Below are 72,089 nucleotides of genomic sequence, written 5' to 3'. Positions count from 1 at the left end.
TCCTTTACATGCATTATCACCCATATTCTTATTTTACATGAATTTCACTATGTGACACAGTCTCATTACTTTTCTAGCTTTACTTGTTTTAATATACATGCTATCACCATTTCTATTCATCTCCAAAGATTTACAAAGAGCCTTTTAATCAATTCTGCACAGACTAACCCTCAGCTTCCATTATCTATGCTCATTCTATTTTCTGGTGACCTATATTCTAATTATTAATTCCATAAATTCACGAAATATGTTTAGTTCATAACAGCACAATCATACAGGATTTGTTCTTTTGTGTCTGGCTTGCTTCACTAACATAATGTCCTCCAGGTTCATCCGTGTTTACATATGCTTCATGACTTCATTTCTTCTAACCACTGCATGATATTACATCATGTGTATATTCCACAATTTGTCCATTCATCAGTTGATAGACACCTGGGTTGTTTGCAACATTTGATTATCATGAATAATGCTGCTATGAACATTGGTGTGCAGATGTCTATTCATGTCACTGCTCTCAGTTCTTCTGGGTATATAGCTGGCAATGGTATTTTTGGATCCCATGGCAAGTCTATATTCAACTTCCTTAGGAACTGCCAAATAGTCCTTCACAGTGAATATGCCATTCTACATTCCCACGATAGTGAATAAGCTTTCCTATCCCTCCACATCCTCTTCAATATTTGCAGTTTTCTGACACTTTAATAATGGTCAGTGTAATAGGTGTGAAATGATATCTCATTGTAGTTTTTTTTCATCACCCCCCTTTGTGACTTGCTTGCTGTCTGCTCTCTGTGCCCTTTCACTGTGTGTTCTTCTGTGTATCTGTACTTATTTTTATTTATTTATTTCCCCTGCTTGCGGCTTGCTTGTAGTTTTTTGCTCTCTATGTCCATTTGCTGCACGCTCTTCTGTGTTTTTACTTGTCTCCCTTTTTTTTGTTGCATCCCCTTGCTGTGTCAGCTCTCCATGGTGCTTGCAGTGGCACTTACAGGCTGGTGGTCCTCCACAGCATGCAGGTGAGCTTACCTTCACATGGAGGACCTGGGACATGAACCCAGGGCCTCTCATATAGTAGACGGGAGCCCAACTAATGGAGTCATTGTAGTTTTGATTTGCATTTCCCTGGTCACTGGTGATGTTGAACATTTTTTCATGTGTTTCTTCAGCATTTTTATTTCTTCTTTGGACAGTTGTCTTTTCAAGTCTTGCCCATTTTTCAATGGAATACTTTGTCTTTTTATTTTTGAGTTGTATGATTTCCTTATATATCATGGATATTAAACCCTTATCAGATATGTGACTGCCAAATATTTTCTCCCAAAGAGTCGGGTGACTGTCTTTTCTCCCTTTTAGCAAAGTCCTTCAAGGTGCAAGTGTTGAATTTTGAGGAGGTCCCACTTAACTATGTTTTCTTTTCTTGCTCATGCTTGGGAGTAAGATTTAAGAAACTACCACCTACCACAAGATCTTGAAGATAGTTTCCGGCATTTTCTTCTAGGAGTTTTATGGTTGTTGTTTTATATTTCAATCCTTGATCCACTTTGAGTTAGCTTTTCTTTCTTTCTTTTGGATATGGCTATCCAGCTCTCCCAGCACCATTTGCTGAATAAACTGTTCTGGCCCAGCTGGGTGGGCTTAACAACTTTGTCAAAAATCACTTAACTGTAGATTTCAGGGTCAATTTCTGAGTTCTCAATTCTGCTCCATTGCCAGTACCATGTCCTTATGCCAGTACCATGCCCATGCTGTTTTCACTGCTATAACTAAGTAATATGCAGTAAATTAAAAAAGTGAAAGACCTCCAACATAATTCTTTTTTAAAAAATTTTTTGCTTTTCGGGGGCCTCTTACCCTTCCAAATAAATTTAGTTATTGGCTTTTTGATTTCTGGGGAAAAAAAAAGGCTGTTGGGATTTTTATTGGGATTGAACTGAATATGTAAATCAGTTTAGGGAGAATTTGACATCTTAACATATTTAGTCTTCCAATCCATGAACACAAAATGCCCTTCCTTTTATTTAAGCCTTCTTTGGTTTCTTTTAGCAATGATTTGTCGTTTTCTGAATACAGGTGTTTTATGTCCTTGGTTAAGTGTATTCCTAAATATTTTATTGTTTTCATCAAGATTATAAATGGAATTATTTTTCTGATTTCCTCCTCAGATTGCACATCAGTAGAGTATAGAAATGCTATTGATTTTTATATATTAACCTTGTATCCCACCATTTTTCTAATTTTTTCTATTAATTCTAGAAGCTTTTATGTGTTTTTTTCAGAATTTTCTAGATATAGGGTCATATTGTCAACAATTAGTGAAAGCATTACTTCTTCCTTTTCTTTTTGGGTGCCTTTTATTTCATTGTCTAGCCTAATTGCTCTAGCTAGAACTTCTTGCACTATATTGAATAATAATGGTGACAGTGGGCATTCTTGTCTTGTTATTAATTCGGTGGGAAAGCTTTCCATTTTTCACCATTGAATTCAATGCTAGCTGTAAGTTTTCCTATATGCACTTTGCCATATTGAGAAAGATTCCTTCTATTCCTATCTTTTGGAATGTTTTTATCAAGAAAGCATACTGTATTTTGTCACATGCATTTTCTGCATCAATCGAGAGGATCATGTGATTTCTCTTCTTCAATTTATCAATGTGGTTTATCATACTAATTTATTGTCTTGTGTTGAACCACCCTTGCATGCCTGGGATAAAACCCACTTGGTCATGGTGTATAATTCTTTTAATGTACTTTCAGTTTGCAAGTATTTTGTTCAGGATTTTTTGCATCTATATTCATTAGAGATATTGATCTGTAAATTTCTTGTTTTGTAGTATCCTTATCTGGTTTTGCTATTAGAGTGATGTTGGCTTCATAGAATGAGTTTGGTAGCATTCTTTCCTGTTCAATTTTTCTAAAGAGCTTGAGCAAGATCAGTATCAGTTCATCTTTGAATGATTGGTAGAATTCACTTGTGAAGCAATCTGGTCCCAGGCTTCTCATCTTTGGGAGGTTTTTTGATGATTGTTTCAATCAAAATATAATCATTTATGATTGTTTTGTTGAGGTCTTCAATTCCTCCTAAAATCAGTGCAAGTAATTAATGTGATTCCAGGAATCTGTCCACCTTGTCTACATTTTCTAGATTTTAGTGATACAGCTGTTCATAAGACAATCTTATGATCTCTCTTATTCCTATGGGGTCACTGCTAATGTCTCCCCTCTCATTTCTCATTTTATTTATCTACGTCTTCTCTCTTTTTTTTCTTTATCAGTCTAGCTAAGTGTAATCTTCTCAACTCTGATGATCTTCTCAAAGAACAAACTTTAGGTTTTGTTGATTCTATAGTTTTTTGTTCTTGATTTCATTTAATTCTGCTCCTATATTTATTATTTCTTTCCATCAGCTTGTTTTGGGATGTTTGCTGTTCTTTTTCGAGTTCTTCCAGGTGTGCAGTTAGATCACCAATTTTATTTTTTCCTCTATTTTAAAAAAATGTTACATTAAAAAAATATAAGAGATCCCCATTTACCCCCACTCCCTTCATCCCACTCCTTCCACATCAACCTCTTTCACCATCATGGGACATTCATTGTATTTGATGAATACATTTTGGAGCACTGCTGCACCACGTCGATAATGGTTTACATTGTAGTTTACACTCTCCCCCAGTCCACTCAGTGGACCATGGCAGGACATAAAATGCCCAGCATCTGTCCCTGCAGTATCACCCAGAACAACTCCAAGTCCTGAAAATGCCCCCACATCATATCTCTTCTTCCCTCTCCCTACCCTCAGCAGCTGCCGTGGCCACTTTCTCCACATAAATGCTACAATTTCTTCCATTACTAACCATAATAGTTCCATAGTAGAATATCAATAAGTCCACTCTAATCCATACTCTATTCGTCCATCCTGTGGACCCTGGGATGGTTATGTCCACTCCACCTCTATATCTAGAGGGGGCTTAGATTCCACATGGATAATGAATGCAATTCTCACTTTTCTTCTTTTTTTAGTGTAAGCATTGAGGGCTATAAGTTTCCCCCCCAGCACTGCCTTTGCAGCCATAAGTTTTGAAATGTTGTGTTCTCATTTTTATTCATCCCAAGATATTTGCTCAATTATCTTGCAACTTTTTTTTGACCCACTGGTTGTTTAGAGTATATTTTTTAATCTCCATATATTTAGGAATTTTTCCTTTTTCTGTCCATTATTGTTTTCCAGCTTCATTCCATTTTGATCGGAGAAAGTGTTTTGTATAATTTCATTCTTTTTAAATTTATTGGGACTTGTCTTGTGACCCAAAATACAGTCTAACTTGGAGAAGAATTCATGAGCACTTGAAAAGAACGTATATCCTGTATTTTGGGGTGCAACACTTTATAGATATCCATCAGGTCTAATTCCTTTATCATTTTATTCAAGTTCTGTGTTTTTAAATTTATCTTCTGTCCAGATGTTCTATCCAATACTGAGAGTGGTGTATTGAAGTCTCCAACTATTAATATAGAAACATCTATTTCTCTCTTCAGCTTTGCCAGTGTATGCCTCATGTATTTTGGGTCACTGTGGTTAGGTGCATAAATATTTAGAATAATTATTTCTTGTTTTTGAACTGCCTCTTTTATTAATATGTAATGACTTTCTTCATATCCTATAAAAGGTTTGCATTTAAAATCTATTTTTCCCGATATTAGTATCACTACTCCAGCTCTTTTTTTGTTACTATTTGCATGGAACATCTTTTTCCAACCCTTCACTTTTAAATTCATTGTGACCTTATGTATGAGGTGAGTCTCTTGTAGACAACATATAGATAGCTCATAGTTCTTAATCCATTCTATCATTCTGTGTCTTTTGATTGGGGAGTTCAAGCATTTACAATTATAACGTTCAATGTTATAATTGTAAAGGCATTATTTATTCATCCATTTTGGCCTTTGGCTTTCTGTTGTCATGTTATCCTATAGTCTATCTTTTTAGCCTTTCTAATATTCTTCATTTCTACATTTTTCTTCAAGTTTCTCACCCTTGGTTTTTTTTTTCCCCCTTTTAGGTTCCCTTTAGTACCTCTTGTAATTTTGGTCTTTTGGTAACATATTCTATCAATTTTTGTTTGTCTGTTAAGATTTTGAACTCGCCTTTATTTTTGAAGGACAGCTTTGCCTGATACAGAATTCTTGGCTGTCATTTTTTCTCTTTCAGTACCTTAAATACATCATACCACTCTCATCTTTCCTCCATGATTTTTTATGAGAGGATGACACTTAATCTTATTGAGGTTTCCTTGTATGTGATGTATTGCTTTTCTCTTGCTGTTTTCAGAATCCTCTATTTCTGACATTTGTCATTCTGAATAGTGGGTGCCTCAAGGTAGGCCTGTTTGGATTTATTCTGTTTGGGGCATGTTGTCTTTCTTGGATATTGATATTTACTTCTTTCATAAGGTTTGAGACATTTTTGGTCATTGTTTCCTCAAATATCCTTTCTTCTCCTTTTCCATTCTCTTCTCATTCTGGGACACTGATAATGTTTTGTGTTGTCATTTAATTCCCTGAGATCTCCTTCAAATACCCAGGAGAGGAAGGTCTGTCTCCTGGGAAATAGAGAGAACAACCAAACTCCTGTAAAATGGGGAACTCAAAAAAAAAAAAAAAAAAAACCTAATGGGTAAAAGCCAAGGACGTGACAGAGCCCAGAGAGACAGAGAAAGCCCTGAGTACTGCATTCAGCTTGGCCAGGCCTTTCTGATAGGCAGGATGAAGCTCCAGAAAATCTGTCTTATCACCAGCTGGTTAGAAAAGCAAGAATAGACATCCTAGAGGGTAAAACCCAGAGTTCACATTTCAAAATATTAAAATGTACAGAATGCCAAAAAAAGGTAAAAAACAAACAAGCAAACAGGAAATTATGTCCTGCTAAGAGGAAAATGATACAAATAAAGAAAACACCAATGAAGAAGATGAAAATGTAGATACACCAAAAGCTTTTAAAAACATAATCTTAAAAATGCTCAAGGCAATGAGGGAAAAGTACAGAGAAAGAGCTAAAGCATATTAGGAAAACAAAGAATGAACATATGAGAGCCTAAGTAAAGAGAAAGTGTTAAAAGAAACCAAACAGAACTACTGTAGTTGATCAAAACACAATAACTGAAAGGGAAATTTCCCAGGAAAGTTATAAGAGCAGACTAGAGCTAGCAGAAGAAAGGAGTGAATTTGAAGATAAGATACTTGAAATGAATCCGGCTGAGAAGTGGAAAGAAAAAAGACTTATTAAAAATGAAAGTAGCCTAAGACAACTATGGAGCATCATCAGGTATACCAATAAATGCATTATAGGAGTTCTAGAAGGAGAAGAAAGAGAGAAAGGGGCAGAAAAATAGTCAGAGGAATAATGAAAACTTCCAAAACTTAGCAAAATACGTGGATATGCTCATCCAATCATCACAGAGAACACAAAAGATGAAAAACTGGAAGAACAATGCATTCCATCATATACTAATTACACTATCGAATGCAAAGGACAAGGAGAGAGTCCTGAAAGCTACAAGAGAAAAGCAGCATGCTACATACAACAGAGTCCCATTTAGATTATGTGCCAATTTCTTGTTTGTTTTTTTTCCCATTTCTGTGGGAGTGAACCTATTTTACTTTAATTTATTTTATTTGTCTTTATTTTTTAGTACTACATTTAAAAAAATGAGGTCCCCATATACCCCCCATCCCCCTCACCCCACTCCTCCCCTCATAACAACAATCTCCTCCATCATAATGAGACATTCATTGCATTTGGTGAATACATCTCTGAGCACTGCTCCACCTCATGGTCAGTGGTCCACATCATAGCCCACACTCTCCCACAGTCCACCCTGCGGGCCATGGGAGGACATACAATGTCCAGTAACTGTCCCTGCAGCACCACCCAGGACAACTCCAAGTCCCCATAATGTCCCCACATCACAGCTCTTCCTCCCACTCCCTACGCCCAGCAGCCACCATGGCCACTTTCTCCACACCAATGCCACATTTTCTTCGATTACTAATCACAATAGTTCATGAATAGAATATCAGTAAGTCCACTCTAATCCATACTCTATTCCTCCATCCTGTGGACCTTAGAATGGTTGTGTCCACTCCACATCTATATCAAGAGGGGGATTAGATTCCACATGGATGCTGGATGCAATTCTCCTGCTTTCAGTTGCAGGCAGTCTTGGCTCCCTGGTGTGGTGGTTGACCTTCTTCACCTCCATGTTAGCTGAGTGGAGGTGGACTTACCCAGTCCAATAAACCAGAGAGTAGGAGTTGCAAGTCAGTTGAGGCTCAGGGCATGGCTATCACATGGTCAGTCCAGAGATTCAAGTCCCCTGCATATACATTAAACCCCAGCACCAATTGTAGTTCTGGTAAAAGTAAATGGAGAGACTTGTGGACAAAGATCACATCTAAGTTCAGCTCCATCACACAGAAACACAAACTCCAAAGTAGGGTCAACTGAGATGGCACTGAACTCCATCTGCCATAACCATAGAACCTGTGGGTCTCTGTAGCCCTCAGAAACCAATACCTGGGGTTGTATCTATTTTATCTGTCTCTGGGACCCTGCTCAAGTGTGCATAAGGGCAACCCTTCTGATAACCTCCTGGCTCTTTTTGGAGACTCATAGCCATATGAAATCATTTGTCCTTTCCATTTCCCCCTTTTCTTCAGGTCAAAAAGCATTTTTAACTCCTGGTATTATATGTAGACTGAGATATTCTGCTGGTCCAAGTTGACCCTTTTATTCAAGGTCATTTTCTAGTTACATCATCAGCTGGTACTTGGTAGTAATACCTCGGCACCAGGGAGGCTCATCCCCGGGAGTCATGTCCCACGCTGGGGGGATGGCAACATATTTACAAGCTGAGTTTGGCTTCGAGACTATACTTTCAGGGATCATTTCTGTAGTTGTTGATTATTTGTGCCAATTTCTTATCAAAAACCATAGAGGCAAGAAGGCAGGAGGTTTAAAAACTTAACGTACTGAGTCTTTCTGCCAGCAAGAATTTTATATCTTGTGAGGCGCTCTTTCCAAAATAAGGGCTAGATTAAGACATTCTCAGGTAAACCAAAGCTGAGGGAATTCATAATCACTAATCCTGCCTTACAAGCAATGCTTAAAGGGAGTTTTTCAAAACTGAAAGAAAGGACACTAGATATCAGTCCAAAGCAGCATAAAGAAATAAAGAGCTGTGGAAAAGATAACCATTTAGCTAATTATAATTGCCAGTATTACTGTGCTTTGTATTGTATTGTTTTATATGTAACTTTACTTCTTACTTCTTATAAGTGATAAAATGTCTAAAAAGTCATGATAAATCTAAGTTTTTGGAGGTACAATGTATAAAGATATAAGTGGTAACAAGTGCAAAAAATGGTGGGGGAGCAGAAAAACATAGGATAAGTATATAGAACATATGCATACTATTGCAGTTAAGTTGGTATCAAGCCAAATACAATTGACATATTTAATATTTTAAATTTCAACTCCATGGTAACCACAAAGAAAATATATACAGATAGAAATGATAAGGCATTTGATATAGCTCAACACAAAAACGTAAATAAATATGAAAGGGATGATCAGTGATGAGCAACATAAGACTTAAAAAGTCTAAATAACAAAATAGCCAAAAAAAAAAAAAGAGCCCTGTATTATCAGGAGTGACTTTAAATGTAAAAGGATTAAATTCTCAAGACAAAAGGCAGAGATTGGCAGAATGGGCTAAAAAACACGACTAAACTATAAGCTGTTTTCAAGAGACCCAACTTAAAGTCAAAGACACAAGTAGGTTGCAGGTGAAAGGATGGAAAAATTATGCCATGCAAAAGTAGTATTCAAAAGAGATCTGGAGTTGCTTTAATAATATCAGATAAAACAGACTTTAAGTAAAAAAGCAGTTATGAGGGACAAAGGTAGGAATTTTATGCTGATAAAGAGAAAAATTCAACAGGAAAATGTAACCATTATAAATATATATATGCACCTAACGGCACAGTCCCAAAATACATGAAGCAAATGCAGGCAGCTTTGAAGGGAGAAAGTGGTGATTTTACCTTAATAGTAGGGAATTTTAACAAATCACTTTCAAAAATGGATAGAACATCTAGTCAGATTGATAAGGACGTACAGGACTTAAATGATACACTAAACAAACTAGACCTAACAGACATATATTAAAGACTCCACCCAACAAAAACAGAATACACATTCTCCCCAGTGCACTTGGATCATTCTCCAGGACACACCATGTGTTGGGTCACAAGACAAGTTTGAGTATATTAAAAATATTGAAATCATAAAATGTATATTATCCAACCACAATGGAATGAAGCTAGAAATCAATAACAGAGGGAGAAATGGAAAATTCACAAATACATAGAAATTAAATAATACCTTCTTAACACATTTGTTTAAGAGAAAATCAGGATTGAAATGATGAAATATCTTAGTGAATGAAAATGAAAATACAACAGAACAAAATTTATGGGATACAATGAAGGCAGTGCTGAGAGTAAAACTTAAAGCTCTAAAAGTTTTTATCTAAAAAGAAGAAAGTCTTCAAACCAGAGGCCTAACCTCAAGCAGGAAGACATAGAAAATGAAGAGTAAACTAAATACAAAGTGAACAGAAGGAAGGAAATAACAAAGATTACAGTGACTATAAATTAAATAGAAAACAAAAACAGAAAAATAGGGAGAATCAACAAAACCAGAAGTTAGTTCTTTGAAAAGATCACCAAAATTGGCAAGCTTTAAACTAGATTGACAAAGAAAAAGAGAGGATATAAATAACAAAATAAGAAATAAAAACAGGGACATTACTACCAATCTTGCTGAAATTTAAAAAAAAAAAGGTCTATACAAAGATACCATGAACAAAAGTATGCAAATAAATTAGATAACCTAGATGAAATGGACAAATTCTTAGAAACACAAATTTTCTACATTGACTCAAGAAGACATAAAAGATCTCAACAAACGAGTTACTAGTAAAGAGATCGAAGACAAAGATACTCACTTTTACCTCTGTTATTCAACATTGTACTGGAAGTTCTTGTCAGAGCAGTTAGGGAAGACCAAGAAATAAAAGGCATCCCAAATGGAAAAGAAAGAAGTAAAATATTCCCTATTTGTAGATGATATGAGCCTATACACTAAAATCCTGAGCAATCCACAATAAAATTCATAGAGCTAATAAATAAATTAAGCACACTGGTGGGGTATAAACCAACAGTCCCAAATGGAATGATCAATAATAATAAATCAAGAAAAAAATTTCATTCATAATAGCAACTAAAAGAATCAAAGATTTAGGAATAAATCTAATCAAGAATGTAAGGGAGTTGTACACAGAAAACCACAAAACACTGCTGAAAGAAATCATTAAAGATCTAAATAAATGGAAGTGTATTCTGTGTTCATGTATGGAAAGATAAAATATTACTAAGATGTCAAAACTACCCAAAGCAATTTATTGATTCAATGCAATCACAGTCAAATTGAAAAGCCAGTTATCAAACTTATATGGATGGGTAAAGGGCCCAAAATAGTAGTCATTTTGAAAAAGAAGAATTAAGTTGGAGGACTAACATTTCTTCATGTTAAACTTATTAAAAGTCACAGTTATCAAATGCAGCATGATACTAGCATAAGGAGAGACCAATGGAATAGAATTAAGAGTTCAATTAAAGCATATTTAGCTACAGTGGAAAAAATAAAAAGCATCGTATTTGCAACAAATGGACACAGAGAACAGACAGCAAACAAGCGTCAGGGGGAGGATAAATACAATAAATCTTAAAAAAAAAAGCATCATACTGACATAAGGACAGACACATTAACCACTGGAACTCAACTGAGAACTCAGAAATTGACCCTCACATCTACAATCGAGTGATTTTTGACAAGGCTGTTGAGCCCACCCAGCTGGGCCAGAACAGCCTGTTAAACAAATAGTGCTGGGAAAGTTGGATAGCCATATCCAAAAGAAAGAAGTTCCCTATCTCATACCTTATACAAAAGTTAACTCAAAATGAATCAAGGACCTAAATATAAAAATAACAACCTTAAAACTCCTAAAAGAAAATGTATGAAAACATCTTCAAGACCTTGTAGTAGTACATGGTAGTTTCTTAAACCTTACACCCAAAGCACAAGCCAAAAAAGAAAACATAGACAAGTGGACCTCCTCAAAATTCAACACTTTTGCAACTCAAAGGACTTTGTCAAAAGGGTGTAAAGACAGCCAACTCAATGGGAGAAAATGTTTGACAATCACATATCAATAAGGGTGTAATGTCGATGATATATAAGGAGATAATACAATTTAACAATAAAAAGACAAATTATAAAATGAAAAAGTGGACAAAAGATTTGTAAAGACAACCACTCAAAGAAGAAATACAAATGGCAAAGCAACACATGAAAAAATGTTGACCATCACAAGCAATTAGGGAAATGCAAATAAAAACTATAATGAGATATCACTTCACACCTGTTCGCTTGGCTGCTATTAAAAAGATGTAAAACTGTAAATATTGGAGGGAATGTGGAGCAATAGGAATGCTTACTCACTGTTGGTAAGAATGTAGAATGGTACAGCCACTGTGGAAGACTGTTTGGTAGTTCCAAAGGAAGTTGAATATAAACTTACCATGGGACCTGGCAATACCATTGCTAGGGATGTACCTAGAAGTAATGAGAGCAGTGGCATGAGTAGACATCTGTACACTGATATTCATAGCGACCTTATCCACTATAACCAAAAGTTGGAAACAACCCAGGTTTCCATCAACTGATGAATGGATAAACAAATTATGGAGTATACACATGATGGTATGTTATGCAGCAGTAAGAAGAAATGAAGTCATGAAACATAAGACAACGTGGATGAACATGGAGGACATTATTGTGAGTGAAGCAAGCCAAACGCAAAAGGGCAAATACTGTATAATTGCCCTAGTATGAACTAAATATATTATGTGAAATATGATATGGGTAAAATTGCATATATAAGACTGTTTTTCTTTGAAGTTGAACGAATGTAGGTTAATACTACAAAATCTTAATATCAGACAAAAGAGCTCAGAAACCAACCCTCATGTTTATTTCCAACTGATTTTTGAAAAGTTGACAAAGACCACTCAGTTGGAAAAGAATAGTCTCTTCAACAAATAGTGCTTGGAAAACTGGATATCCATTTGGAAAATAATGAATATGGACAGGCTACCTCAAACCATATACAAATATCAACTCAAAATAGATCAAAGATTTTATATATAAGAGCTGAAATTATTTAACTCCAAGAAAACATTGGGAAGTGTCTTCAGCACCTTTTGGTAGGCAATTGTTTCTTAACCTTTACACCCAAAGCACAAGCAACAATAGAAAAAACAGATACATGGGTCCTTATAAAAATTCAACAGTTTTGGTTCCCACAGGGCTTTATCATGAAAGTAAATTACAGCATGCACGATGGGAGAAAATATTTGGAAATCACATTTCCAATATAGTTAATATCCAGAATATATAGGAAAGAATTGCAGAAAGACATTCACCTACTTTAAAAATGGGCAAAAGATTTGAGTAGACATTTCTCAAAATACGGTAAAGAAATAGACAAGTAGCTAATGGAACATGTTCAGCATCATTAGCTAGCAGGAAAATGCTAATCAAAACCACAATGAAATATCATTTCACACCCACTGGAATGGCTATGATAAAACACACAGAAACTTACGTTGAAGAGGATGTGGAGAAACAGGAACACTCATTCATTGCTAATGAGAATGTAAAATGGTACAACACTGTGGAAAACAGTTTGGCATTTCCTCAAAATGCTAAATATAGAATTACCATATGAACTGGCAATCCCACTTCTAGGTACATACTCAAAAAAGAATTGAAAGTTGGAACTGGGTAGATATTTTCCCGCTGATGTTAATAGTGGCATTATTCAAAATTGCCAAAAGATGGAAGTTCACCTAAGTATCAATCCATTGATAAGTACAATAAAAATGTGGAATAGTATTCAGCCATGAAAAGGAATGGAGTACTGATATATGCAACAACATGGGTGAAACTTGAAGACATCCTGTTGAGTGAAATAAGCCAGATGCAAAAGGATAAATAGTGTATGATCTCATTTATATGAAATACTTAGAATAAGCAAACTCTTTGTCAGAATATAGGTTACCAGGGGGTGGAGTAGAGGTAGGAAATAGGGAGTTAAGGTTTCAAATTTATATAGTTTCTATTTGGGAACATATAAAAGTTTTGGTAATATTAATAGATAGTGGTGATAGTACCTATCATTGATAATATAACTAACAGCAGTGAATTATATATTTGCATGTAGCTAAAAGGGGAAATTTTAGATTGTATATATGGTACCAGAAAAAAATGTTTTACATCAATGGAAAAGCACAATACTAACAGTTTTTGCAGACCTAAGTTAAACCATGGGCTACAGTTATTAACACAAGCATAAAATATGGTTTCATCAATTGTAACAAATGTGCCACACCGAAGGAAGGTGTTTCTAATAGGGTGTTATATGGTGTATTAGTCAGAGTTCTCTAGGGAAACAGAATCAACAAGAGATACTGGGATTGTAAGAGATTCTATCAGAGTCTCTCACGTGACTGTGGGGATGCACAAGTCCGTGTTCCACAGGCAGGCTGCAACCAGCGGCTGCAATGAAAACGTCCAATGAAGGTTCTTGATGAGTTCTGGGAAATGTTAACTGTCCAAAGATGAGCTGGGAAATTCTCACTCAATGCTGGAATCACTTCTCCTTTTAAAGCATTCAACTGATTGTCTAAAGCGTCGCTCATTGCTGATGGCAATCTCCCTGACTGATGTAATTATAATCAGCTATCTATGATTTACCACTGCAGTAAAGTCAGTGGTAACTAAAGTACATAAATGCCCTTGTATTACAGTTAGCCCAGTGCTTGATTGACCAAACAACTAGGGACAATCACCTGGCTGAGTTGGCACATTAGTCTAACCATCACATATGGGAATCTTGTATTTTAGGCATTATTATTCTGTAACCCACAACTTCTCTAATTTTAAAAAAGTAATTATTGATAATTCAGAACTCTCTTTTGCTATCTTACTTCTTGGTTTTTCTAAGTCTTATATTTTTATACCCCTCATTCTTCTATTACTACCTTAATTTGTACTTAGTTGCTGTTTTAGTGAATCCCTTAGAATCCCTTTTTACTTCATTCTGTGCATAATTTCTCATTTTTTTCTTTGTGTTTATCACAGGGCTTACATTTAACATCCTAAATAAATTATAATCTCATTTGGTACCAATTTAACTTCAATTGCATACAAAACTATGGTCCTATACCTCTCTCCTTCAACTTTTAGGTTGTTCTTGTCACAAATATGTTTCTGAAAGTATTGCTTTACCATTACATTTAATGTATTTGCTTTCTAGATTCTGTAGGAATTAAAAACTGAAAATATATGCCAAAATACAATAGTACTGGCTTTGTATTTACCCATGTTGCTACCTTTACCAGATATTTCTTTTCCTTTGTGGAGCTTTGATTTGGTATGTGTCGACATAAAATTTGGGACATACAGATAAAAAAAGTTACTTTTCTTTATCTGTAATTCAAATTTAACTGATTATTATGTATTTTACCTGGCAAATATATGCATGAGGAGAGTTAAGAGGAGAGGGGAAGTGGCATTCCTCCAGGGTATCATGGACTCCCTTTTCCACCCCTCTAGTAAAAGATGTCACTTCAGCAAAATCTACTCTAAAGGCCAAACTTTTTGGAAGTTAAGTTCAGCCAGGGTCCCAAAAGATGTTATAAGGCCTGGGTTTGGGTTTTTTTGTTGCTATTTGTTTCTCTGTTTTCTCAAAGAATGACTTTTACTCTTTTGAGTAAAATATATTTTATAGCATTTCTTATAAAAATAATATATATTTGTCCTGTAAAAATTATAAATTAAAATAAACATTAGTTTAATAATATTTTTAAAAATATAGGTGAATAAGTTCATATTTTAAGAAGTGGGGAAGTCTTTTTAAGTGTGATATTAAAATAAAACAGAGGAAAACCTAATGGCTTTTGAATACAAACTTGGCCCCTGTACCCTGTACCCTGTAGTGAGACTGGGGTGACAGTGGGCTTCTCTCTCTTGGAGACATGACCACCCCATGAATAACTGCTCCTCTCCTGGGGAGCGGTTCCTGCTGCCCACCCCTTCAGCTCTTTCTGGATCCACTGGGGAACCCACCAGCAGGCCCAGGTCAGATGTCGCTGGGCCTGTGCCCTGGGCCCTGCTGATGCCTACCCTTGAACTGGCAGCACCTCTCCACACCTCTGCACCAAGGGCAGCATCTCTGAAGTGCCTGAGGAACTGAGGGGTTGGACAAGGAAAACTGGACAAAGCCTACCCCTCAGAGGGGTCAGGTGCCAATTGGCCCTCTCTGCTCCAGGATGGCGCCAGGGCTGGTGAGGCTCCCAGCCACTTCCCCAAGCATTCTGGAGAGGCCAAAGGGGAGAAGTGGGGAGACAGGAAGACGGACAGAGTCTCACTCCCCTGGCCAGCCTGGGGTCCTGTGTCCTGGGGGCTGGGTGCACGCTGAACACAGGATGGGCTAAGAACACACTTCTCCAGGGAAGAGTTGAGGGAAGAGCAGGTGGTTCACTGGTGCATCAGGATCTGGAGAGAATGCTTTGTTCTCTGTCCTCTGGGAGGGCTGGGAGGATTCAGCACAGCCTCTGAGGAGCTAACAGTGTTGGCCGAGGCCTTAGAACTGCAGAGTTCACTGGGGCCAAACTGATGCCTGGGTTTAGGGTACCTGCACCTCCGACTGCGCTTGCCACAGCCCCTACAGTAGCTGGGCCAGCTTCCTGGGGGCTTGTGCACAGCTTGCCATGTGGAAGTTCCTCTCCCCAAGTAGTTGTTATCCTGAACACGACTGGGTGAGGCCACTGAGTTCCCTCTGCAGGAGCTGCAGGTGTGATCGTATCAAACCTCATCTCACCTGATTACTCCCTCACCGCCATCCTTGGCAAGCATGTATCAATGGATGGCCTTGATGATTATTCCAGGAAGCAGTAAGTAACATGTGGGGAGTAAAAAAAAACCCTCATTCCCATCATTTAGGGTCCATGGGAGGGAAGAATTTGTTTTTCAGAATTACAGAGAGTTTCTTCACAGGTGAACTGAGCTAAATTAGCTGCTGCCAAGAGAGCTTAAATGGCATTTTATGAGACACCATCTCACCATTCTTCTCACCAAACACCAGCATCTCCCCTTACATGTAGAGAATTTTACAGTTTACAAAGGTTTTTATGTGTGTCCTTTCATTTCCTCCCACCAAGAGTACAGCTTTACATTTTTGATGAAGAGGGGTCTTGGGAGGGACAGGTTGCCTGCCCAAGGTCACAAGCCAGCAGGTATCAGGGCTGGCATTCAAGTCTTTGAGGTTTCCCACACCCAGTACTTACCACTATCACGGATTGGGCCTCTCTGCCCCTGCATCCAGGCCTCTGAGAGGCCCCCTCCGCGGAAAGCCTAGGCAACCCTGGCTACCCCTGTGCAGAGTCCTGGGTAGTGACAAGGTGGGGTCACGGGTAAGTGTGTTAGAGGTGTCAGGTCCTAGGGGGGGAAATGGGACCCACCCAGATGAGCTCTGCTTGGTGAGCTTGGCTCCTGAAGCCGCATCGCCCAGAGAATACATTTTTGCCCATTCATTAAAGGTACTTCAGTGTAGACAGTAGGGTTCCTGGTCCTGAACCCTGTCCTCTGGTAAGTGACAGCTTTGTGGGCCAAAGCCAAATGCTCCTTGCAGTCCACCAGTTCTCTCTGTATGTCTGGGCTCTACAAGGTGGCCTCAAATGCAGCCCAGGCCACGTCTCAGGGAGGAAGGAGGGAGGTGAGCTTGGAATGGCTCCTGCAAAATTGGGGTGGGAGGGGACTGCCTAGCTTGGCAACCACCTCTGCCCATTCTTTCCTGGCCCCTCTGGGGGTGCACACACCTGTGGAGGACACACCAAGGACATGCCAAGGCCTGCGACCTAGCCAGCACCACTCCCAAATCAGTTCAACACATTTCCTGAGGAGCTGCCTTATGCCAGACCCCATAACATCCTAAATGTTACAGAGAAATGCGGCTTTCGTGTGGTCCCGTTACCCAGGGTCCAGATCATCTCTGGGGTCAAGAGTGTGTGGGGAGAAAGTGCTGCAGTCAGACCTGTTTGGGTAGACTCTGGCCTCACTGCCCAGTCACTCCCGCCCAGCCTGGGACCTGCTGCCCCCTCCCTGCCCTGGAGTGATGCCCTCCCCTCGGCCTTCAGCTTCTCTTAGTGCACTTCACAGTTTCTGCTGAACTGGAGGATGGGAATTATTAGGCCCAAGCCACCCATCCCTCAGCCAGGAACCAGGGCTTGGGCCAGTTACTCTGGGGCAGCCAAGTTCTGATAACAGTGCTTAAGACTGGAAGACTCAGGAACCAAAGGCTCAACTCACTATGTCTGAGGGGTTTGGGAAGGGGGATTAAGGCAGTTGCAGGCATGAATAAGGGAGAGGGTCCTGTGAGTTAGGATTTGGGGACTGGGCCTCAGGCTTACCACTCAATGAAGGTAGTACAGTCTGCAAGAGCCCCTTTCTTCACTGTGGTTTTGTCCTTCCCTTCCCCTACCCCCGCCCCCCAACAAACACACAGCCTTTTGCTGGATAAATGGGGTCTCTTCTTCCTGCAGCTGAAATCTGCTTCTAGGAAAAGCTCTGGTATTAGGTACAATCTCAAGTGAACATGTATTTGTCAAAACATTAGTGCTCTTTGTCTGACTTTGAACCCAGGTCATGCTCGCCTGGGGAGGGGTTTTTGGACCTGGCCCCCAGCAGTGGCCAAGGAACTGCCTTGGACAGAGAAAGACAAGGAAGCCGAGGCTGCGGAGCTGCATGAGACCCAGAAAAGCCTCCAGATCCTGCTGGCAAAGAAAGGGCGTGAGCTCGCAACCTCCCCTCAAATGCTCACCCTGAGAACTCAGCTGGAGTTGGAGAGTCAGTGACTGAGACGGGAGGGCTCCTTGTGTGTAGTATAACATTTCCGTTGATCTGGTTGATGGCTACATCAATGTGTTCTGTGCAAATTCTATGAATTGCTTATGCAATTTGTGTACTTTTCTCCATGCATGTGACCCTTTAGTAAAATTCGTAAATTAAAATATTTAATGCACATAGATGATATTTTATTCCCATCCCCATCTTACGTAACTGGGGAGTACACACCCCTTTGAGCATTTGGATATGGATGCATGGATATTGTCAGAGTGGACTTTTAAAAGATGCCAAGGCCATTACAGTTCTCTCTTCCCATGAGCAATGAGAGTTTGAGAGGTATTCTGGGCATCCTAGGGTGGGCCCAAGGAAGGCATCCTTCTTCTTGCTGGAGAAGGGAAACCACCTTTCTGGAGAGGAACCGGGTCTACTCTGACCTGACCTCAACTGACCCTGGGACCCTCGGTGGTGACTGGCATGAGCTGGGGGAACGCCTTGCTGCTAAGCCTCAGGTCAAACCTCCCCCGAGCAGGGATGCAACTGGCAAAAGTGCTGAGAGGGCTGTGTATGTCATCTTTTTTTAAAAATAATGATCATGATATTTAATGTAAGATAGAGTTATGCACAAACATTCACGTTCTCACAGGAGCACAAGGGCATGACTTTCATCCCTGATTGTAATCTGCTTGATCCTGAACTGGCCTTGAGATTTCTTCTCCATAGTTCATCTTGCCCTGAGCTCACTACCCACCCTGGGCCACCTGTGCATGTCATCTTGGTCATACCCTTCATTCAGAGCTGCTCAGGCTCCTCAGAGGGATGGCTTTCCTAGGTTCTAGGCCTGAGCCACATTGTAGGCAAAGCAGTGGGAAGAAGCATGGATGGACCAGAGATGGAAGCCCCTCTCCATTCCTGGACCCCTGCAGAGCTCAGCATACCTCCTTTTCTTTAAGAATGACCTCCATGTTAGAAGGTACTAGCTATGTTTTGACTTTCACAACTAGTTACGCAAGAAGTCTTAGACCATTTCACAGATTAGCAAGACATGGCTCAGCAAATTCACACAGGCCAGATCCACAGTCTGCGGCCTCCATATTCTGGGTCTCTCTGCCCTTGCCCACCTGCTTTTCCTGGACTGCCCTTGCTTAGAGGGCGCCTGGTGCCTAGGAAGCTGGGATGGGGCTGTGGAAGGCACTGGGTACCCTCTCCTCACCTTTCTTTGTCTCCTACTGTTAGCCCCACTAGATCCCTCATGGGTCATGGACACTCTAAGGAGCCCATTCCCCTGCCCAAGGCGACTCTGCCTCCCAGTCCTTCAGTCATTGTTGTCCTGCCATGGTGATTGGATCAGAATCCATCCTAATGCCTGCTGCCCTCATAGTGATGGGACAATAATTATCCACTCCATTTGTCAGTGAGAAAAGTGTCAGCATGTTAGGAGGCTGATGGAAATTTCCAATAGCTTGAGCTCTGTCCTACTTCCAGGCACCCTATACCTTCAGCCCTGTGAGCACCAGTTTTCCCTTTTCCTTCCCAAGAACAATGAGGAAAGGGAGAATAAGCAGTAATCCAAAACAAACAACAAAATCCCTCCCCAACTTCACTTGCTTTGGTTTCTATAAAAATCACAATAAATAAATAAAAGAAGTCTTCTGGTCAATTTGAGTTTAGCTACCATGCACCAAACAAATCCACAATTCCTCATTGCATATTTACATATCATTAACAAAAGTCAAAAGCATTAAATGAAGAAATTAGGCACAATTATCCTGTCAGCAGCAGTGGGGAGAAGTTGTCAAGGGTTGGTTTATTCATTAGTTTGCACAGAAGTTCAGTGGCTTCCTGATTGTGCAATGCTATTTTTTATTCCCTTCTTTCTCTTGCTTTTAAAAAAATTCCTTTCAAGTTTTTCTGCAATGCAGCAGCCTGTGAGCGAGTGTTGATGAGGCCAGTCCCAGGGAAGGTGGAGAAGGGTCACCTCCTCAATAGACCCTGAGCCATTAGGAGCCCAGACAAGGTCCTGGTGAGCCAGGGAAGGCCAGCCATCAGGAGACCTAGGGCCATGGACAGGAGCCTCCCTGGAGAAGCTGCCTCAAATGTCCCTGGCAGGCTCAGAGTGGGCCCCTAAGGAGCATATATGGGGTGAGTGAGTGAAGATCTGCTTGGCTCTGGGGGCAAGAGTCCATTAGGCCCCTGTACATGTCCTGTGCTGAGTCATGAGCTCCAAGGGGGCACAGGGTCCTGAACAGCTTCAGAGAAGGCCAAATACACTGCAGAGCAATTTATATCTTTCATTTAATATAACTTACTTACTAATAATTAAATGCATAGAGTTAGAAGGATGCTAGCACTACTTCTATGGCAGCCCAAATTTTCAATAGACCCCCAAAGAGGAGATCAGGGAACAGTAGCCAACCTACAGCTCTGAAAGAAAGGCACTCTTTATAATCCCTTCATATCTTGAGTGGAAAGGCTGCTTATTGTCCACCTCAAGACTGATTGTTTTAAATGAATAGACTCTATTTTAGAGCATTTTTAGTTTTACAGGAAAATTGATTAGAAGGTATAGCAACAATGTAAACTATAATCCATGCTGTGTAGCATGCGAGTTTCCATATACTCCCTCTCCAGCCAGCATATGGTTTATTAATGTCTTGCATTAGTGTGTTACATTTAGTTACAACTGGTGAAGCCATTTTGACAAACTATTAGCAACTGAAATCCAAAGTTCATGTTAGGGTTCACTTTTTGTGCTATACAATTCCATGGGTTTTGACAAAGGCATATTATGTGTCCACTATAGTTTCAAACAGAATAATCTCACTGCCCTGAAAATGCCCTGTGCTCCACATATTCTTCCCTCTACCCCTCTCCTCAACTCCTGGCAACCATGGCTTTTTAAAAAATATATCTCTGTAGTTTTGCATTTTCTAGAATGTCATATAATTGGAATCATATAGTATATAGCCATTTCAGACTGCCTTTTTAACTTAGTAATATGTTTTTAAGTTTTCTCCATGTCTTTTCCTAACTTCATAGCTCTTTTTTTTTTAATCACTGAAAACTGCTCTGTATGGATGTATCAGTTTGTTCTTCCATTCATCTATTGAAAGACATCTTACTTCTTTTTTTAATTTTTAAAATTTTTTTAATTTTTATTTTACTTTATTTTTTAATTCATTTTTAAAAAAATATTACATTAAAAAAATATGAAGTCCCATTCAATGCCACCGCCCCCATCCTCCACTCCCCCCACAGCAACGCTCTCTCCCATCATCATGACACATCCATTGCATTCAGTAAGTACATCTCTGGGCATCGCTGCACCTCATGATCAATGGTCCACATTACAGCCCATACTCTCCCATGTTCCATCCAGTGGGCCCTGGGGGGATCTACAATGTCCCATAATTGTCCGTGAAGCACCACCCAGGACAACTCCAAGTCCCGAAAACGCCTCCCCATCTCATCTCTTCCTCCCATTCCCTGCACCCAGCAGCCACTATGGCCACCCTTCCCACACCAATGCCACATTTTCTCTGTGGACATTGGATTGGTTGTGTCCATTGCACTTCTATGTCAAGAGGGGGCTTAGATTCCACATGGATACTGGATGCAATCCTCCTGCTTTCAGTTGTAGGCACTCTAGGCTCCATGGTGTGGTGGTTGACATTCTTCAACTCCATGTTAGCTGAGTGGGGTAATCCAATAAATCAGAGTGTAGGAGCTGAAGTCTGTGGAGGTTCAGGGCGTGGCTATCATATTGTCAGTCCAGAGATACAAATCCCCTAGATATATCTTAAACCCCAGGGCCAACTACAATTCCAGTAAAGTAGAATGAAAGGCTTGTGAAAAGAGATCCCATCTGAGTCCAGTTCCATCATGCAGAAACACCAGCTCCAAAGAAGGGCCAAATGACATGGCAGTGAACCCCATCTGCCATGACCATAAAACCCATGGGTCTCTTTAGCCCTCAAAAGAACCAGTACCTGGGGTTGTATCTACTTTATCTGTCTCTGAGACTCTGCTCAGGTGTGCATAAGGGCAATCCTTCTGACAAACTCCAGACTCTTTTTTAGAGACTCATAGCCATATAAACTCATTTGTCCTTTCCATTTCCCCCTTACATTAGGTCAAACAGCATTTTAAACTCCTGTTATTATATGTAGGCAGGGATATTCTGCTGGTCCACGTTGAACCTTTAATTCAAGGTCATTTTCTAGTTGCATCATCAGCTGGTATTTGGTAATGATCCCTCGGTGCCAGGGAGGCTCATCCCCGGGTGTCATGTCCCACGCTGGGGGAATGCACTGCAACTACATGCTGAGTTTGGCTTCGAGACTGGCCACATTTGAGTAACATGAAGGCTGTCAGGAGGAAACTCCCAGGCACAGTGCTGCTCTAGGCCTTGTTCTTATTTCAGGCGTATAGGCTCACAAGCAGAGTCATTAGTATCAGGGGCTCACTGTTGGACCCTCATTCCTTCCTGGTTCTTACCGTTGCACCTGGGGGACTGCCGCTGCTCCCCTAGGGACCACGACAGAGCACCTCCGGCCAGAAACCCAGTATCACCCCAGCTGTTGTTTTTAATTGTTTCCACTATGAGTATATCCAAACATTACCTTGCACTCTGGACATATGCCCTGTATAACTCCCTGTCAACCATATATCGCCTGTCAATAACATCCCATACCAGTATTCCTCCACCGCCATTGTTGAACCACTCTGTGATCCAAAACTTCCTGAAAAGTGAAGCCCAATATAATGTCAGGTTCCCTTACTAGTAAAATGGAATATAGTGATGAGTTTAAAGGTTAGATCTAGAATACGTATTGATTTGGAAAAATTCTACATCCTCTCTTTTTCTTTTCTTTTTTCCTAATTATTGAGCTTCTCTTCACAAGAGCCTTAGATCACATTAATTCATATATACAATATACAGTACTCCCACACATCCACCATAAAACCTTTTCCCTTCCACAGCGATAATCTTATAACTTATTCATATCATATTTACTTAAACTGATGTACAGACTCTGAGACAATAGCTTTCAAACAAGGTGACATCTGTGCTTACATTGTTGTCCATACTTTAGGATACACAGTTTTCTAAATTTTTAGTTATCCTATGTTTTACATTATGGTTTACATTATTTTTCTGTCATACCCTATATGTTTTTGGTGTAATATTACATGTTATGTATCCATCCTTGTGTACTCTCTTGAAACTCCTCTCTTACCCCCACATTTACCTTGGTTCCATCCATTCAACATCCATTTTCCCCTCCCCTTGGGGCCCACAGCGACAGCCAATCTCCATTTCCAGAGGAGCCACATCCAGAGATACTTGCAACAGTGTTCAGGGCCTGACTTGCTCAACGGCCCTAATGCCCTGGGAGCCACTCTTTTTCTCTAGAGATACAGTTCCCTCTATTTGATGGCATTAGTCCTCCCCAGGATGTGGGTCCACCCCAACTTTCACTACTTGGAGCTCTACCCAATGGTACAACCCACCCTGGCAAAATGAGCATTCAGACATTCCCCAGGAGTCCGTCCTGCATCAGACCGTCCCCTCCAAGCATCCTAAACAGGTAACCCTCCTAATTATATTTTGATACGATTTTCTCAGCATTTTATTCTTGACCAACACCTGACACTCTCCTATGTTTGTATGTTGCCTCTCCCTCCCCCCAATTTTTTGGGCAATATTACCCATCCGCCCATCTCCAGCCCCCCTCAAACCCACAAAGCCCCACCCAAAGGCAACCCCTTGCCCCCATTTTATCTCTTCTTTGTGCTCATACTTACCGCCAGCTCATCATAGATTCCACCCCTGCAGACGTCGGCTCACATCCTTCCTCCACCCCCCGATTTCTTGTAAACCTATCTTCCAGTCTCTAGCTCTCTGAGGCAGCTTGCTTATTTCATATCATTGAGGTCAGGTAGTATTTGTCCTTTAATGCCTGGGTTGCTTCACTCAACATAAGGTTCTCAAGATTCATCCATGTTATCACATGTGTTTGTAGTGTATTTGTTCTTACAGCTGAGTAGTATTCCATTGTATATATATACCACATTTTATTGATCCACTCATCTGTTGATGGGCATTTGGGTTGATTCCAACTTTTGGCGATAGTGAACAATGCTGCTATGAACATTGGTGTGCATATATCGGTTTGTGTCCTTGTTTTCAGTTCTGCTGGGTATAAGCAGTGGTATTGCTGGGTCTTATGGCAAATCTATGGTTAGTTTTTTGAGAAAGTGCCAAACTGTCCTCCAGAATGGTTGGATCCTTCTGCATTCCCCCCAGCAGTGGATGAGTGTTCCCCTTTCTTCACATCCTCTCCAGCATTTGTATTCTTCTGTTTTTTTCATAGCTGCTAATCTAATGGGAGTAAGATGGTATCTCATTGTAGTTTTGATTTGCATTTCCCTGATAGCTAGAGATTTGGAGCATTTTTTCATGTGCTTTTTGCCATTTGTATTTCTTCTTTGGAGACGTGTCTGTTTAAATCTTTTTCCCAATTTTTAAATGGGTTGTTTATCTTTTTATTTTCAAGATATAGGAGTTCTTTATATATGCAAGTTATAAGTCTCTTATCAGATATATGGTTGCCAAATATTTTCTCCCATTGTGTAGGTTCCCTTTTTACTTTCTTGACAAACTCCTTTGAGGTGCAGAAGGCTTTAATTTTGAGGAAGTCCCATTTATCTATTTGTTCTTTTGCTGCTCGTGCTTTTGGTGTGATATTCATGAAGCCATTTCCTATTACGAGGTCCTGTAGATGTTTCCCTACACTGCTTTCCAAAGTCTTTATGGTCTTGGCTCTTCTATTTAGGTCTTTGATCCACCTTGAGTTGATCTTTGTATAAGGTGTGAGATGGTAATCCTCTTACATTCTTCTACATATGGATATCCAGTTCTTCGGGCACCATTTGTTGAATAGGCCATTCTCTCCCAGTTGAGAGGGTTTCATGGCTTTATCAAATATTATATGGCTATATATATGAGGTTCTATATCAGAACTTTCTCTTCGATTCCATTGGTCTGTGTGTCTCTCCTTATGCCAATACCATGCTGTTTTCACTACTGTAGCTTTGTAGTATGTTTTGAAGTCAGGAAGTGTGATTCCTCCAATTTCGTTTTTCTTTTTCAATATGTCTTTGGCTATTCGGGGCCTCTTTCCTTTCCAAATAAATTTCATAGTAGTTTTTCTATTTCCTTAAAGAAGGCTGTGTTGATTTTTATTGGGATTGTATTGAATGTGTAGATCTGTTTTGGTAGGATAGACATCCTAATAATATTTAGTCTTCCTATCCATGAACAAGGAATATTCTTCCATTTATTTAAGTCTTCTTTGATTTCCTTGAACAGTCTTGTATAGTTCTCAGTGTATAAGTTATTTACATCTCTAGTTAAATTTATTCCTAAATATTTGATTTTTTTATTTACTATTGTGAATGGTATTTGTTTCTTGACTTCCTCCTGATCTTGGTCATTATTGGTGTACAGAAATGCTATTGATTTTTGTGCATTGATCTTATAACTTGCGCCTTTACTAAACTCATTTATGAGTTCTAGAAGCTTTGTTGTAGACCTCTCAGGGTTTTCTATGTATAGAATCATGTCATCTGCAAATAATGAAATTTTTACTTCTTCCTTTCCAATTTGAATGCCTTTTATATCTGGTTCTTGCCTCAGTGCTTGAGCAAGTACTTCTAAGACAATGTTAAATAGAACAGGAAACAATGGGCATCCTTGTCTTGTTCCTGAGTTTAGAGGGAAAGATTTTAGGATTTCTCCATTGTAAACAATGTTGGTTGTAGGTTTTTCATATATACTCTTTATCATGTTCAAAAAATTTCCTTGTATTCCGATCTTTTTGAGTGTTTTTATGAAGAAAGTGTGCTGTAATTTGTCAAATGCTTTTTCTGCATCTATAGATATAATCATGTGATTTTTTTTCCTTCAATCTGTTTATATGGTGTATTACATTGATTGATTTTCTTATGTTGAACCATCCTTGCATACCTGGAATAAATCCCACTTGGTCATGGTGTTTAATTCGTTTAATGTGTTGTTGAATACAATTAGCACGTATTTTGTTAAGTATTTTTGCATCTAGGTTCATTAGAGAAATTGGTCTGTAATTTTCCTTTCTTGTGGTGTCTTTGTTTGGCTTTGGCACTAGGGTAATGTTGGCATCATAGAAGGAGTTAGGCAACGTTCCTTCTGTTTCGATTTTTTGGAATAGTTTCAGCAGGATTGGTGTTAGTTCTTTCTGGAATGTTTTGTGGAATTCACCTGTGAAGACGCCTGGCCCTGGGCTCTTCTTAGTTGGGAGGTTTTTAATGACTGATTCTATCTCTTTACTTGTGATTGGTTTGTGAAGATCATCAATTTCTTCTTTCGTCAATATGGGCTGCTTATGTGTTTCTAGGAATTTGTCCACTTCCTGTGAATTGTCATTTTTGTAGGAATATAGTTTTTCAAAGTATCCTCTTATGATAGTCTTTATTTCTCTGGGGTCAGTGGTGATATTGCCTTTCTCCTTTCTTATTTTGTGTATTTGCATCTTCTCTCTTTTTTTCTTTGTTAGTCTCACCAGAGGTTTGTCAATTTTGTTGATCTTCTCAAAAACCAGCTCTTGGTCTTGTTTATCTTTTCAAGTGCTTTCTTATTTTCTATTTCATTTAGTTCTGCTCTTATCTTTGTTATTTCCTTCCTTCTTCTTCCTGTTGGGTTACTTTGTTGTTTTTTTCTAATTCCTCCAAATGTGCAGTTAGTTCTTCAATTTTTGCTCTTTCTTCTTTTTTGATGTATGAATTTATGGCTATAAATTTCCCTCTCAGTACCGCTTTTGCTGCATCCCATAAATGTTGGTATGTTGTGTTATCATTATCATTTGTTTCAAGGTAGTCATTGATTTCTTTTGAGATTTCCTCTTTGACCCACTGTTTTTCTAAGAGTGTGCTGTTTAATTTCCAAATCATGGTGTGAAATCTGGGCCTCTGTCCCTTGCAAATTTCCAGCTTCACTCCACTGTGGTCAGGGATATTGTTTTGTATGATTTCAATCTTTCTGAATTCATTCAGCCTTTCTTTGTGGCCTAGCATATGGTCTATCTTGGAGAATGATCCATGCGTGCTTAAGAAAAGTGTATATCCTGCTGTGTTTGGGTGTAATGATCTATATATGTCTATTAGATCCAGCTCCTCTAATATACTGTTCAAATGTTTTGTTTCTTTAGTGATTCTCTTTTGAGATGTTCTATCCAAAATAGGTAGTGGTGTATTAAAATCCCCCACTATAATTGTAGATGCATCTATTGTTTCACTTAGTTTTTCCAGCGTTTGCCTCACGTATTTAGAGGCACCCTTGTTAGGAGCATAAATATTTATGATTGTTCGTTCTTCTTGACAGATTGCCCCTTTCACTAAAATGTACTATCCTTCTTTGTCTCTCACAATTGTTTCGCATTTAAAGTCTATTTTGTCTAATATTAATATAGCTACTCCTGCCTTTTTTTGGTTATTGTTTGCTTGTATGATTGTTTTCCAGCCATTCACTTTCAACCTCCATTATTCTCTAGGTCTAATATGTGTCTCTTGTAAACAGCATATAGATGGTTCATATTTCCTTATCCAATGTCCCAGTCTGAATCTTTTGATAGGTGAGTTTAATCCATTGACATTCAGTGTTATTACTTTCAAGGAATTATTTGTGTTAGCCATATTTTGATTGGACTTGTGTTTGTCATATTTTGTTTGCTTTTTTTTTTTTTCCTTCTCTTTTTGTCTTTTTTGTTGCTCTTACACTCTCCTCCAACTCTGCCTGTCCTGTTTTGACATCTTACTTCTGATTTTTGGCAATCATGAACAAAGCTGCTATAAATATTTGGGTACAGGATTTTGAGTGGAACATAAATTTTCAACTCATTTGGGTAAAAACCTGGGAGAACAATTGATAGAGCATAAGATAAGCCTAGCTTTAACTTTGCAAGTACCTGCCAAACTGTCCTCTACAACAACTGTACTATTTTGCATTCCCACCGGCAGTGAATGACTTCCTCTTTCTCCACATTCTTTTGAGCATTTAGTGGTGTCAGTGCATTGGATTTTAGCTATTCTATCTACTAGGTATTTAGTAGCTTCTCATTTTAAACTGCAATTCTTTAACAACATGATATTGAGCATTTTTCCATACTTTTATTTACCCTCTTACATCGTTTTTGGTGAGGTGTCTGTTTAGAATTTTGTCCCTTTTTAAATTGGGTTTCTGAGTTCTTATTGTTGTTTTAAGAGTTCTTTGTGTATTTTCAACAAAAATCCTTTACTATGTGTGTTTCAAATACTTTCTCCCATTCTGTGGTTTGTCACCTACATTTTCTTCTATTTTATATTTCAGAAGATTTATACTTTTTGAATTTTTCATGTAGGTGTATTATCCCATTGTGAATTAATTTTTGTGAAAGATATGAAGTCAGTGTCCAGATTCATTATTTTCCATGTAGATGCTTAATTGTTTCTTTGACATTTGTTGACAAACTATCTTACTCTATTGGATTGCCTTTGTCCTTTGTCAAAGAGCAGTAATCTGTATTTCTACAGATGTATTTTGGGGCTCTGCGTTCAGTTCCATTGATAAATTTTCTATTCTTTCATCACTACAACACTCTTTTGATTACTCTAGCTTTATAATAAGTTTTGAAGTCAGTTAGTATCACTTCTCTGCCTTTGTTCTTCAGTATTGAGGTGGACATCTGAGATTTAGCTTTCCCTATAAACTTTAGAATCAGGATCATTGATATCCATAAGTAACTTGCTGTGAGTTTTGTTGGGACTGTGTTGAATTTACAGATCAAGTTGGGAAGAAAGTTAACAAAATTGAATCATCTTATCCCTGAACATGTAATATATTTCCATTTATTTTTATCTTTTTTACTTTTTCTTCAGAGTTTACAGTTTACTTCACATAGATCTTTTATGTATTTCATTATGGTTATACTAAGTATTACTCCTTTTTGGTGCTAATGTATATGGTGTTGTTTTTAATTTCAAGTTCCAGCTGTTCAACACTGGTTTATTAGGAAACAATTGATATTTTTCATAATTTGAGAACTTGTGGGTTTATAAAACAAACGTTGGACTAAATACAGGATTCCCAGTTACTAGTTCCATTGATTTTTAAAAATTTATTCTCTTACCATATATACAATCTAACAATTCATCTTTTAACCACATTTAGATATATACATATTGGTGCTATTAGTTACATAAGCAACACTGTTCTACCATCACTGCCATCTCTTATCAAACATTTCCATCATTTCAAATAGGTGCCCTTAACATATTAAGCCTTAATTTCCCATTCCTTATTCCCACTCCATGCCCTGGTAACCTGTATTCTATATTCTAGCTCTCCATGTTTGCTTATTCTAATTGCTTCATATAAGTGAGATCATACAATATTTGTCCTTTTGCATCTGGCTTATTTTCACTCATCACAATGTCTTCAAAGTGTATCTAGGTTGTTGCTTGTATCAAGACTGCATTCCTTTTTACAGCTGAATAATATTTTTTATATGTAGATACCATATTTTATTTATATATTCATTACTTGGTGGACACTTTGGTTGCTTCTATCTTTTGGGAATTATGAATAATTAATAATGTTAATAATGAATTATTAACAGTGGTGTGCAAATACCTATTCCAGTCCATGTTTTCAATTCTCTTGGGTACATACCTAGTAGTGGGATTGCTAGATCATATGATAGTTCTACACTTAGCCCAATCTGTTGTCCAAAGCAGGTGCACCATTTTACATTGCCACCAGCAATGAACGAGTGTTCCTCTTTCTCTACACCTTGTCCAAAGCTTGATATTTTATGTTATTTTTTTAATAACCATGACTCTAATGGGTGTGAAATGGTATTTCATTGTGGTCTTGATTTGCATTTCCCTGATGGCTGATGATGTCAAGCCTCTTTTCAGGTGCTTTCTGGACATTTGTATAGCCTCTTTGGACTGTTGTCTATTCAGGTGTTTGGCCCATTTTTAAATTTGGTTGTTTAAATATTTTTTGTTGTTAAATTAAAGGCTTTCTTTATATATTCTGGATATTAAACCTTTATCAGATAGGTGGCTTCCATATATTTTCTCCCATTTGTAGGTTGTCATTTTTCCTTCATGATAAAGTCCTTTGCAGTGCAAAAGGTTTGGATTTTTATGAGATTTCATTTATATATTTTTTTTCCTTTTGTTGCCTGTGCTTTGGATGTAGTCTAAAAAACCATTGCTAACACTCTGTTCTGTAGATGCTTGTCTACATTTCTTCTAGGAGTTTAATAATCCTCCTTCTTTTATTTAGTCCTTTATTTATTTTCAGTTGATTTTTTGTATAAGGTGTGAGCTAGGGATTCTCCCTTAAAAAAAAAAAAGGAGATCCAGTTTTGCAAGTATCGTTTGTTAAGGAGACTATTCTTTCTCAGTTGAATGGTCTGCTCCTTTGTCAAAGATCAGTTGGCCATAAACGTGAAGGTTGATTTCTGAGCTCTCATTTTATTCCATTGGTCTACATGAACCTATCCTGTTCCAGTGTACCAGTACCAGGTTGTTTTGATTGTGGCTTGGTGTTAAGTTTTAAGGTCAGGAAGTGTGAGTCCTCCAACTTCAATCTTCTTTGACAAGATGGTTTTGCCAATTCTGGGCCACTTACCCTTCCACATAAATTCCATAGTTGGCTTTTACGTTCTGCAAAGAAGGTTTGGGGAACTTTGATTAGGATTGCATTGAATGTAAAAATCCCTTTGTATAGGATTGGTATATTAGTGATATTTAGATATCACTGTCCTTCCATTTATTTGTGTCTTTGATGATTTCTTTTATCAGTTGTTTGTAGTTTTCTCGTTTCAAGTCCTTTACATAAATGGTTAGATTTATTCCTAGATATTGTACTATTTTATTTGTTATTGTGAATTCGTGAATGGGATTTTTTTCTGGATTTCTTCTTCTTCTTTTTTAAAGATTTTATTTTGTTTATTTCTCTCCCCTTCCCCCCCACCCAGTTGTCTGTTCTCTGTGTCCATTTGCTGCGTGTTCTATTTTTTGCCCACTTCTGTTGTTGTCATTGGCACGGGAATCTGTGTTTCTTTTTGTTGCATCATCTTGCTGCATCAACTCTCTGTGTGTGCAACGCCATTCTTGGGCAGGCTGCGCTTTCTTTCACGCTGGGTGACTCTCCTTACGAGGTGCACTCCTTGCACGTGGGGCTCCCCTACACAGGGGACGCCCCTGCGTGGCACAGCACTCCTTGTGTGCATCAGCACTGCACATGGGCCAGCTCCACATGGGCCAAGGAGGTCCGGGATTTGAACTGCAGACCTCCCATGTGGTAGTCAGACGCCTTATCCACTGGGCCAAGTCTGCTTCCCTTGATTTCTTCTTTTGTGTAGATATACTTGTGTATATAAACTCTACTGATTTTAGGGTGCTTATAACTCACAACTTTGCTGAATTCGTTTGTTAGCTCAAGGAACTCCACTGTGGATTTTTCACGATTGTCTATATATAGGGTCATATAATCGCTAAATAGGGAAAGTTTTACTTCTTCTTTTCTACTTCGATGCCTTTTATTTCTTTTTCTTGCCTATCAGTGTTGGCTAGAACTTCCAGTACAATTTTCAATATCAGTAGTGACATTGGGCATCCTTGTCTTTTTCCTGATCTTAGAGGGAAAGCTTTCAGTCTTTCACCATTACATATGATGTTAGCTGTGGGCTCTTCATATATGCCCTCTGCAATGGTCAGGAAGTTTCCTCCTATTCCTAGTGTTTAAAGTGTTTGTAATAAGAAGAGGTGCTGGATTTTCTCAAATACCTTTTCTTCATCAATTGAGATGATTTTGTGGTTTTTATTTTTATTATATCAATGTGATTTATTACATTAATTGATTTTCTTATGTTGAAACTTCTTTGCATGCCAGGGCTGAATTATGCTTGATCATGGTATATAATTTCTTTAATATGCTTTTGGATTTAATTTGTTAAGACTTTTCTGAGGATTTTTGCATCTGTTTTCATAGGTGATACTGGTCTGTAGTTATCTTATGGTAGCCTTATCTTGCTTTGAGATGTGGGTGATAGTGGCCTTGTAGAATGAATTAGAAAGTGTGCCCTCCTCTTCAATTTTTTGGAATAGTTTGAGCAGAATTGGTGTCAAGTCTTCACGGGCTGTTTGGTAGAATTCCACTGCAAATCCATCTGGGCCTGAGCTCTTCTGTGTAGGGGGGAATTTGATGACTAATTAAATCTCTTTAATTGTAATTGGTTTGTTGGGATCTTCTATTTCTTTTGAGTCAGTGTATGCTGACTTTTTGTGGTCAGAAAATATATGTTGTATGATTTCAGTATTTTTTAATTTATTGACACTGGTTTTGTGACTTACCATACTATCTATGCTGGAGAATGACCCAAGTGCACTTGAGAAGAATACGTATTATGTTTTTGTTGGGTGAAGAGTTCTATATATGTCTGTTAGGTATAGTTGGTTTAGAGTATTGTTCAAATCTTGTCTATTCTTACTGATCTTCTGACTAAATGTTCTATCCATTATTGAGATTTGTATATTAAAGTGTCCTTCTATTAAGGTGAAACCACTGGTTTCTCTCTTCAAATCTATCAGTGTTTGCTTCATATATTTTGAGTCCTGATGTTAGGTGCATATAATATTTATAACTGTTATATCTTCCTGTTGAATTGCCCCGTTTAACAGTATACAATATTATCTCATAACTCTTTTTCACTTAAAGTATTTATTTATTTGATATTAATACAGCTACCCCTGATCTTTTTTGTTTACTGCTTGCATGGTATATTTTTTCCATCCTTTCACTTTCAATTTACTTGTAACTTAGAATATAAGGTGAGCCTCTTGTAGGAAGCACATAGTTGGTTTATGCTCTTTTATCCATTCTGCCAATATCTGCCTTTTGACCAGAGAGTGAAATCCATTTATATTTAAAATCACTACTGATAATGCAGAACTGTATTCTGCCACTTTTCTATTTAGCCTTTGTATATTCTTATATATTTTCTTTCCCACAATTCTTCCATTAATGTCTACATTCATATTTATTTAATTTTGGGTATTTATTGTATTGAGTGCCTTCTCTGTTTTATATGGATATATATTTCATCTATTTTTCTTGTGATTACAATGGAATTAAAACTTAACATCTAAATATATAATAATCATTTTTGGCTTGATGTAAACTTAACTTTAATAGCATGCACATATACTTTTCCTATACTCTTTGGTTATCCTACCTTTTTTTTTTTGGTACTTATTTCCACTTATATCTTTGTACTTTGTATGTTTGGGCATATATATACTATTATAACTTTCATACATTTGCATTTTATTACCTATGGTAAGAAGTGTTGTTACATATCAAACTACACACTGCAATAATGCTGACATTTATAAATCAAATGGTTACCTTTACCACAGGTCTTTATTTCTTCATGCCGCTTTGAACCATTGTCTAGTGTCCTTTTCTTTCATTCTGAAGAACTGTCTTTAGCATTGTTTGTAGGGCATGTCTAGCAATGAACTCAGTCAGGTTTTGTTTCTCTGGGAATGTCAATAATTAGTTGTTATATATCAGACTTGTTCACTGCAACCTTGCTATAATCACTTATTTTTTTATGTTCCTTTTGTCTTTTGTTTTTGTTTGGGGGGAGTTCTAGATAGATAATCATATCATTTGCAAAAAAGGACAATTTTATTACTTCCTTCTGATCTGTGTAACATTTATTAGCTTTCCTTGTTTTATATCGTTATCAAGGGATTCTGGTATGATGCTGAATAGGAGTGGTAAGAGAGAATATCCTAGCCTTATTCTTAATATTAAGGGAAAAAAGGGAAAAACATATACTTTCTCACCATTAAGTAAGATGTTATTAACAGCTATATAGAGTTGTTTATAATGTTCCTATAGTTTCCCTTTATGTTAATGCAATCAGTAGTGATGGTCCCATTTTCATTTATGATATTAATAATTCAAAATCTCTTTTTTCAAGGTTAGCCTGGCTTATAACATGTTTATAATTTTTACTGATCTTTTCAAAGTACCAGCTTTTGGTTTTATTGATTTTCTCTCTTACTTTCCTGTTTTCAGTTTATTGATTTTTGCTCTTTTGTAATTTCTTTTTTCTGCTTATTTTAGATTTACTTTGCTCTTATTTTTCTAGTTAACTAAGGTTGATTTTAGATTGTTCTTCTTTTCTAACATTTGCTTTCAATTCTTTACATTTCCCTTTGAGCACTGCTTTTGTTGCATAGCACAATTTATGATAAGTTGAATTTTCAATTTCTTTTAGTTCAAAATATTTTAAATTTCTCTTTGTATTTATTCTTTGACCCATGTGTTATCTGGAAGCGTGTTGTTTAATTTCCATATATTTGGAGATTTTCTCACTATCTTTCTGCTATTAATATTCAATTTAATTCCAGAGTAGTCTGAGGGCACACTTTGTATGATTTCTGTTCTTTTAAATTGATTAAGGAGTGTGTGATGGCCCATTATGTCACTTCTTTTGGCTAATTTCCATGTGAACTTGGGAAGAATGTATAGTCTACTGCAGTTGGATGAGGAATTACATAAATGTCAATTTGTGTCCGGTTGATTGATGACAAAGTTCAGTTCAACTATAACCTTACTGATTTTCTGCCTGCTGGATTTGCCAATTACTGGTAGAGGTGTGTTGAAGTCGCCAACTATAATAGTGGATTCAACTATTTGTTGTTGCAGGTCTATTAGTTTTTGCTGCATGTATATTGACCTTCTGTTGTTGGGTACATATGTATTAAGGATTTTTATGTCTTCTTGAAGAATTGACCCCTTTATCATTACATAATGCCCTTCTTTATCCCTGATTATTTTCCTAGGTCTAAATTCTACTTTGTCTAAAATTAATATAGTTTCTTCATCTTTCTTTTTATTAGTGTTATCATAGTATATCTTCTTTGATCCACTTTTTTCACTCTATTTGTACCTTTACATTTAAAGTGAATTTCCTATCAACAACATATAGCTGTATCTTGTTTTCTTTTTCTTTATCCACTCTGACAAATTCTGTCTTTTAATATATATATTTAGGCGATTCACATTTAAGTTTATTATTGATATAGTTGGATTAATAGTTACCCTACTTATATCTATTTTCTTTTCCTTGCCCTTGTTCTTTGCTTCTTTTGTGTAACCCATGCTGTTTTCTTCCCTCTCTGGTTTTAATTGAGAATGTTATAGGATTCCATTTTTTTTCTCCTCTTAGCATATAAGTTGAACTTCTTTTAAAGCTTTCAGTGGTTTCCCTAGAGATTATTATGTATATGTATAACTAATGCACACTCAACCACATATTACATCAGATAACTTAGAATATTCCTAATTCCTCCCTCCCATCCCTGTCATTTCACTTATTCTTTAGCTATAATCACTGAATACATTACTGCTATTGTCATTTTGGAAAAAAAAATTATCTCTTAGAATAATAATTTAATAGATTGTATTTAACCTTTGTAATTCATTTTAAAATTCTCTTCCTTTATACAGATATGAATTTCTGATCTATATCATTTACTTTGTCTCTGAGGAATTTTTATTACCCTTTCTTGCAAAGCAGGTCTATTGGTGAAAATTCTCTCAATTGTTTTGATAAAGTCTTTATTTCTACATTACTTTTGAAGGAAATTTTGTGGAATAAATAATACTTGCATTTTTTACCTTTTTCTTTCAACTCTAAATAATTTCACTCCAGTCTCCTCTTCCTTGCATAATTTATATATATGTACATATATATATATATAGCTATAAGAAAAAAGAAATTCTGATACATGTGACAACATGAATGAACCCTGAAGTTTATGTTAACTGAAATAAGTCAAACACAAGAGGGCAAATATTGTTTGATCTCATTGATACAAAATTATTAGAACAAGCAAATTAGTAGAATCAGAAACTAGACCATAGGTTATGAGGGGCTGGGATGGGAGTAGGGAATGGGAAGCTAACACTTAAATTGTACAATATCTATTTGGGTTGATGAAAAAGTTTTGGTAATGAGTGGTAGTGCATTGTGAAAACAGCAGCACTGATTTAAATATTTGAATATATTTAAAAGGGGGAATTTTAGGATGTTATATATGTCACTAAAATTTAAATTTAAATTAAAAAAAAACCATAGGACTATACAATGCCAACAGAGAATCTTTTTTATTTGTCTTATATTTTAAAGATACATAGATAACAAAAAAAAGGTTACATTAAAAAATATAAGAGGTTTCCATATACCTCACACCCCACACACTCCCCAATCCTCCCACATCAACAGCCTCTTTCATCATTGTGGCATATTCACTGTATTTGGTGAATCCTTTTTAGAGCACTGCTACACCATGTGAATTATAGTTTACATTGTAGTTTACAATCTCCCCCAGTTCATTCAGTGGGTTATGGCAGGATATATAATGTCCAATATCTGTCCCTGCAATATCATTCAGGACAATTCCAAGTCCCAAAAATGTCCCCATATCACACCTCTTCTTCCCTCGCCCTGCCATCAGCAACTCCAAACTGAGAATCTTAATGTAAAGTGTGGATGTTTTATTTTCCTTGGCTTCTCAAGTAAATACCATGCAATGGGTTGGCTTAAACAATGGAGGTTATTAGTTTGCAGTTGTAAGCCTAAGAAGTGTCCAAATCAAGGTGTCATCAAAGTACTTTGTTTCCAAAGCAGGCCTTCTGGGGCTCAGTGGCAATGTTCCGTGGGTTTAGGTTCCTCTGTCGCATGGTGGACTCTCCTGGTCTCTCTGGATTCCATTGATTTCAGCTGCTGGCTGCTCCCTCTCTGGCCTTCTCAATATATACCTGAATTTCATTCCACTTATGAAGTACTCAAGTAATTGATGCAAGACCCATCATGATTGAGATGGAACACACCTTAACTGAAGTAAGCTCATCAGAAAGGTCCGACTTACACTGAGTTCATACCCACAGAACCAGACCAAGTTTATGACCAGTTTTACATGTTTTTCTGGGGTACATAGTTCCAAAGCACTGAAAAAGACAATAGTTTATTGCACAATTATAAAAAAATTTCTTTTATCAACTATAACTAGTGCCAGGTGTTAATGATAGGATCATATATCAGACCTCTGTGTTTTACATGTGATTTTTCTGTAACCCTAAAATTTCTCTAACAAAAAAATCCCAGTCTGATAATTAAAAAAATATCTACCATATCAGAGCCTGGTTCAGATGCTTGCGTTGACTCTTCAAACTCTATTTTATGCCTTTTAACATGTTTTTTAAAAATTTTTGTTGAAAACGAGATATGATGTATAAGGTAAAAAGATATTTTATTTTTTCACAGGGCTGCTGATGTAAAGTACCAGAAATGTGTTTGCTTTTAGAAAGTGGATTCATTCGGGGTAAAACCTTATAGTTCCAAGGCAATGAAATGTCCAAATCCAGGCAATATCGGAGATATTTTCTCATCAGAATCGGTTACTATTGATCCTGATGTCCTGCTGTGCGGTGTTCATGCATATGGCAGAGCTCATGTCCTCAGCCTTGAGCTGCACTGTGGGCCCAGACCCTCAGGGGCCTCTTTTTGTGCCTCTGTGCTCTGCTGGTTCCAGGCTCCAGGGCCTCTCTTGGCCTCTCAGAGCTTCTGTTTTCCTAAAGTTCTCTCTCTCACATGGCAAGATCAATATGGCTGCTTCCTTTCTTTGTGTGTCTCCGTTTAGATAAGCAAGAGGGCAGAAACCCAACTTGTGTCACACCTCACTGACATAGTCCAATCAAAAGCATTCTAGAGAAAGAGGATGCAGCTTAAGCAAATGGGCCCCTTCTACCATCTGGGAGGTCCAAGGTTTGATTTCCAGGGCCTCGTGGTGAAGGTGAGCTGGCCTGTGTGGCAAGCTGGCCCATGAAGGAGTTCTTGACTGTGCAGGAGTGCTGGCCCACATGGCAAGCTGGCCCAAGTGGAGAGCTGGTGAGCAGGATGAAGCCACAAAAAGAGACACAGAGGAGAGATAATAAGAGAGGAAGCAAACCAGGGAGCTGATGTGGAACAAGAGATTAAGCACCTCTCTCCCACTCAGGAAGTTCCCAGAATCAGTTTCCAATGCTGCCTGGAGAGAGGACAAACAGACACAGAAGAACACACAGCAAATGGGCACAGATTGCAGATAATGGGGTAGGGAGTGTGGTAATAAGTAAATAAATATTTTTAAAAAAAGCATTCTAATCAAGTGATCTAAAGTGAATTCAATGCAATCAAAGGGTACCACACCAACAGGATTAGATTATCTTCAGAATATAGTCTTTTGGAATTCAAAAAGAACTTCAAACTGTCACAAAGGAACTGAGGTAAACAAGCTTTTACTATAAGGTTTTATGTTTGTTTGGCTAGGAGTTAGACTGTGTTGCCTGTTGGGTGTAGCTGTGGTGTCAGAGGTTAAAATGTCCTCCTATGTCCTTATTTTTGCTTCCCCTGTTGTCTTTGTATTACTCTGGAGATTTCTTTTTTTAATATATATTTTTATTAGAGAAACAGAGAGCTTACAATACAATCACTCACAATGTGCAGAATTCCCATACATCACCACTCCACCAATATCTTACATTGTTGTGGAACATTTGATACAGATTATGAAAGAACATCAGCCTGTTACCACTAACTATGGTTCATTGTGTACATTTGGTATATTTTTCCATATATGCCCTGTTATTAACACCTGAATTAGTATTATGCATTTGTTATAGTTCATGAAAGAGCATTCTTATATGCTGTTATAATCTGTTAATCACAGTTCATCTTCAACCATATTGTTCATTGTGTTGTACAGTCTCCCATGCCTTGTACAATCTTTCAAAAACTCAGTGACTCTCATTTTTATCAGAGAGTTGTGCAGTTATCACCCCAGTGACCCTTTCAACTTTTCCTTAGTCAAAAAAAAAATTTGCATACCCCCCTATTTTTGAAACTTTGCAGAGACACGGTAACTTCTTTGATATTAATTTTAAAATATTACAATATTGCTATTGACAACAGCCCACAAGTTACATTAATTGTATTTTCCCAGGCATCACCATATTCTTATCAACTTGTAATAGTGATGTACATTTGTTCTAGTTCATAGAAGAATATTTTTCTATTTTTACTGTTAACCAAATTCTTCATCCACCTCTGGATTCACTATGTTATTCGATCTCTAGATTATTCTTTAGCATTCTTTCAACTGAATTTATATCCCTAGATGTCCGTTTTAGACACAATACCATTTATACACCAGTCATGTTAGTTATACATATTAATATGTATTAACATCAACTCTATCAATTTCCACACTTTTACAGATAAGCTAATTAAAATTTCTACAAACATTAAACATCAGTCCTCCTCCTCAGCACTCATTCTGTCTTCTAGTAACCTATACTCTAAGTTTTAACTCCACGTGTTTATTCCTCATATTTAGTTCATATTAGCAAGATCATACAATAATTGTCCTTTTGTGTCTGGCTTATTTCACTCAGCATAATGTCCTCAAGGTTCATCCACTTATCATATGTGTCCCAATATAATTTCTTCTTACAGAAGCATAGTATTCCATCATATGTATATAGCACATTTTATTTATCCATTCATCGCAGGTGATGCACAGTTGGGTTGTTTCCATCCTTTGGTAATTATGAATAATGCACTAGGAATATCAGTGTGCAAATATTCTTTCTTATCATTGTTTTAGTTCTGGATATATTCCTAGTAGAGAAATTGTCAGATTATACAGGAGTTTTATATTTAGCAACCCATGGTACCGCCAAACCATCTTGTGCAGAGGCTGTAGCACTCTACATCCCCAACGGTGAAGGAGTGTTCCTCTTCTCCACATTCTCTCCAGCACTTGCTGTTTTCTGTTTTTTAATAATAGTCATTCTATGAGGTGTGAGATGTTATCTCATGGTCGTTTTGATTTGCATTTCCCTACAAGTTAGTAATATTGAACATTTTTTCATATGCTTTCTGGCCACGTGTAGTTCCTCTTTGGAGAAATGTCTATTAAAGTATTTTGCCCCTTTTTTATATTGTGTTTCTTGTACTTTCTTTATTGAGTTGTATGATCTCTTTAAATAGCATGAAAATCAGCCCATATTGGATCTGTAGTTTCCAAATATTTTCTCGCATTAACTGAGTTGCCTTTTCACCTTCTTGACTAAGTCCTTCGAAGCATAAAGTGGTGAAGTTTAGGGAGGTCCCATTTCTTCTTTTTTATCTTCAGTGCTTATGCTTTCAGTGTAAGTTTTAATAAACCACCTAATACCAGCAAGTCTTTAAGATGTTTGCCTACATATTCTTCTAGGAGTTTTATGGTTCTACCTTTATATTTAGGTCTTTGATTCATTGTTATACATTTTTTTATAAGATGTGAGATAGGGGTCCCCTTTCTTTCTTTTAGCTATAGATATCCAGTTCTCCCAGCACCATTTATTGAATAGACACCCAGCTGGGTGGGCTTGAAAGTCTTGTCAAAAATCACTTGACCATAGATGTAAAGGTCTGTTTCCGAACCATCAACTCAATTCCATTGGCCTATATATCTATTTTTATGTCAACATGATACTGGCTTTACCACTGTCTAGGTAATATGATTTAGTCTGGAAGGGAGAGTCCTCCAACTTTGTTCTTCCTTTTTAAGATGTTTCTGGCTATTCAGGGCCACTTACCCTTCAAAATAAATTTGACAATTGGTTTTCCATTTCTTTTAAAAAGGCTGTTATAATTTTTGTCAGTATTGCATTGAATCTATATCAATTTGGGTAGAATTGACATCTTAATGATACTTAGTCTTCCAATCCATGAACACAGAATGTTCTTCCATTTATTTAGGTCTTCTTTGATTTCTTTTAGCAATGCATTATAGTTTTCTTAATACAAATAATTTACACCCTTGGTTAAATTTATTCCTAATTATTTGACTCTTTTAGTCACTATGGCAAATGGCATTTTTTTCCTGACTTCAACCTCAGATTGCTCATTACTAGAGTATAGAAATGCTACTGATTTTTTCATATCAGTCTTTTATCCTCTCACTCTGCTGAACTTGTTTATTAGCTCTATTAGCTTTGTTGTAGATTTCTCAGGACTTTCTGCTATAGGATCATATCACCTGCAAATAGCAAAAATTCGACTTCTTCCTCTCTAATTTGGACACTTTTTATTGCCTGATTACTCTAGCTAGAATCTTAAACACTATATTGAACATTAATGGTGACAGTGGGCATGCTTGCCTTGTTTCCAGTCTCAGAGGAAAATTGTTGAATCTTTCATCACTGAGTTCAATGTTAACTGTGGGTTTTTCATTCATGCCCTTTATCATAATGAGAAAGTTTCCTTAAATCTTCTCTTTTTGGAGTATTTTTATCAAGAAAGGATGCTGTAATTTTGTTAGATGCCTTTTCTGTGCCAATCAAGATGATCATGCGATTTTGATTATTGGGATATTTTTATGTGGTGTATTACACTGATTGATTTTCTTGTGTTGAAACACTCTTGCATGCCTGGGATAAAATCCACTTGATCATGATGAATAATTCTTTTAATGTGTGTTTGGATTCAATCAGTGAGTAATTTGTTGAAGATTTTTCCATCAGTATTCATTAGGGAAATCGGTCTGTAATTTTCTTTTTTCATAATATCTTTATCTGGTTTTAGTATTAGGGTAATATTGAATTCACAGAATGAGTTTACTTGGAGTCTAAGCCTTGTACTTCTTTTATCTCTAATCCACTATTATTATCCTGAAGCCCTATTATGCGGTAAAGTGTGGGGGAGGTGTTCTTCAGTCCTATGATTTGGTCTCCAACTTTTAATGTGCTTGTGTCCTCTGGCTGTAACCTTCACAAGTACTTCTCATCTTTTATCACTTTTAGGGAGATAGGAAGACTAGACCCTACATTGAAGGTTAGAAGGGTCTGGAGTCAAGTATTTCCTTTCCTGAGGTCAGTGAGTTCTTGTTAAATAAAATAATACCCTTCATGGAAAGTCATTGATTGAACCCAGGACCTCCTATATGAGAAGCCAGCACTCAACTACTGAGCCACATTGGCTCCCCTGAGTTGGTTTTTTTGTTTGTTTTTCTTTTTCTTTTTTTTAGGAGGCACCAGGAACCAAACTCAGGACCTATCATGTGGGAAGCAGGTGCTGAATACTGAGCCACATCTGCTCCCCTGCTTATTTTTAAATGGTACCTTCCTCCTCCTACATCTGAAGCATGAGGGGATTTTTATTCCATCTCCAAACTGAGAACCTGGAAGCATTCCTATATAGTGAACTCATGATAAACTAGGGAACCCTAGAAATTTGGTTTTTTAAAAATATCTCAACCTAGTCCACACATTCATTCTCTAACAATTAGTCAATTCCCCTTTAAGAGTTCCTACCATTTTTTTTGCTCCAGTGTTGGCTTCTACTCCCAGTAAGTTCTGATTCTCTGTATCTGTCTTCCTCACCATTTGGGGGGCATTGGTGTGATAGGTGTATTATGTATTCCATATTAGAAAAAAAAAAACACTAAAATGAAAATATGTTCTTTTCTTTTTTCTGTGTCCAAACATCTTATTTTATTTTATTTTATTGGCAGCAGACACACACTTACTATTTCTTTTTTAAATTTATTTTATATTTTTAAACACTTTATAAAATTAAAGGTAATAGATCACACGGAATGTTACATTAAAAAAAGTGAGGTTCCCATATAACCCACTCCCCACCCCCTGCCCCATCATTTTTTAATTGTAATTTTGGAAGATACATACATCACAAAAAGGTTACATTATAAAAAATATAAGAGGTTCCTGTACACTCCCCACTCCCCCACCCCACTCCTCCCACACCAACAACCTCCACCATCATTGTGGCACACTCATTGCACTCAGAAAACACATTTTGGAGCACTGCTGCACCACATGGATAATAGTTTACCCTGTAGTTCACACTCTCCCCATACATTCAGTGTGTTATGGAAGGATGTATAATATCCAGCATCTGACCCTGCAATATCATTTAGGACAACTCCAAGTTCCAAAAATGCACTCATTACATCTCTTCTTTCCTCTCTCTGACCTCAGAAACTACTGTGGCCACTTTCTCCACATCAGTGATACAATTTCTTCTATTACTTTGTCACAATAGTTTTATAGTAGAATATCAGTAAGTCCACTCTAATCCATATTTTATTCCTCTATTCTGTGGACCCTGGATGGTGATGTCCATGCCACCTCTATATTAAGAGGGGCTTTTATTCCACATGGCTGGTGGATGCAATTCTCCTGCTTCCAGTTGTAGGCACTCTTGGTTCCCTGGTGTGGTGCTTGACCATCTTCACCTCCCTGTTAACTGACCTGGGTAAGTCCAACGAGCCAGAGAGTAGGCGTTGCAACTCTGCTGAGTCTCAGGGCCCAGATGGTACATGGGCAGTCTCCAGATTCAATTTCCCTGAGTATACACCATCCCTAGCACCAACCACAGATTCAGTAAAAGTGACAGAAGAGGCATGTGTAGAAAGGTCACATCTGAGTCCAGCCGCCATCACTCTCAGGAGCACAAATTCCAAGGTAGGGCCCATGGACCCAGCACAGAGCTCCAAATCCATCTGCCATGACCATATACCCTGTGGGCCTCCATAGTCTTCAGGAGAATTAGTACCTAGAGTTGTATCTACTTTAGCTGTTTCTGGGGTCTTGCTGAGGCATGTGTAAGCGTAACCCCTCTGATGACCTCCCGACTCTTTTTTGAAGATTCTTAGCCATATAAACTCATTTCTCTTTGCCATTTCTCTCTTTACTCAAGATCAAAAGGTCATTTTTAACTAATGTTCTTGATCTTAATCCACTTCTGTTTTTGTAAATCCATTTTAAATAGGACTTGTTGAAGATGTTATGTTTCATTAAGTTGCTGATTAACAGAATGAGGTTGGACCTTAATTCTTGTTTATGAAGATAAATCCACATGGAGGAGAAGAAGCTGAAAGTCCTCAGAACCCAGAGAAGAAAGGAGAGGACAGCATCATATGATGGGGAAACCACAGACCCAAGCATTGACAACAGCCAGTGCCAGAGCACTGTCTTAAGGGAGAAAGCATCACCTTGCTGACACCTCAGTTCTGAACTTCTCCTAGTCTCAAAACTGTGAGTGAATAAGTTTCCATTGTTCAAGCCAACTGATTTTATAGTATTTGTTTTAGTATCTGGGAGACAGTGACAGTTGGTTTGCCTTATAACCTCAATACTAATGTATCTAAAAAGAGATGCTGATTTTAAGTTTAATCTGATTTCTCCTCTTGTGAGGATGGAGTGATGGCTTCTGAACTCTTCACAGGTCAGATAATGAGTCAATTTCTTTTCAGACATGACCTAGTATAATAAAAACACAAAAACAAAGAAATTGGTAATCAGCAGACCTGGATTCTCATAACAAGCCTTCAATTCATCCCTTAGTTATAAAATATGAGTATTAATATTTATCTTTCACATTTGACTACCACGAGTCAGGTGTTTATAATATGCTATCTTATTATCCCTAGTAACAACAAAAGGTCTTGGACATTATGAAAATTTTACAATTTCCAAGGCTTGGCTAATACATTTTCTCAAGACCATAAGCTAGTAAATGTGGTGTTTTGCTAAGGAAGAGGAAGAAATTCTAAATGTTATGCAAAGGTATCTTTATTTAATAAAATGAGTTAGTAGTTATATCAAATGATTAGGATAATTGAGCAATCACAAAAGAAAATAATCAATTAAAGACATAGGAAGGAACGAAAACATATACAATCACTCACCAAATCGTGGGAAAACACAGCATCTGGTCTCTCACGAGGCTGGGAAGTCCCTTTCGACAACCAGCCAAAGTTCCAGTTGGAAAAATGGTCCCAGGCAGAATATCCTCTCCTGGGTGAAACTTCAACCAACAGCTTGGGGGCTATCCTCTTTTAAGGGATTCCAAACCTCAGAACTCCAATGAGTCTTGCAACTTGTGAGGAATGACCTCATCAAAAGTAACTAAATCCATCCAGTGGGGGGTGACCAGCCTTTTGCAGGAGAGATGTAGTATCTCGAGGGATCTTTTCTTCTATTCTGTTCATGGTACACTAAACAGGAACACGAAGGTTTCAATACACATCAACTTAAAATTCATGCTAATTTTACAGGGGATACAAGCAGAATGTGCACATATCATGTCTGGTGACTTGCTCCTTCTAAACATTCATCTTTAGTTAATAGGTGACAGGCAAACCTGTCAAAAGGACAAAGGATAAGCTAATCATTCACAATTCTAAGCTGAAACAACAAAGACTATTGATTAGAAGGCTTATGAATTAACAATTCTTAATAATAAGATTTCTTATGGTACCTTATGTGGGAAAAAATATGTCACCCCCACCTGTCTCATCAGGCGCTGCTGTCCTCATCTCTACCTACATGTATAAATTTACAAACTCTTTAAGTTTGTTTTGGGGTTTAGCATTCTGAATTTTCAGACCTCTTTCAGTACTTCCTCTTGTTCTCTGAGAGAAAGCTGAAAGAAGTTAACAGTCACCAAACTTCTTTTTTCACATTTGATGGAAAGCAGTGAAGAAAGGATACATTAGGATTGGTCTTGGAGGGAAACTTGGACCATGCTTGGATTCCAAGTGGCTTGTTAGGTGTTCTAAGGCTATTGAAGTGGAGCCCTGGCAGATAACATGACATTTTCCCTTTCCCTCCTCACCACTGGATTGAAGCAGTTTAAATATCATCCACTGAGAAGGCAGAGGCGTTCTTTAGTTTCCTGGATTCTATGGAGCCCTACAAATGTGACATTTTAACTTGGAATCACACTCTGCTAGGCGCAATAGTAGGATTAGAGGACACGTTGCCCAATAAACTTAGCTTACATGTAAGTAAACTGAGGTTCAGAGATGCTAACTACTTCTTGTAATTAACCTTTGGCGGTAAGTTAATAGCAGACCAGAGAATCCAAGTAGAGATCGTAGGTGTCCTTACATTGTCCCAACGATGTCCATATTTCCCAGTCATCCAGATACTTCCCTGTTCCTCCCTTCTTTGCATCATTAAATTTCTAAAGGTAGGGCAAATCAATAAATTTTTATTACAATTTAATTTGAAGTAGAGGTGTTTAACATGGTGCATATGAATGGAAAGTGGGAATATTGTTCTCATCACCTTCTCTGAGGCAAACATCAGGAAAGAAAAAGATTTTTGGATGGTCTCTGCCAGCCTCCAAGGATCCAAAAGTCCCCTCTTTTAGAAACATGAAATGTTTACAAACCTGAAATGGCCACTGTAGTGAAGAGGCCCTTTCACTCTCTGACAAGACTTAACCCATTTCAGGAGATGTTCACCTTTGAGTTACTTCCCAGGTGCAAGACAGCATTATATTCTCCATAAAGACAAGTGCTTTAGTTTCCCAGCTGCTAAAACAAATACCAGCTTAAAAACAGAAAATTATTGGCTCACAGTTTTAAAGGCTAGAAGGTTTGCCTCCTCCCAGGGTTTGTTTGGCTATTGGACAATCTTTGGGGTTCTTTTACTTACCCATCATGTGGCAATGTACATTGGGATGTAGTCAGTAGTTCTCTACTGAGTTCTCTTGACTCCTAGCTTCTGACTTCTTGACAAGGCTTTTCTCTTCATCTGACTTTATCTGCTTATAATGGACTCCAGTAATCCCAACCTGACTTAGTTGGGCTACACCTTAATTGAAGTAACATCTAAAAGAGAGCTTATTTATAAAGATTCACACATACTAGAATGCTGACCAAGACTTAAAACTGGAGCATAAAATTTAAACCACAGTAACAAGTTTTGAGAGTCCATTAAATGGATTCTTTTCCTTTATCTCCATGTAGTGGTATTTATTATTCAGCATGTTATCTGATGGTGACTTAATCTCTATTTTGTAATTAAATCCCTTCTGATTTCATACAATTGCCATGGCTTTTACAGATCCACTTTCTCCCAGATGTAGAAGTCAATTATACTGCAAGGGAAATTTTAATGGGTGTAGAGTGATATGATTCAACTTTCTTAGCCCTGACATTCCCCCAGCTCCTTCCCTTTTCTGGGGGAAAGAAAGGAAATCCCTCCCCTAGAATTCTTGCATTTTTCCAGGGGTGGAAAGTTCACAGGTGTGGAAGTCAGGATGAATCTTCTTTTAGCTCACCAGTTGTGCTATTACCAACACCACAATCTGGTTGAATTAAACAGTAATTTATTGTCTCACAATTTTGTAAGATAAAACTCTGAAAATGTCTTATCTGGTCTGTAGCATTCTGATGGTCACTTCCTGGCAATCAGTCTCTGCCTCCAACACCTTCTTCCTCCTCCTGTTCCTACTACTTCTGTGTCTGAACTTTCTCTACTTATAAGGACCGTATCCATGTTGGATGAAGATCCACCCTAATTCAATATGGCCTCATCTTAATCAGATCTTTGAAGGTCCTATTTACAAATGATTCCATTGAGCGTTAGGACTTGAACTTACATGCCAGGGGCATGTATTATGGATATTCAATTCCCAACAGTCTTGTATTCTTACTTTAGAAAGTATTCTCATTTTTTCTGAAGGGTTGAGAACCTGTGGGGTGGAGAATATAGTGTTAGCGGGAAACAGGAGAATCAGGAGAATGGGAAACTTGGTAGTCATGGAGTAAGAATGACTGCATAGACTAGATATAATTACAGATTTTACAGTCTCCAGATATTGCACTGGTTGAGCCATATTTGCTTGGACAATGACTTAGAAAAGCAAAGGATATATTTTTTCTAACCAAAAATTATGATGTGTGGTCTGACAAGTTCTAATACATTAAAGACAGAGAACATTTTCAGAAAATCCAAGACATGTAGTTACTATTTTAAGGCAGACTTTTAGGAATCAAAGTGGATTACATGGAGCAGAGAAAAAACTAAAGGGTAGAGAATTGTGCAGTGTTAGTTCTATACTTCTACTACTTTTGCAGCACTATTGAGGTATAATTGATATATAATGGACTGCACACTTTTAAAGTACACAATTTGATACATTTTGACATCTGCATACACTCATGAAACCATTACCACAGTCAAGAAAAGGAACATAACCGTTATTCCAATGGGTTCCTTATGCACCTCCTTAATCTTTCCTCATTTCCCCCTAGAACCAAGCAACCATTAATCATTGCATAGATGAATCATGATTAGTGCTTACTTAGCCACCTACTGGTAGTCATTTGGGTTGTTTCCAAATTTTGACTGTTACAAATAAAACTTACATGAAAATTAGTTGAGAGTGTATATTGTTATTTCTCTTGAATTAATACCCTAGAGTTAGAATGGTTGTATTGAATGGTAGGTGTATATTTAAAATTTTTAAGCTGCCAACTGTTTTCCACAAAGGTTATATCACTTTACACTTCCACAGCTGTATATATAGATTTCAGCTGCTTCACATCCTCACAAAACCTTTCAATTTTAACCATTCTAGAGCATGGGTAGTGACATATTATTGTGGTTTTATTTTGTATTCAGAAATTGTAGTTTTAAAGAAACATCACATAAAATACAGTGTTCCCATAAATGACCTTATTATTAACAACTTGCATTAGTGTAGTGCATTTGCTACACTTCATCAAAGAACATTTTTATAATTGTACCATTAACTGTAATCCATCATTTACATAATGATTCACTAACTGTGTTGTTCAGTGTAATGCTTTTCCTTAATTTCTATTCCAGTAACATGTACAACCTAAAATTTCCCCTTTTAACCACATTCAAAAATATATTTCAGTGCTGTTAATTACATTTACAATGTTGTTTTACCATTGCCACCATCAAGCACCTAAACTTTCCCATCAACCCAAATACAAACTCTGTACAATTTAAGCATTAACTCACCATTCTCTACCCCCACTATTCTAGTTTCTGACTATGAATTGAATCAATGTAATTCTTTCATATCAGCAAGATTATATACTATTTCTCCTTTTGTGTCTGGCTTATTTCACTCAGCATGATACCTTTAAGTTTCCTCTATATTGTCACATGTATCAGAACTTCATTCTTCTTTGTGGCTAAATAATATTCCATTGTATATATGTACCACATTTGGTTGCTTCCATCTTTTGGCAATTGTGAATAATGACCCTGTAAATATCAGTGTGAAAATATCTGTTGAAGTCCCTGTTTTCAATTTTGGGGGTATATACCTGTAAAAGAGATTGCCAGGTTATACTGTAATACTACACTTAGCTTCCTGAGGAACCACCAAAAAGTGTTTTCCACAACAGCTGTGTTTTATATTCCCACCAGCAATGAATGAGAGTTCTTATTTCAAGACATCCTTTCCAAAATTTGTAATTTTTGTTTTGTTAGTAGTAGCCATTTTCGTGGGTGTGAAATGGTATTTCCTTGTGGTTGTAATTGTTATTTACCTCATATCTAAGTATGTCGAGCTATTTTATGTGTATCTTAGCTATTTGTTTATCTTCTTTGGAGAAATGTCTATTCTAGTTTTTTTGTTCATTTTTAAATTGGGTTATTTGATTTTTATTGTTGTGTGGTAAGATTTCTGAATATATTCTGTATATTAAACCTTTATTGGATATGTGGTTTTCCAATATTACTTCATGGGGAGTATGTTGTCTTTTCACTTTTATGATAAAGTCATTTGAGGATCACAGTTTTAATTTTGAGGAGTTCCAATTTATCTATTTTTTTCTTTTGTTGGTTGTGCTTTGGGTGTAAAGTCTGAGAAATCATTGCCTAACAAAAGAACCTGAAGATGCTTCCATACATGTTTGTCTAGGAGTTATACTTTTCTAATTTTTATATTTAGATCTATGATACATTTTCAGTTAATATTTTTTCTTCTTTATTTTTTGAAATGTTACATTCAAATAATATGAGGTCCCCATATACACCCCACCTCCTCACCCCCTCCTCTCACATGAACAACCTCTTTCATCATCGTGGCACATTCATTGCATTTGGTGAATATATTTTGGAGCACTGCTGCACCACATGGATAATGGTTTACATTGTAGTCTACACTGTCCCCCAGTCCACCCAGTAGGCTATGGCAGGACATACAGTGCCCAGCATCTCTCCCTGCAGTACCACCCAGGACAACTCCAAGTCCTGAAATTGCCCCCACATCATATCTCTTCTTCCCTTTCCCTACCATCAGCAGCTACCATGGCCACTTTCTCCACATCAATGCTACAAATTCTTCCCTTACTAATCACAAGAGTTCCCCAGCAGAACACCAGTAAGTCCACTCTAATCCATACTCTATTCCTCCATTCTGTGGACCCTGGGATGGTTATGTCCAGTCTCCCTCTATATCAAGAAGTGGCTTATATTCCACATGAATGAGGGATGCAATTCTCCTGCTTGCAGTTGTAGGAACTCTTGGCACCCTGCTGTGGTGGTTGACCTTCTTCACCTCCCTGTTAGCTGACCAGGGTAAGTTCAATAAACCATAGGGTAGGAGTTGCAAGTCTGCTGAGGCTCAGGGCCTATCACACGGACAGTCCAGAGATTCAGGTCCCTTGAGTATACGCCAACCCCAGCACCAACCACAGGTCCAGTAAAAGCAACAGAAGAGGCATGTGTAGAAAGGTCATATCTGAGTCCAACTCCATCACACTCAGGAACACAAACTCCAAAGTAGGGCCAATTGACATGGCACTAAACTCCAGAGTCATCTGCCATGACCATAGAACCTGTGGATCTCTGAAGCCCTCGGGAGAACCAGTACTTGGTCTTCTATCTACTTTGGCTGTCTCTGGTACCGTGGTGAGGCGTGCATAAGTTTTACCCCTTTGATGACCTTCCAACTCTTTTTGGAAATCCATAGCCATATAAATGAATTTGTCCTTTCCATTTCCCCCTTTTATCCAAAGTCAAAAAGCAGCTTTTAACACCTGATATTACATGTAGTCTGAGATATTCTGCTGATCTGCATTACCCTTTTATTCAAGGTCTTTTTTTAGTTACATCATCAGGTGGTGCTTGGTAGTAATCCCTTGGCACCAGGGAGGCTCATCCCTAGGAGTCATGTCCCATGCTGGGGAGAAGGTAATACATTTACATGCTGAGTTTGACTTAGAGAATGGCCACATTTGAGCAACATGGAGGCTCTCAGGAGGTAACTCTTAGGAACCCTGCAGCTCTAGGCCTAGTTCATATTTCAGGCACACAGACTCATAATCATAGACATCAGTATCAAGGGCTCATTGTTGGATCATTTGTCTTTATTGGTCTTTGCCATTACATTTGGGGGATTGTTGCTGTTCCATTGGGGAATGTAATAGAGCTCCCCTGGCTAGGAATTCAGCACTCCCTTAGTTGTGGTTTTTAACTGAAACCACTATGCAAATACGCAAGCATTGTTATGTACCCTGTATACATGCCCTGGAAAACTCTTTCCCAACCATGTGCCCCCTATCAATAACACCCCACACCAGTGTTCCTCCTCTGCCTTAGTTGAATCTCTCTGTAGTCCAGAACTTCTTTATAAATGAAGCCTAATATATTGCCATGTTCCATTAATAGTAAAATGGAATATAGTGATGGGTTTAAAGGTTAGATATAGAATACACACTAATTTAGAAAAATTAAACAAAGCAAAAATAACTTGGGTATCAAAAAATGAAAAAAATGAAAAAACTTTGTTTTTGATGTTTTACCTTTCATCACTGCTATAGGTGTTGCCTTGTATGTACAGTGGCAAGATAATTTCTTCCATTTCTTCCTCAGTGTCTACATCCTTTCTTTTTTTTCCTAATTATTAAGTTTGTCTTCACATAAGTTTTAAATCACAGTAATTCACATATACAATATACAGTAGGTATGAGTTAGGGGTCCTCCTTCAGACTTCTGAATTTGAACATCTAGTTCTCCTAGCACCATTTGTTGAAGAGAATATTCTTTCCCAATTGAATGAACTTGATAGTCTTGTCAAAAATCAGTTGACCAGGGAAGCAGATTTGGTTCAGTGGATAGAGCATCCGCCTACCACATAGGAGGTCCAGGGTTCAAACCCTGGGCCTCCTTGACCTGTGTGGAGCTGGCCCACATGCAGTGCTGTTGCATGCAAGGAGTGCCATGCCATGCAGGGGTGTCCCCCACATAAGGGAGCCTCATGTGCAAGGAGGGCACCCTGTAAGGAGAGCTGCCCAGCATGAAAAAAGTGTAGCCTGCCCAGGGGTGGCACTGCATACATGGAGAGCTGACACAGCGAGATAACATAACAAAAAGAGACACAGATTCATGGTGCCAATGACAAATAGATAAGTGGACACAGAAGAACACACAGTGAATGGACACAGAGAGCAGACAGCTGGGGGCGGGGGAAAGGGAGAAAAATAAATTAAAAATTAAAAAAATTAAAATATTAAAAAATTAAAAATCAGTTGACCATAGAGGTGAGATTATATTTCTGAACCCTTAATTTGATTCCATAATTCTATATATCTATCCCTTAGCCAGTGTCTTGCTGTTTAAACTACTGTATCTTTATAATAAGTTTTAAAATCAGGAAGTTTTTGCCATCAAACTTCATCCTTTCTGAAGATGGTTTTGGTTATTTGGACCTCTTTACCATTCCAAATAAATTTGATCATTAGATTTTCCATTTCTGCAAAACAGGCTGTTGAAATTTTTAATGTGATTGCATTGAATCTGTAAATCATTTGGGTAGACTTAACATCTTAACAACATTTAGTAATCAAATTTATAAGCGTGGACTCTCCTACTTATTTAGATCTTCTTGGGTTTCATATGCAAATTTTGTAGTTTTGTAATTACAATTCCTTTACATCCTTGGGTAAATTTATTCCTAGACATTTGATTCTTTTAGTTGCTATTTTAAAAGGAATTTTTTTCTTGATTTCCACCTATATTGTTCATTACTAATGTATAGAAACACTAGTAATTTTTCCATGTTGATCTTGTATACTGTCATTTTGCTGAATTCATTTATTAACTCCAGTAGATTTTATCACAGATTTTTTTGGCTCTTCATATATATAGGAGCATATCATTGTCAATAGAGAAAGTTTTAATTCTTTATTTCCCATTTGTATGCTTTTTATTTCTTTCTCTTGACTAATTGCTCTGACTAGAACTTCCAGTACAAGTTTGAATAACAGTTGTGACTGTGGACATCATTGTCTTCTTGTGGGAAATGTTTCAGGCTTTTACCATCTAGTATGATGTTAAAAGTATTTTTTTTTTTTCATGTATGCCCTTTATCATGTTGAAGAAGCTTCCTTTTATTCCTATTTTCCTAAGTGTTGTTTTTTTTTTCACCAAGAATTGGTGCTGGATTTTGTCAAATACCTTTTCTACATCAATTGAGATGATCACATTTTTTAAAAAATTGAAGTATATCATTCATAAATGAACATAAATAAACAGTAAGTGTATAGTAAAAGTTATGAAGTTACAAAATAAACATGCATAACATCGGATAATAAGGTGGATTGGGGAAAATGCAGCAAATTAACATATGGACTATAATTAGTAGTAATGTATATAAACTACTGGCCTAAATAATATTTATATCTATCTATATATAAACTAATATAATGTAATATAATATAACTAATATATATATATACACACACACACACACATATATATATATGGTATATCTATATATACCAATAAGTGAGAGAAGAGAAAGAAAACAGATTATGGATTCCAGGCATATTCACAACCTGGTCCAGGCAGAGAGAGAAAAATGGCAAGAAAAGGATGATTTACAGATTACAAGTCCCCATTACATATTACAAGTCCCCAGGTATAAAAATATGGAACACTTCATAAATTTGCATGTAATCTTTGTGCAGGGGCCATGCTAATCTTCTCTGTATCATTCTAATTTTAGTATATGTGCTGCTGAAGGGATGACAGTAGTAATACTTTGGTGATTTTCTTGTATAATTTGTAACAAATGTTTCACAACAATGTAAGTTGTTGATGGAGGGGTGATGTATGTGACCCCTGTATGATGTTATTCATGTTTATTTTTGAAAATCACATTGGTTTATTTTTAAGGATTTATTTTATTTATTTATTTCTCCCCACCCCCTCATTATTTGTGCTTGCTTTGTCAGTTCATCTTCCTTGTTTCTTTAAGCAGCACCAGGAACTGAACCTGATATGGGAGGTACCTACCTAATTGCTTGAGCCACCTCCACTCAGTTTTGTTGTGTCTCATTGTGTTTTTCTTCTTATGTCTCTTGTTACATTATCTTGTTGCATCAGCTTGCCACCCCTGCCAGGTGGGCCAGCTTGCTGTCTTCTTTAGGAGGCAACAGAAACTGAAAAAGGGACCTCCCATGTGGTAGGTGGGAGCTCAATTCCTTGAGCCACATTTGCTTCCCCACATTGATTTTTAACCTTCATTTTGTTAATGTGGTATGTTACATTAATTAGTTTTCTTGTGTTGAACCATTCTTGAACACTTGGGATAAATCCTAATTGATCATGGCATTTAATTCTTTTAATGTGCTATTGGATTCTGTTTGCTAGTATTTTCTTGAGGATTTTTGCATCTGTATTCATAAGAGAACTTGGTCTGTACTTTCTCTTCTTCTACTATCTTTACCTGTCTTTGGTATTAGAGTAATGTTGGCCTCATAGAATGAATTAGGTTGTATTCCCTTCTATTCAATTTTTTGGAAGAGTTTGAGTAGGATTGATATTATTTCTTCTGGAGTGTTTGGTAGAGTTCAGCTATGAGGTATGGTCTTGGGCTTTTCTTTGTTGGAATGTTTTTTTAATTTTTAAAAAGAAACTTAGATTACATAAATATTGCTACACAAAAAATATATAGCGTATTCCCATATGCCCCATTCCCTAGCCCGCCCACATCAGCAACATCCTTTATTAATGTGGTACATTTATCTTAATTGATGAACATATCTTGAAACATTGCTACTAAGTGATAATTACAGTTTACATTGTGGTTTTCACTCTCTCCCGCACATTTTTGCAAGTTATTCTGTGATATCCAATGCCGTGTATCTGTCACTGAAATGTGATTCCCAAGTTCCAAAAATGCCCCCAAATTACACCTATAGCCTTGCCCTGTGGTGCAGCAATACCATTATTGGGTATATACCTGGAAGAACTGAGAGCAGTGACAGGAACAGATCTCTGTACATCAGTGTTCATAGGAGTTTTATTCACAATTGCCAGAAATTGGAAACAACCCAGGTGTCCATCAGCTGATGAATGGATAAGCACATTGTGAGATATACAAACGAAGGAATCTTATGTTGAAGTAAGAAGAAATGAAGTTGTGAAGCTAATGACAACCTGGATAAACCTGGAGGATATTATGTAAACTGAAGAAAGCCAGACACAAAAGTACTCTATCATAGTGCTATTGTGAACTAAAAATATTGTGTAAATACATAGAGCTAAGAATTAGAATACATCACCAAATGCAATGAATGTGACACAATGATGAAAGAGGCTGTTGATGTGGGAGAATTGGGGTGAGGGGAGTGGGGGGTATATGGAAATCTCTTATATTTTTTTATTGTAGCATTTTTTGTCATCTGTGTATCTTCAGAAAAGTACAATTAAAAATTGATAGGGTGGGGGAGTGGGGAGTGGGATATATAGGAACCTCTTATGTTTTTTGATGTAAAGTTTTGTGTGATCTATTAACTTTAAAAAAAGATAATTAAAAAAATAAAATTTAATTTAAAAAAAAGAATTAGAATACTGTTCACCAGAAAATAAAATGAATGGAAAGAATGGAAAGCCAAATGCAATGAATGTCTCATGACGATTGAGGAGGTTGTTGTTATGGGGGGACGAGTGAGGTGAGGGGGATGGGGTTTATATGGGGACCTCATATTTTTTTAATGTAACATTAAAAATTATATAAAGACAAAAGAAAGAATGGAAAGCTGTGGCTTAATCCATGCAGAATTAGTTAAAAAAAAAAGGTTGTTTATAAATCTTTGGAAATGAACAGAAATGGTGAAAGCATATCATAGTGTTTATAACTATTATACGGTTATGACAGTGGATGAAATGATAAGTCTAAGGTCATGTATATTACCAGAAGGAAACCTAAAAATTACAACACGAGACTGTATAACATGGTGAAAACTCATGTAAAATATAAATATGGGTGGTATTGCATATGTAAGACTGTTTTTATAAAATATAAACACAAAGAAACTAGAGATACAGAAACAGAATAGCAATTATGTATGGCTGGGGAAGCATAAAGAGATTGAGAGGTGAGAGTTTTTTTGTTTGTTTTTTCATTAATTCTTTTTGTTTTTTGTTATTATTGGAATAATGAAAATGTGCTAAAAATGTTTGAAGTGATGATGAATGCACAACTATGTGACTATACTGAATATCACTAATTGTTCACTTTGAGTGGATTTATGCTCTGTGGATATGTATCAATAAAATAGTTTTGTTAAAAAAAGTTCAGTGTTATTACATAAAGACAGTAATTCTCAGTCATTTTTCCTTTGCTTTTTTATGTCTTCTCTTTTTTGCCTCTCTTTTCCTTTATTGCAGCTTCCTTCTCTATATAGTTGATCTGTTGTGATGTATCTATCTGAACAGATTCTCCTTTCTGTTCCTGTATATGTATATATGTATGTGTGTGTGTGTATGAAGGATGGTTCCACTGTCATCTTTTTTTATTTTTTTACACTTATTTAATTAAAGTCAGTCGATCATAAAGCACATTATATTAAAAAACATAAAAAGCATAAAAAAATAAGAGGTTCCCATATAACTCACTCCCCACTCCCCCACCCCATCATTTTTGTATGTGGTATTTTTTGGAAGATATATACATCACACAAAAAAAGTTTCATTAAAAAATATAAGAGGTTTCTTTATAGCACCCCCCATCCCATTCCTCCCACACCAAAAAGCTCCTCCATCATTGTGGCAAACTCATCGCACTTTGTGAATGGAGGAATAAAATATGGATTAGAGCGGACTTACTGATATTCTACTATAAAACTATTGTGCCTAATAATAGAAGAAATTGTAGCATTGAGGTGGAGAAAGTAGCCACAGTAGTTGCTGAGGGCAGGGAGAAGGAAGAAGAGATGTGATGAGGGTGCATTTTTGGGACTTGGAGTTGTCCTAAATGATATTGCAGGGTCAGATGCTGGACTTTATATATCCTGTCATAACCCACTTAATGTACTGGGGGAGAGTATGAACTACAGGGTAGACTATTATTTATGTGGTGCAGCAGTGTTCCAAAATATGTTCACTGAGTGCAATAAGTGTCCTGTATATTTTTAAAATAACTTCTTTGTGATTACTGTGGGGTTTGATTGCTGAACCTACATCAATAACCTACTAATTTGAAAAGACACCAACTTAGCTTCAACAGTGTGCACATTTTCTTCTTCCATATCCTTCCATTTCTCTTCTTTCTGTTGTTTTTCACCAAATTACTTATTATTTTGCATGCTCATCACCAGGAAATATTAGTTTTTCCTGTTCTGTTGGGTTTTGACTCTTTTTGGAATTAAAGAATAGATCATAAATGAGGATACAGTTCTATTGCATTTTGTGTTTATGCTTTTAATTACCCTTATCTTCACTTCTTCACACTACTTCAAGCCACTCTTTCCGATCTTTTACATTCAACCTGCAGAACTCTCTTTTGTAATTCTTGTAGGGAAAGTCTTTTGTTGATGAACTCTCAGTTTCTGCTTATCTGTAAGTATTTTAAAGGCTTCCTCTTTTTTGAAGGACAATTTTGCCTGATAAAGAATTTTTATTAGTAAATTTTCTCTTTCAGTACCTTAAATATGTCATACCACTGCCTTCACATATTCATCTCCATGATTTCTGATGAGACATTGGCACTTAGTTTTATTGGTGATCCCTTGTAAGAGATGAATAATTTTTTTCTTGTTGCTTTCAGATTCTCCTTTTATCTTTATCATTTGATATTCTGAGTAGTATGTGTCTCAGAGTATTCAATTAGGGTTTATTCTTTTTGGAATATATGGTACTTCTTGTATATGTACATTTATGCCTTTCATAAGAGTTGGGAAATGTTCAGCTATCATTTCCTTAAATATTCTTTTTGTCCCTTTTCCCTTGTCTTCTTCTGGAATACCCATTGTGCATATGTTTTTGCACTTCATGCTGTCATTCAAATCCCTGAGAGACAACTTTTTTTCTTTTTCCTTCTCCATCTGTTCTTCTGATTATATCATTTTGATTACCCTATTTTCTAGTGTGCTCACTCTTTATTCTGCCTATTCAAATCTGCTGTTGTGTACTTCTAATGCATTTTGTTTATTTACTTATTTATGTCTCCCCCTTCCATTGTCTGCTCTCTGTGTCCATTCACTGTGCGTCTTCTGTATGTCTGATTTTCTTCTCTTTAGATGGCACTGGGAACTGATCCTAGGACCTTCTGGTGTGTGATAGAGATGCTCAATCTCTTGTGCCTCCTCAGCTCCCTGGTCTGTTGCATCTCTTATTGTCTCTCCCCTGTGTCTCTTTTCATTGCATCATCTTGCTGAGCCAGCTCTCTACTCAGGCCAGCTTGCCACATGGGCCAGAGCTCCTGCATGGACCAGCACTCCTGTGTAGGCAAGCACTCCTCTCAGATTAGCTCACCATGCAGGTCAGCATTCCACATGGGCCAGCTCTCTGCTCATGCCAGCTCACTGTGTGAACCAGCTTGCCTTCACCAGGAGGTCCCAGGAATTGAATGCTGGACTTCCATATGGTAGATGGGAGCCCAATCACTTGAGCTGCATCTGCTTCCTTCTAATGTATTTTTAATATGAATTATTGTGCCTTCCATCCTCATAATTTGTTTTTTAATTTATCAAAGTATATCACTCATACATAAACATACATAAACAATAAGTGTATAGTGTGTAGTAATAGTTGTTAACTTACAAAACAAACATATATAAGACCGTACAGGACTCTCATACCTCACCCTACAACAGTACCTTGTATTGTTGTTAATTATTTTAACTAATGATCAAAGAGCATTGTGAAAATATTACTATGAACCAAAGTACTTTCCCCCAACCACCCTAATATTATTATTATCTTCATATCATTTATATATGAATATGCATAAACAATAAGTGTATATTAAAAGTTGTGAACTTACAAAGCAAACATACATAACATCATCATACAGTGGTCCCATACACCAACCCTCCACCAACACTGTCAGGAGACTTGTGTTTCAAATTGTGAAAGAATATTGTCAAAATTTTGCTACCAATTATAGTTCTTATCTTACATTTGGTGTATTTTCCCCCAACCCACCTTATTATGATTTTTAAATATATTTTTATGACAGTAGTTGTAAACTTATAAAACAATCATTCACATGTGCAGAATTCCTAAACCACACCTCTCTATCAACACACCACACTGTGGTGGAACATTTGTAACAGATTATAAAATAATACCATCTGATAGCAACTACATCCATAGTGTACATTTGGCAACATTTTCCATGCTGCCCCCTGATCAACACAGTACAGCTTTGGCATATATGCAAGAATATTATATTATTACTGCTAACCACAGTCCATAGGTCACTCAAGTTGTATTTTTCCCATACTTCTCCACATTCTCACCACCCTGCAGAAGTGATGTAAATTTGCTCAAGCTAACAAAGGACACATTTGCATCTGTACAATCAATTACAGTTCTCATCCACCTCTTGCTTTACCATGCTATTCAGTTCCTAGGTTATTCTCTAACATTCTGTCAATTGGCATTTACATACCTAGACTACCATTTTCAGCCACATCCCCATTTATAAACTAGCTATTACTTACTATCTGTCACTATCCACTTTATACATTTCCACACTTTTACAGTAAAGCTAATTAAAACTTCTACATACATTAAGTATCAGTAGTCCATCTCAGTCCTCTTCTTATCTCCTTTAAGAATCCACTACTTACCACCAGATCTTGAAGATACTTTCCAAAAATTTCTTCTAAAAGCTTTATGGATCTTTCTTTTATTTTTAGGTTTTTGATCTAACATGATTTAATTTTTGGATAAGGTGTGAGATAGGGGTCCTCTTTTCTTGTTCTGTTTATGGATACCAGCTTCTTTCAGCACTATTTTTTGAATGGACTTTTCTGCCCAAGCTTGTGGGTTTGACAGACTTGTCAAAAATCACTTGACCATACATGTGAGTGTCTGTTTTTGAACCCTCAGTTTGGTTCCATTGGTCTATGTATGTGTCTTTATGTTAGTACCATGCTGTTTTTACCACCATAGCTAGGTAATATGATGTAGAGTCTCGAGATGAGAGTTGGCTTTTCCTTTTTAATATATTCCTGGTTTTTCAGGAGGCCTTACCCTTCCAAATAATTTGGTAATCTCATTTTCAACTTAAAAAAAAATTCTGGTGGATTTTTTATTGGAATTTCATTGATTCATGTATCAATTTGAGTAGAAGTGACATCTTAATGAAATTTAGTCTAAAACCCATGAGCATGGAATGTTCTTCCAGTTATTTAGGACTTATTTTTAGAGTTTGTTTATTTATTTTAATTGTATTTTTTTGAAGATACATAGATCACAAAAAATGTTACATTCAAAAAATAAAAGAAGTTCCCATTTACCCCCCACCTGCCATTCACCCCACTCCTCCCACATCAACATCCTCTTTCATCATTGTGGCACATTCATTGCATTTGGTGAATACATTTTGGAACACTGCTGTACCATATGGATAATAGTTTACATTGCAGTTTACACTCTCACCCAGTCCATTCAGTGAGTTACAGCAGGATATATATAATGTCCAGCATCTGTCCCTTCAATATCATTTAGGACAACTCTATATTTTTTATTTCTTTTAACATTGAGTCACAGTTTTCTGAATACAAGTGCTTTACATCATTGGTTAAGTTTATCCCTGACTATTTGAGTTTTAGCTGTCATATTTTATTTTCCCCACTCTTTTAACTGTTTTAGTTACTTTTATTGACATAATCTTCATTTCTAGTCTCTCCTCCAGGCCTCTTTCTCCTGTCTTTTCTTTTCAGGTTCTAGCACACCCTTTAGTATTTCCTGAAAATCTGGTCTCTTGCTTAGAAATTCTCTCAGTTTCTGTTTATCCATGAGTATTCTAAACTCATCCTCATTTCTGAAAGACAGTCTTACCAGATATGATTCTTGGCTGGGAGTTTTTTTCTTGCAGCATCTGAAGTATATCATAGCACTATCTTCTTCCCTCCATCTTATCTGGTGAGAAATCAGCATTTAATCTTATTAAGATCCCTTATATGTTATGAATTTCTTTTCCTTTGCTGTTTTCAGAACTCTTTATCTTTGGCATTTGACGTTCTAATGAGTATGTGTCTTGGGTTGGTCAATTGGTATTTTTTCAGATAGGAGTATGTTGTACTTTTGGACATGGATATTAATGTCATTCAATAGGGTTGGGAATGTTCTACCATTATTTCTTCCAAGTATTCCTTCTTCCGCTTTTCCCTTCTCTTCTCTTTCTGGGACAGCCATGACACATATGTTTGCACATCTTTTGCTGTTATTTAGTTCCCTGAGAACTTGTTCAATTTTTTTCCATTCTTTTCTTCATCTTTTCTTTTGTATGTTCACTTTCAGAGGGCATTTCCTCAAATTCACCAATCCTTTCTTCTGCCTCCTCAAATCTGCTATATATGAGTCTAATATATATATATATATTTAATTACATTTATTGCACCTTTCATTCTCATAGATCTGCTGTTTTCTGCATATTCTTCAGACTTCTTTGTGCTCATCCAATTTCTTCTTAATATGCTTAATCTCCTTAGCCATCTCATTGAATTTCTTAAGGAAACTTGTTTGAACATTATGATTCATTGTCTCAACTCCTCTATGTCATCTGGAGGCTTTTCTAGTTCCTTTACCTGGACCATAACTTCCTGCCTCTTGGTGTGGATTGTAATTTTTGTTGGTGTCTTAGCATCTGACTTACTAGAGTATTTATTCTGGGTGCAATTTTTCTTTTTAGTTTAGGACTTCCTGCCCTTTCTTCTTTCCTGGCTGTGTAGTAGGAGCCAACGATGTAGTTAGTGCTTAAAGCTGTAGAGGCTCAAGCTGCCCTTATTGCCCCAGGGACCAATGAAGCTTTGCCCGACTTTCTCCTTTGCCAGTGGTAGGGACAAAGTGACAACTGTGTGGAATAATCCAACCCATTGAGGCCTAGACTGTACTTGCCCAGAGAGACTGATTATGCTTCACACCTCTTTCTGCCCTGCCTAGGGCAGGGATGAAGCTGCAGGTGTGGGCAGCAATCTATGCAGTGTGGATTTAAGATGACCACCATTGCCCAAGTAGATTTCTAATTATTTAGTCTGCCAGACAAATATACCTGCAGTTACCTGGATAGACTGGTGCAGAGACAGCCAGCCTCCTCCCTGCCAGAGCTGGGGCTGAAGTCTAGGCAGGATGCAGGCTGATCTGGATGAAAGAAAATGGTTTTTCTTGTCACTGTGATTTTTGATCAGCTGGGCTTCCCTTCATGCTAGGGGTGGAGTCAAAATGTTTTCTACTGACCTTTTTCCAACTTGGACAGATTCAAACTTTAGCTGTTCTAAGGGTTATACTTTAACCAGCTGAATTTAATAATCAGTAGGGTGGCCAACTGTCTCTTCCTACCCTGTTTTTGGGAAATGGGACTTCAAGTTCCAGCCACAGAATAACTCCTGAGGCAGCTTCCACTGTCAAAGTAGGATACTCACCAGCCTCTGTGACTTGACCAGTAATTTCCCAGAGAGGCTAGCACAGGTCCTCCAGCTTCCCGCCTGCCAGAGGTGGGGTTGGGACTTAGACTAGAGCTGCAATCTGATCTAGATGAATAGAAACTGGTCCCTACCAACACTGATTTTCAGTCTGCTCCACTTCCCCTTGTGCTAGGCATAATGTTAAGATGGCAGTTACTTGCCTCTTTCTGACTTGGACAGTTTCAAACTTTAGCTGTTTTTAGGATTATGCTTTATCCTGTTGAATTTACTCATGAGTAGTTGAAGTTGTTGCCCAACCATCTCTTCCTTTACCATTTTTGGAACAGCTCCTGTGGTGGCCTGTGTCTCCAGCCTCCATTTCATGGAGTGCTCTACTTATGAATCTTCTCTGCAAATGAGCAATCTCCTCCTTTCCTTCCTTCAAGGATGTGCAGGATGCTCTTCTGGTCTCCTAGAACCCCCAAATAGGTGCTTCAGCTAGCTCCAGATAGCTCTGGGTGTTTACTGACTGTCCTGTAGCAGGAGCTGACTCTAGGAGCTCCGTACTCTGCTGCCATCTTGCTGGTTCTCTATTAAGTTTCTTTTGAACTTTTAAATTCATTAGGCTCATATACTGACTTTTTAATATCCTTGCAGTCTATATACATCATTAGTTTATTTCTACCCATGTTTTCCTTCATCTCCTTGAATTCATTTAGGAGATTTGTTTGGATTTCATTGATTCATAATTCCAAATTCTATGTCTTCTCTAATGTTTTAATTTGCTTTCTTGACCAAGTCATATCTTCCTGTTTTTTAATATGACTTGTATTTTTTGCTTATTTCTGGACAACTGATTATTAGAATATATCTCTTTTCTGGGCATCTGATTATTAGGATGTACTTCTTGTTGGAGTCTTGGTCGGTGACCCAAGGTATCGGGAATGAAAGACAAAGAAAGATTGGGTTCAGGGGATCTGATAGCATTGATTTCTCAAGCTCATCAGACAACTTTATTGAGTCGAGGGGCTAGTATATATACCCCTAACATACGTGACATTCAGCACAAAATCAAGTTATCTGTTACCCTTACCTCATTCTATATTAACTAGTGATTGATGAACACTAACAAACTTTACTGGAACTATTATTATAAAAATCAGTAACTATGCTCATAAATCTTGTTACTCAGGTCATTCTGTTCTATATGTTATTATTCTGCCTGCAGGTGTGCTTTCCCAGCCAAGATTGTGATCCGCACAGATAATCATAAGGGACAGTTTGACTCAGTGGTCATGGAAGCAACCTGCCTCCATGGAAACAACATGCGTTTGTTTCCCACACTTCTGAAAGTCCATTTTTTTCTATTTACTAAGGTTTTATTGTTGATTGGCTTTGTGTTAAGGATCTTTTATGATGCTTAATATACCTTGGAACTTTAGAGTAATCCATGTTTCCCTATTCTGACTTTCTCAGCTCTTCTGCATATGATTCTTGCCCTGAATATATGATGCAACTTTAAAGATTGCCCCTTTTGCATGCAATTGTTTCACCTGTAAGAGAAAGCTTCCATTCCTTGTTCCTGCTCTAGGAATCTTAATCTGTTCTATTAGCTTTGGGGTTGAATTTTCCCCCCAGTTCATATGATATTTTAAAAAATTCCTGCCCTCACTCAGTGATCTCCTTTCATTACACTTTTCAGTTCAAGGAACCATCCTGTCTTACAGAGTTCACTTTCTACCACCCTTCCCCCAGTTTTTTCTGTGAGGCTTTTCTGCCTTCGTTTCTTCCCCATTTTGATATCTCACCCAAAAAAGTGACATGGGATCAATCCATAATTGTCCATACTGCTTCCAGGTGGTTCCGCAAGCTGAGACTGAACTGAGGGTGTGCAACTCTTACTAACAGTTATACTGAAATCTTTTTTTTCCCAAGGGGCACTTTTTATGTGGCCCTCTTCAGCCACTTATGTTCCATCCTGTTTTTTCTCTTTGATTCAGCATTTGTGGAGTCACTCTCCATGCTCTATCATATGCCAGAGATACAAGCAAGTGGGATTTGCCATTTTATTAGTTGATGCTTAGGGGAGATATTTTCAGGGGATGTCTTATGTTGCCATACTGATGACTATATTTACATTTTTAAAGTAAGTCCCATGCTATCATAAACCTCAACACTCACTATCTGAAATTCAGGAAATAAGCAATATTCAAATAATGCAGTGTCACTATCCTAGCTTTCATTCTCAAAACTTTAAAAAAAATCAAATAGGTATAAAGCAAAACACCTTTATTTGTGAACTTAAATCTCATAAATAAAATTTTACATTTATTAAGTTATTCAACATATATTTAATTAAAGTATAATTTACAGATGATAAAATATTCAGATTTTAAGAGTGACATGTGATTTAAAAAATACATACATCAGTGTGACCACTACCACAATTAAGATATAGGACATTTCTACATGGCATAATACTCCTTTCCAGGTTATTCTATGTATTTCCCAATGAGAAAAAATTTTCTGTTTCTAACAATTTAGTTTGATTTTGCCAGCCCTAAAATGTAATCAGAATGCATGTACTTGTTAGTCTCGGGGGATCTTTCACTCAACATCAGTTTTAGATTAATTCATGTTGTGAGTTTCCCTATGGCTTTTCTTTTAATTGTTTAGTAGGGTTTCTTCTATGAATATTACAGTTTGCTCATCTACTCACCCATTTAGGTAAATTTGGGTTGTTTCCTGTTCAAGACTATTATAATTAAATTTTCCATGAGCATTCCTTAATAAGTTTTTTTGGAATTATATTTTTATTACTCTTGGGCACATATCTAGGAGACATATTACTGGGTGATATGGTATGTATATGTCTAATTTTTAAAGAAAATAGACCAGGTTGCTTAAAAATTGATTGTTACTTTTCTTTTTCTTCTTTTTATTTTTTTATTAAATTGTATTTTTTTTTCAGGTACTGTATTAGCCAAAGGGGTGCTGATGCAAAACACCAGAAATTGGTTGGTTTTTATAAAGGATGTTTATTTGTGGTAGGAGCTTAGAGGCCAGGTGATAAAGCATAACTTACCTTCCTCACCAAAGTCTTTTTGGAGCAAAATGGCTGCCGACATCTGTGAGGGTTCAGGCTTCCTGGGTTCCTACATTCCTGGGGCTTGCTTTTTATTCTGGCTTCAAGGTTCCTTCCTTCCTGGGGTTGGCTTCTGTTTCTTCTGCATGCTGACTTCCCAGGTCTCCAGTTTAAGTCTTCAGCATCAAACTCCAAAATCAAAGCTCCAACATTAAAAGCCCCTCGCATCAAAAGCTCCAACTCTGTCATTTGTCATGCCTTTTATCTGTGAGTCTTCACCCACCAAGGGGTGGGGAAGCAATGCTCTAATGACATGGCCCAATCAAAGCCCTAGTCATACCTCAATCATGCCCAGTAATACACCAGGTTACAAACATAATCTGATATCTATTTTTGAAATACATCAATTATATTAAACTACTACAGGTACATAGATGACAAAAAATGTTACATTAAAAAATATGAGGGAAGTGGATGTGGCTCAACTGATAGAGTGTCCACCTACCATATGGAGGGTCCAGAGCTCAATACCCAGGGTCTCCTGACCCATGAGCAGTGCTGCCATGTGCAAGGAATGCCATGCCATGCAGAGGTGTCCCTATGTAGAGGTGCCCTATGCACAAGTAGTGCACCCTGCAAGGAGAGCCACCCTGCATTAAAAAAAGTGCAGTCCACTCAGGAGTGGCACCACACACATGGAGAGCTGACACAGCAAGATGACACAACAAAAAAGAGACGCATTTTCCCAGTGCCCCCTGACAATGCAAGCAGATGCAGAAGAACACACAGCGAATGGACACAAGAGAACAGACTACAAGAGAGAAGAGTAAAGAAATAAATAAAATAAATGTTAAAAAATATATATATACACACACACATATATATATACACACACATATATATAAGAAGTTCCCACATACCTCACCCCCACTCCTCCCACATCAACAACCTCTTTCATCATTGTGACACATTCATTGCATTTGGCGAATACATTTTGGACCACTGCTGCTCCACATAGATTATAGTTACATTGTAGTTTACACTCTCCCCCAGTACATTCAGTGGGTTATGGCAGAACATATAATGTCCAGCATCTGTCCCTGCAATATCATTCAGGATAATTCCAAGTCCCGAAAATGTCCCCACATGTCATCTCTTCTTCCCTTTCCCTGCCCTCAGCGACTACCATTGCCACTTTCTCCAGATCAATGCTACAGTTTCTTCCATTACTAGTCACAATAGTTCTATGTAGAATACCAATAAGTTCACTAAACAATATTTTATTCTTTCATCCTGTGGACCCTGGGTTGGTGATGTCCACTCCACCACTATATTGAGAGGGGACTTAGATTCAGCATGGTTGATGGATGTGATTCTCCTGCTTGGAGTTGTAGGCACTCCCAGTTCCCAGGTGTGGTGGTTAAGCATCTTCAGCTCCCTGTTAGCTGACCTGTGCAAGTGCAAAAAACCAGAGAGTAGGAGCTGCAGCTCTGCTGAGGCTCAGGGCCCAGCTGGCACATGGTCAGTCCAGAGATTGAAGTCTCTTGGGCATACACCAACCCCAACACAAATCACAGGTTCAGTAAAAGTGACAGAAGAGGCAAGAGCCTCCCTGGCAACAAGGGATTACTACCAATCACTAACTGGTGATGCAACTAGAAAAAGACCTTGAATAAAAGGGGGAAATGGTAAAGACAAATGAGTATATATGGCTAATGGTCTTCAAAAAAGAGTCAGAAGGTCATCAGAGGGGTTACACTTATGCACACCTCAGCAGGATCCGGGAAACAGCCAAAGTATATACAACCCCAGGTACTGGTGCACCTGAGGGCTATCGAGACACACAGGTTCTATGATCATGGCATTTGGTTCTGGAGTTCAGTGCCTTGTCAGTAGACGCTATTTTGGAAATGTGTTCCTTAGTGTGATGGAGTTGGACTCAGATGTGAACTTTCTACGCGTGTTACTTTTCATTCCATTAAAAGAGTATGAGTTCCATCCATCCTAGATCTTCACTACACAAATTATTTCATTCTTTTGCATTTTGATCATTCTAATAAGTTTGAAGTGGTAGCTAATTTTATTTCAATTCTCATTTCCTGGTAACTGATATCAATTACCTCTTTAATATGTTAGCTATATATTTATATCTTTTCTTTTAATGGCTTTATATAGATTAATAAAACCTTTTTAAAATATTTATTATTGCATTGGAAGGAGTTTTTTCCATAATCTGGATAAAAATCCTTTGTCAAATGCATACATATGAAACATTTTCTTCCAAACTATGGCTTCCTTTTTCATTTTCTTCAGTGTCTTTTTAAGAGCAGAAATTATAATTTTTATAAAGTCTACATGATGATTATTTTTCTTTCATGATTATTTCTTTTTGTGTTCTGTGACTGAAAAAAATAGTTGTTTATCCACGTGTCTCAAATCTATTTTCCTGTGTTTTGTTCTAGGTGCTTTGTGGAAATACCTTTTATATCTATGTATGTGATCCACCTCAAATTATTTGTTTGTACTAGTGTAAGATAGAAAAAGAGGTCGACATTTTCCATATGTATCTCCAATTGATCCAGTATTATTTGTTGGAAACAGTATTCTCTGAATGACTTTTGCAGCTTTCTTAAAAATCAACTTACTATTTATTTGTAGGTTTGTTTCTGTACTCACTCTTCTGTTTCAGTAAGCCATTTATTTATTTGAATTCCACTTTCTTAATTATTCTAGTATTGTAAAATGTCTTAAAATCAATAGTGTAACTCAACAAACTTCACCTTTCATTCTTGATTTGGCTATCCTGGATCTTTAGAATTTCTATATAAATTTAAAAGTAAGCTTTTATATTTCTATATCCAAAAAAAAGGTCCGGTTTTTCCCTCTATTGAGATGACATTGAAATTATGGATTGATTTGGGGAGAATTGGCATCATGGCAAAATTAATTTTTCCAACTCATGATATCTCCCCATTTTTGTCTTATATTTCTCTAAGCAAATTTTTATAGCTTCTAGTGTAAAGAGCTTGCATATTTTAATGAAATTTCTTTCTTATTTTGTTTTACTCCATTTATATACATTGTAAATATAAATAAATTTATGGATATAAAATTAGATTGAGTTTTATGCTATTACAAATAGTATTGTAAAAATCACTTTCAATTTTTCTAATATTTAAAAATACAATAGATTGTATTGCACCTTTGATAAAGTCACTAATTCTAGTAGTTTATAGATGCATAAGAATTTTCTGCACTACAATATGATGTCTGTAAGTAAAGATCTTTACACTCTTCATTTAAAATTTTAAAGCTTTATTTATTTTTTCTTGTCTATTGCCCTGGGTGAAGTTGGAGGAATTAGGAGAAAGAGCATGGATGATCTTTCCCTTGAGGTTTATGTGGTTTTGACCAGAAAATGGTACACATCGTTTCTGCTAACATTTGATCTTGCTGTGAGTACATCTGATCTGTATGGAACATGAGGGATTTTAGTCTTGCTCATTGTCTAGCATAAAGCAACCACTAGCTTAATGAACAACCAGTAAATTTAAAGAATAATTTTAGTTCAATGATTAGTACTACAAAGAAAATGAACAAATTGTCTTCAAGCCTGCCTTTTTGATTGTGTGTCTATACATGTGAATTTTTTTGTGTACTTACATAATCATAAGTCTGTAATTTTGTCTTTGTGTTTTCCATGTAAATTTGTGTTAGGATTCTACTGACTTTTCGTCAGTTATCTTTCCACTCACATCCTGAAGAAACGAAAACAAAGTTCTATGTTTGCAAGGTCCAATGAAATACTAGAAGTATTCCTATACCCATGGAACTTAACTCATCTTAAGTGGTATAGGGCAAGAAGGCTTCTTTGAGAACTTTATGTTACTGACTTCTGGCTTCCATTGATTCTGCTGATAAATCAGCTGTTAAGTTTAGTAAGGTTCTATTCAGTGACATGTCATTTTTATCTTTGTGCTTTCAGTGAGGGGGGTGGGGGTATATAGGGACCCCATATTTTTTGAATGTAACATTAAAAAAAAATAAAGACAAAAAAAAAAAGAGTTTCTCCTTGTCTTTGACTTTCAGCATTTTTACTAACTTGTAGGTTTGTGAGTCTCTTTGCTTGGCCATTTTTGAGTTGCCTAAGTGTGTAATTTATTGTTTTTCAATAAATTCAGGACATTTTCAGCCATCATTATTTAATTTTTTTTCTTCTACCTCTTTCCAGTATCCCAAAAATATATCTGTTGACGCACTTTTAGGAGTTTCTCTTCAGTTTTCTTCATTCTTTTTCCCTCCATTTTGCCAACTGCATAATCTATCAATGTATCTTCATGTTTGAGTCTTTAAAATCTACTACTGAAGCACTCTAGTGATCTTTTTATTTCAGTTATTATACCTCTTAATTCCAAATATATATATACACATATATATATGTGTATATGTGTGTGTGTGTGTGTTTTGTTTGGTGTGATATTTTCATTCTATGTTCCTTTACTTCTTGAATAACACTTTTATTTCTGTAAACATATTTGTAATGGCTACTTTGATATATATATTTATACTTTGATAATATATATAAATATATTTCTGTTAAATATGACATCTGGTTGATCTCACAGGCATTTCCTATTGTTTGCTTTGTTTCTAGTGCATGGATCATGCTTTCCTGTTTCTTTACATGTCAGAACTTTTGGTAAGAATTAGATAAAATATTATAACAACTCTGAGTGCCAGTTTCTTCCCTCTGAGGGTTGTTATTTTTAATTAGTGATGGGTGGATTATTTTAGTAAATCCTATTTTCCCCCCACAGGGTTAAACCTTGATATTGCTTCTTTAGGAGTTATAGTGTTGAACATGCCCGTAATCTCCCTGGGATAAGCATAGTAGTAGTGAGACTCTCTTCCAGTCTTTTCCTGACCACACACAGATAAAAATTCTACTGATTCCCAGCTGATTGCTCTATTGCTTTTTAAGAATAACCTGGGACATAAACCCCTCTACATATTAATCCAATCAAATTGCAGCTCCTTTGAAGGAAGAGTTTCTAATTTCAGTGTTTGTATTGATTCTCACCCCAGAAGGGCTCCTCCTACCTTTTATATTCCCTTGTTCTTTCTTACATATTAGCCACCTACAGTCTAGACTTCATCATCATTGTATCCATAAATCTCCAAAATGCCTTTCACCAAAACATCCACTTTTATAGAAAGCAACCTTAGGCTTAAACTTTTCCTTGACCTGTTGCAAATAAAGTAAATTCCTTTGGGAAGAGATTATCAGCTATCCTTTTTATACCCTGCTTCTCCCCATGAACAAATTCTTTAACCAGAGTTCTGGAAATAAGAATGGGAATAGTAGCAATCTTCTCTCTAAGTACACCTTCATTCTAGGAGCTGAGTGCAGAGTATTCAGTGAAAGGAATTGCAGCAGGCTGAGATCTCAGCTTGCCTCTTCTAGCATGGAACCACTGGCTCATAAGTTAAGGGAAGTACTACTTAGGGTTCCAGTATTATCAGTGCACCATGTCCAAGGTAGATCCTCCCTTCCAAGAATTGGGTTGGTATAACTCAATAATGGAGTACCCAACTTTGGCTGCACTCACCCAGACTTTTAGCCTCAGCACCAGGCATCTGAAGAAGAATGAGAAACACTTATGATACGTTCCTACTGGGAAGAAAACACCCGGTCTTGGAGCTGGAGGGAAAGGGAGCTTTCTGCTATCTGGAGTAGTTTCCTCCTTGTGAGATAAGATTTGGAAAGAGAAAGAGCAGTCTGACTGAAAATAATATGGAAATTCAACTTTCTTACCAACTTCTCATAGCTTTAATTTAAAATGTGTTTCTTCATTTGCTGTTTCATCTCAGAAGCATTTTCAGAACATTTGAAGGGTTGTTTCGTTTTGTTTTGTTTTTCATTAGTTTCATTAAATAGTGGGTCAGCAGAGATCCTCACACTGTCATGCCAGAAGTTGATGACCCAGAAGTTGTCTTTACTACCACTGTCCCCAACACATTCCATTACAGAAATTGCCTACTTCCTTTATTA

At 37.2% G+C, this 72,089-nt stretch overlaps 1 non-coding gene across 1 annotated transcript; it reads right to left on the bottom strand.

The window, feature by feature from the left end:
- Positions 1-54,012: 54,012 nt before the first annotated feature.
- LOC111761032 (U6 spliceosomal RNA) lies at positions 54,013-54,119 on the bottom strand. The gene has a single exon (XR_002794514.2). It is a non-coding gene; the product is annotated as a U6 spliceosomal RNA (small nuclear RNA).
- Between the last annotated feature and the right edge of the window lie 17,970 nt (positions 54,120-72,089).

The sequence above is a fragment of the Dasypus novemcinctus genome, chromosome 27 (genome assembly GCF_030445035.2).
Source record: "Dasypus novemcinctus isolate mDasNov1 chromosome 27, mDasNov1.1.hap2, whole genome shotgun sequence".
Taxonomy (NCBI): Eukaryota; Metazoa; Chordata; class Mammalia; order Cingulata; family Dasypodidae; genus Dasypus; species Dasypus novemcinctus.
Note: the sequence above shows the minus strand (reverse complement) of the source record. Positions and strands in the feature narration are given on the sequence as shown.